Source organism: Blennius ocellaris (assembly GCF_963422515.1).
Source record: "Blennius ocellaris genome assembly, chromosome: 3".
Classification (NCBI taxonomy): Eukaryota; Metazoa; Chordata; class Actinopteri; order Blenniiformes; family Blenniidae; genus Blennius; species Blennius ocellaris.
Genome location: NC_137652.1, coordinates 2,316,193 through 2,376,591, shown reverse-complemented (window position 1 = coordinate 2,376,591; position 60,399 = coordinate 2,316,193). Strand labels below are relative to the sequence as shown.

Sequence of the window (60,399 nt, the reverse complement as noted above, 5' to 3'; positions counted from 1 at the left end):
GATGAATGAAGCTGACCTCTGACCCCGAGGCGACACTGTGGTTGGCAAAATGCATGTCTCAAGCTGCACTGTCACATTTTTAAGTCAAACGACAGTTGATTTCTCTGTGATTTACCTGTAAAATGTGCAACTAATCTGCAAAACTGAGGTCACATGAAGACGAATAAGTTGATGTGGTAACTTCTACTAAAACAAATAATATCATAATGCAGAAAGAAAATAAAGTTGGTGTTTATATGAGTTGATAAGTTTGATGATGATGACGATGGGAGTTTTTATTAAATAAAGGCTCAGTTGACAGGGTTGTGTAAATATTCATTATTTTTTACATTTTCTTAAGCTTTGTTCTCGTCCTTGGTAATATTGTTTGAGGGAAAAATTGAGAAAAATCAAACTTTACTAACTTTGTTTCTAGAGTAGTTTAAAATCAATCTAATATGAAAACCTGCAATCAATCCCATTTGGAATAAAGTGGTAGGCAATTTTGATTTGCAGCGTTTGAAACATCCGTGCGCACATTTTGCATTTAATTTGAAATAAATACTCAACAACTTTGAAAAGTTACTTGACCTTCGTGCACAAACATGTCAACATGTTTGCTGTGCGGCGTGCCTCAGGGAAACGCCGGTGCCTCCTCAGCCTCATTACACATGAAACCACAAGTGACTGCCACTCAAAGGTGTTAACAAACATTTAGCAACACATGATGCAACAGTATTACACGTCAGTGGACTCGTGTCTGAAAAAAATAAGGTGTTCCATCTGCGATAAAAAAGTTTATTCTACTTCATGTTTTGCTGCATGAAAGCAGAAACCTGCTCAAAACCCCTTTTTCCTGCATCCGTTTGTATGAACAAACAGATGCAGGAAAAAGAAAACAAGCTGATGGAAGCTGAGCGTTTCACCACTATTTACTACGAGGTCAATGCAAAAGGAGCTTACAACTGGAAATGAATTGCTTATAGAAACAATGAAAATATGGTCAACAATACCAACAATTAAGAAAACTAACATGTGTGCAGTCTTTGCATAACAGAGAACAACTGAAACTAAATCTAAATCTATAGATCAACAGAAGAATTAAAACAATGTTTGTGAGAAAGCACCAAAGAAAACTGTTTCCACTTGAAATGACTGTAAATGAATGTATATAAAAAAACAGAAACGTGAAAAGAAAATATATACACACACACACATATAATAATAATTATTATTATTATATAATTTTGATTATATCTATCTCTATTATTATCTCTAACTTTACAACTTAATATTTTCCATATACCTCTTACATAACTCTTGTTTAATTCTAGTTTCTTTATATAATATTCTTTTCTCACATTCTGATATTCTCATATTCCTTTTTTTGTCCAGTACAGCAATACTCCTCACCAACTTTTCTTTGATGTATTTAATGTGTGATGTCCAGCAGATCTTGGGGTCAAAGGTCACACCCACAAATTTCACTTCATTCACTCTTTCTATGTTAACATTGAATATATTGACTTTTATATTTATATTATTCCTCTGATGTCCAAATAACATCAAATTAGTTTTGCGTAGGTTTGATGATAATTTGTTAAGATCAAAGCATTTTTTTTACTTGAAACATTTCCTTTGTGACTTTCCTCACGAGCTGCTGCAAGTCCAACTTTGGTACAACGGACATTGGTATCTGAAAGTAACACATATTTTAGTTTTTCAGTTTCTTAGAAATATCTTTAATATACATATTAATTACATATTAATGAGTTTATTTTTATATTTTTTCATGATCACGTGGTGGAAGGTAACACCTGTTTACCTGTTGCTCCCCCCTGAACTCCAGCTGAAATAATCTTTTCTTCTAATTTGTTCTGCAGTGAGTGTTTTGTATACTTTGTTTACTAAAAGAAAGTCCAGACATCACAATGTTTGGGAGAAAATTGTCTGGACACATTTTGTTTTATTATGATAAAGTATTTTTTGTTTCCTAATAAACTTTTCCTAACGTATCTTCTATGTTTAACTAATTAATATATGAAAGGAAAATCATTAAAAAAATACTTTAAGGTCGTGCAAATTCAGCCAGATTTAGCACTTTGATGAAGCATTGACCATGAATGTTAAAAAGTACCGGTGATACTGGCTCTGTCTGCCTCAGCGATGACGTACCAGTGATGAGAAAGACTGATTCATTCAAGGCCTCTGCTGTTTGTACCGAGGAACATTAAGACTATACTTTCAGGGATCATTTCTATAGTTCTTGACTTGAGAAATGTGTTTCTAAAGTGTTTGGTCTCTCTACCCACGATGAAGAGTCGTGATATTCCCTCCTGAGCATGAAGCAGACAGAGAGTAATGATTCACTCCATACTCTTGTCATTGATGATTGTTCTTTACTCCCTTCATGGAGCAATGATGGAGGGAATATGATCTGAGTGGTGGAGAGTGTCTGAAATTTAACCTTGGTGCTCTACTGCTCCATAAAATCCTTGTTAATGTAAAGAATATTATTTAAATTACAAAATTCCTGCTGAAAACGTTATTGTGCCTGCCCTCTGCTGCAAAAGTTCAGAAAAAGTAAGCAACACCCATAATGCATCATACAAAAAAGTGATGTAAGAAGTAAGAGAAGGGGAGGTGACGGAAAAACAAGCACAAGGAGGAAGGGACAGGAGGAGGAGGAGGAGGAGGAGGAGGAGGAGGGACTGACTCAATCAGACATAATACTCTTGATTTCCGTCTGATCACAGAGAGCTGCAGGGACTCAGCCATGGACGGTCAGGACAGCTCAATGCTCTGCTTCCCGCAGCTCGCTAACTCTTCCTGCAGAGGACTGATGCGTCCTCGCTGGGAGGCCGTCCTCCTCTACACGCTACTTTCATTCATCACTGTGATCACTGTTGTTCTCAACCTGCTGGTTGTGGTCTCCATTTCCCACTTCAGACAGCTCCACAGCCCCACTAATGTGCTCCTGCTCTCGCTGGCCATCTCAGACCTGCTTGTGGGACTGGTGGTGATGCCGCTGGATTCCCTGAGGTTTATAGAATCCTGCTGGCTGCTTGGAAATCTCATGTGTGCTCTGTGTCACTTTAGTGCCTTCATTCTCACGTCGGCCTCTGTGGGAAACATGGTGCTCATATCCATCGACCGCTATGTGGCTATTTGTTTTCCTCTGCAATACCCCTACAAAGTCACCAGCAGCAGAGCTGCAGCGTCTGTGAGTCTGTGCTGGGCATGTTCTCTTCTCTACAATGGCCTGATCTTAAAAGAGCATCTCAGGCAGCCAGACAGACACAACTCCTGCTACGGGGAATGTGTGGTGGTGATCTCCTTTATCTCTGGTTCTGTTGACCTTGTGGTCACTTTCATCGGGCCTTGCTCCGCCATCATCCTGCTGTACATGAGAGTGTTTGTGGTGGCCGTGTCTCAGGCTCGTACCATGCACGTGAGAATCACTGGTACAGCCCAAACAGTGAGAGTGACTGCAAAGAAATCGGAGAAAAAAGCAGCCAGGACTCTTGGTGTCGTCATATTTGTGTTTCTGATGACTTTCTTTCCATATTACTTCCCCTCTCTATTAGGACAGGACATCTCTAACAGCACTTCATACTGGGCTGTTGTGTCCTGGCTGCTTTATTTGAATTCCTGCTTGAACCCACTGATATATGCTTTCTTCTACCCGTGGTTTAGAAAAGCTATGTGGTTCATTGTCACCCTGAAGATACGAGAGCAGAACTCCTGTCAGGCAAATATACTTTAAAGTGTCTGTGAGTGTTTGTCGTGAGACGGAGGCCACGAGAGGAGAAAGTTACAAAATTCAACTGACTCTTGACCTCTAATGATGGCAGGATGTGATGAAGTTTTCTTCCCCGCTAGTTTATGATTGTATAAGTTATTATTGATTGTAGCTGCCGACAGGAAATAGAGCTCCACATTCATAAACATGTGAGTCACGTCATGAGATCTAAAGAGTTGTGAGAGTCTGAGCTTCTTAAAAGTGACCACCTGCTGTGTTTCCTTCATTTAACAGAGGAAAACTCTGGTCTTAATGAGACTTTCTTTTTCATTACAGTCACTCCATATCGTCAGTATATTGCTGGTTGAGGTGTGAGTAATGATACACTCACCCCCAACATGGACTGTTCACACTTCTACCTTCAGGCCAGAGGAACAGAAGTGTGAAATGAAAACCACCAGACTCAACAACTCTTTCTTTCCCTCGGCCATCAGACTCCTAAACAGCTGACAGGAGGCCAATGGACTATTCATGTCCCCCCATACCTCTCATTTACACTGACTTTACACAACAATCTGTCCTGGATATGTACTTTACATGAGCACGTGTACCGTTCACATGTCAACCGTCTTCTGCTGACGACCTTGCACATTTATGTACAGACTGTCATTTTCCTTTCTATCTTAAATTGCATATTGTATATATCACTTGTATAGATCACTTGTGTTTCTGCATAGTTTAACATATAGGTTTATATATCTGTTGCTCAGTGTTTGCATGCCACTGTTAAATTATTAGAGTTTTTAAATGTATGTGGCGTTCAGCATGGGCATTGAAGTAAGAATTTCATCATACAGGGAAACATGTTCTTCTACTGTGTATATGACAATGAACACTTTGAGTGTTATACATTCAGGCTGAAGATCATTAAAACAAAGTTTATATAAGCTGATGTGGTCTTGCTCTTATTTCTAACGATGGAACAATATTAAAGAATTTACTATCATCAAGGTATATCATCCTAAACACCATAAATTGTGACTAGTGAAAGATCATGTCTTGATTAAGAAAAGTTCATCACATTTTGCCTGAAAGTTTAATCAAAAAAACAAGTGGGCCTTCGACTCAACTGGGCCTTTAAAAAATAAAAAAATACCATCATATATTTCAACAGTTCTTACTGACTTCAGAGTAAATATTGTCATTCTAATGGAGGAAATTAACTCATCAGGACAATTTCTCATGACTTGAAAATGGCAACAAAATAACAATAAACCAACAATTAAGAAAACTAACATGTGTGCAGTCTTTGCATAACAGAGAACTACTGAAAATAAATCTAAATCTATAGATCAACAGAAGAATTAAAACAATGTTTGTGAGAAAGCACCAAATAAAACTGTTTCCACTTCAAATGACTGTAAATCAACATGAAAAATATAGATAAAAAAACAGAAACGTGAAAAAAAAAATATACACACACACACTCACACACACACACACACATATAATAATAATAATTATTATTATATAATTTTGATTATATCTCTCTCTATTATTATCTCTAAATTTACAACTTAGTATTTTCCATATACCTCTTACATAACTCTTGTTTAAGTCTAGTTTCTTTATATAATATTCTTTTCTCACATTCTGATATTCTCATATTCCTTTTTTTGTCCAGTACAGCAATACTCCTCACCAACTTTTCTTTGATGTATTTAGTGTGTGATGTCCAGCAGATTTGGGGTCAAAGGTCACACCCACAAATTTCACTTCATTCACTCTTTCTATGTTAACATTGAATATATTGACTTTTATATTTATATTATTCCTCTGATGTCCAAATAACATCAAATTAGTTTTGCGTAGGTTTGATGATAATTTGTTAAGATCAAAGCATTTTTTTTACTTGACACATTTCCTTTGTGACTTTCCTCAAGAGCTGCTGCAAGTCCAACTTTGGTACAACGGACATTGGTATCTGAAAGTAACACATATTTTAGTTTTTCAGTTTCTTAGAAACATCTTTAATATACATATTAATGAGTTTATTTTTATATTTTTTCATGATCACGTGGTGGAAGGTAACACCTGTTTACCTGTTGCTCCACCCTGAACTCCAGCTGAAATAATCTTTTCTTCTAATTTGTTCTGCAGTCAGTGTTTTGTATACTTTGTTTACTAAAAGAAAGTCCAGACATCACAATGTTATGGAGAAAATTGTCTGGACACATTTTGTTTTATTATGATAAAGTATTTTTTGTTTCCTTATGAACTTTTCCTAAATTATCTTCTAGGTTTAACTAATTAATATACGAAAGGAAAATCATTAAAAAAATACTTTAAGGTCGTGCAAATTCAGCCAGATTTAGCACTTTGATGAAGCATTGACCATGAATGTTAAAAAGTACCGGTGATACTGGCTCTGTCTGCCTCAGCAATGACGTACCAGTGATGAGAAAGACTGATTCATTCAAGGCGTCTGCTGTTTGTACTGAGGAGCATTAAGACTATACTTTCAGGGATCATTTCTATAGTTCTTGACTTGAGAAATGTGTTTCTAAAGTGTTTGGTCTCTCTGTCCACGATGAAGAGTTGTGATATTCTCTCCTGAGCATGAAGCAGACAGAGAGCAATGATTCACTTCATACTCTTGTCATTGATGATTGTTCTTTACTCCCTTCATGGAGCAATGATGGAGGGAATATGATCTGAGTGGTGGAGAGTGTCTGAAATTTGATCTTGGTGCTCTACTGCTCCATAAAATCCTTGTTAATGTAAAGCATATAATTTAAACTAGAAAATTCCTGCTGAAAATTTTATTGTGCCAAGCGAGGCCCCCAGCTGAACTTGTGAGCCTGTGGCGGCGTAAAAAGTATGTGGAAACCATCTAATTAGCTAGTGATTCTTGATCACAGTGCCCCCATTAGGCCACCCTCCGCATTTCAGCTCATTTGAACAAACTTGTCAGCATGCTATGCTAACACCTGCGCTTTACCTGAAAATCGCAGAGGATACCTCCCAGGTGTCGCCGACCTGGAATCTGGTGTTATATCACATTCTGACATGCTAAGCTAACTAGCTTTGCTGCGTGGCTAATTAGCTAGTTGACCGTGATCGCAGCGCCCCCATGAGGCCACCCTCCAAATTTCAGCTCAATTGAACACATTTTTAGCATGTTAATGGGCATGCTAACAAGAGTTGATGCTTAGGCATTAGCATCAGCATTATAATGCATTGAAAAGTGTGCTGCTAAGATACTGTATGTGTGTGAGCACTGTGTGGTCAACCATCATGTTACTGGTCCAGCCAATCAGAGGAGCCGTGTGTGTTGCTAGGCAGATTGGCTGCTTCAGTCTGTGATGTCAGCCTGATTAGGTGCAGCTTGTGTGTGTTGGCATGGAGATTGCTGAGTCACCCACAGGAGGAAAAAAAGCACAAGCGCAGGTTCCGAATAACTGCTTGTAGTTGGAGAACCGTGACACTTGGGTGAAAAATTCCTTCACCGTCGGCGTCGGAAGAAGTTGAAGGACGTACGGTGTGGTTTTTCTGTCCTCACGAGGTTCCGTCTCTGCGTGAGGACTTGAAACAAATGGCTGAATTTGGGGATTTGGGGAGAAAATGTCTTGTCAAAATACATTGGCGCGGATGGAAGATAATCCTGCGTTTGCTGTCAATTAAGTCCCGTGGAGGGAGAACCGTGTCTCTCTGAGACAAAAGTGTCCCCTCATGAGAAGCACAAGGCCTGTAGCTACAGTTTGATGTATAATATGTTGAAAAAGGCCGCGGCGACGAGAGCAGCTTCGCTCACTAGTGATACACTCTCCACTGTAAAGTTTCCAATACACACCCATGTTAAACTCGAAATAGGGGGGAAACTTGAAGATTTGGCGACGTGATATGGCGTGGAAAAAGTGTGATGTTTTTTCCTTGTCTCTCATCCGCTTTGAATGGAGATTTTGTTCATCGTTTTTTACATTTTGTTCGGAAACCGTAAGTCGTAGCGCCTATAAAAGTAATAGCACACCATTCCTGAATTAACAACTCAACAGCTTCACTGTGTGAAACTTGGTCTTAACTGGTGTTTAAGGGGCCTTTTCCATTGGGTAGTCCAGGACTCTTCACTTGGGGGAGACCGGTTACTTGAAGGGGACCAGATTCAGCTCGTTCACATTTCCCCAAACGAAATGGACTTTGTCAGAAAGTCCGTGGAGAGACTCTGGTCCATCAAACAGGCAAACGATGAATAAGACCTGCTTCTGTTTCTCTTGTTTGGGGGACATAAATATTTATTTTTTTCTAAGAACAGCAACTTCTCAACAGTGGTTGGCTTCAGGTGTTTGTTTATTTTTTAAGATTATTTCTCCTGCTTTTGAAAATGCCTTTCACAGGGCACATATGAATCTGAAGTACACAGAACCTTAACAGCAAGCTTCTCCAAGTTGTGGTGTGACTTTATATACTTTTAGCACTTTCATGCCTCAGTAGACGAGGTGTTATTGTTCTATTTATCTGGAACACAAACATTTCACCTTTAACAATGCCAGAATGCAGAAGATGGACATTAGCACAAGGGTTATGCAATGCAATATCACAGATTAATAATAGTTAATATATATCACACTATTGTTATTTTGTGCTGAATTTAAGTGGTAGAGGTTGTTTTTTTTTAATTACACAGTTTGAAACATTACTGCGTATATTTTGCACTTAATTTGAAATAAACACTTTAAACGTTCTGAAAGTCACTTCATTTGTGTGCACAAGGAAACTCGGTGGGTAAACATGTTTGCTGTGTGGCGTGCCTCAGGGAAACGCTGGCGCCTCCTCAGCCTCATAACACATGAAACCACAAGTGACCTCCACTGAAAGGTGTTAACAAACATTTAGCAACACATGATGCAATGATGCACTCATACCTGCAGTCAAACAGTTACATCTACTTCATGTCGTGCCGCATGAGAGTAGAAAAACTTCTTCATACAAGCTGAATGTTTGTGAGGAGTTTGGTCACGATGTCGGCCGATTCAAGGTTAAAGTTGCAAATAGTACAAATCAGACGTCACTGAAGAAGTTACATGACAGAATTCAGGTTTCTGAGCATGAAGTGTGCATTTCGGTGACATTGGAGGGTATGAAGAGAGCTGGAAAAGCTCATGAACCATGTACAGCGAGAAGAAGAAGAAGAAGAAGAATGCACCCTGAACCCTCTGATAACTTTCATTGAGAAATATCGACGTTGTTCTGCAGCCGTTTCGGCCACAGTTATCGGTCTCTCATGACCCGGCCGTCCATTCGCTGCTTTTCCCTTCCTTTTGGTAGACGCTGGCCACCGGAGCTGCAGTTATGGAGACGCTCTGAAGAAAAATGAGCAATCCCTAAGACATGAACTTTAAGGATAAAACGTTCACGACTCCCGACCGTAATGGATTTGCACCCATCACGGGGCAAACACACAGTCTCTTAGGTTCACAGGTCGGACATGGGTCACTTGTGAGCAGAAAGTCAGAATCGGGTCGCAGTTTCCTGCATTTCTTTCATGACGGTGTGAACATTGCAATTCTGAGTTTTCTCTCCAGCTCCAGACCTCGGTCAGATGTGGCACCAAACCAGATGTGTATCTGATGTCATTCAATGCCACCGCCATCTGAACTGTCAAGTCACATCTATAATAATAAGAAAAGTTAGTTGACGGCGCCTTTCACGGCACTCAAGGACACCGTACAATCAGACGTTTGCAATCATATGCAAGACACGTCATTCAGAGGGAATATGCAGTTTTGAAAAGATGGCGCTTTGAGTTGAGGTTGGAAATGGGGAGGAAAGAGTCCAGGTTTCTTAGTTGGGGAAGTAGTGTAGTGAAGTAGTACTAATTTTTTACCCCCATTGCACAAAATCTTCAGCGGTGATTCGTCATCATCCAAAGACCAATCGGTTAGATTTTGCAGTCGGCCAGCTCCTGGAGAGTTCAGATGTTTCCGTCAGCAAAAGTGATCAAACTCAACAAAAACCAAGGCTAAACTTCACGAAAACATTACAAAAATGAAGTTGAATGTATAAACAATAACTTAGGTGCTTTGGTTTCTATTAATTCAGTCAGTATGTGTATTATTTAAATATATATTGTCACTGGCCTTTCAGCCGCGTTGCCTGCAGTCATTCCCTCGTTGCAGTGAAGGAATTACCCACAATGCTTTGCCACATAAACCCCGCGAATGAACTGCAGTTGCACTTATCCAACAGTAGATGTCAGTGTTGCGCCGCTCAGTTGGATTTAATCCAGACCTTCTTCACTATGTTGCGTTTGCACAGTTTGTTTTTTTTAATTTGACCTCGTTCACTGTTCTACTGTGTTGCACCAGTCGCATCAAAACGAATTCTTCTTGTTGTGTAAACTGTACCTGGCATAAACCCCTTTCTGATTTTGATTTTGATTCTGATCTGACAGGCTTGTTAGCATTGATATGAGCTAATGGTTAACATGCTGACGATGCAAACTCGGTTCAACAAACAAATGTGGTGTTGGTGAAGGTATGTGCTCTACCAGGTGCCCGTTCTAGTTTTAATAAGTATTCATAGTCAAGATATTCAGATATTTTCCTTAAAGGCCAGGAAATCAGGTCTTTCAGGCCACTGGAACTGTTGAAGTGAATGACTGACATCTAATCAAATGATCAATAAGAAATCTGCTCATTATCAATGAGCTGAGTTCAGGATTCTTTATTAATCTGTTAAAAACATGAGTGATGAATGAAAAAGTGTAGAGTTGGAATGTTTAAGAGTTTAATGTAACATGCTCTTGAATTTAAAACTGCAAAGTTCAGAAAAAGTAAGCAACACCCATAATGCATCATACAAAAAAGTGATGTAAGAAGTAAGAGAAGGGGAGGTGACGGAAAAACAAGCACAAGGAGGAAGGGACAGGAGGAGGAGGAGGAGGAGGAGGAGGGACTGACTCAATCAGACATAATACTCTTGATTTCCGTCTGATCACAGAGAGCTGCAGGGACTCAGCCATGGACGGTCAGGACAGATCAAAGCTCTGCTTCCCGCAGCTCGCCAACTCTTCCTGCAGAGGACTGATGCGTCCTCGCTGGGAGGCCGTCCTCCTCTACACGCTACTTTCATTCATCACTGTGATCACTGTTGTCCTCAACCTGCTGGTTGTGGTCTCCATTTCCCACTTCAGACAGCTCCACAGCCCCACTAATGTGCTCCTGCTCTCGCTGGCCGTCTCAGACCTGCTTGTGGGACTGGTGGTGATGCCGCTGGATTCTATGAGGTTTATAGAAACCTGTTGGCTGCTGGGAGATCTCATGTGTGCTCTGTGTCACTTTATTGCCTTCATTCTCACGTCGGCCTCTGTGGGAAACATGGTGCTCATATCCATCGACCGCTATGTGGCTATTTGTTTTCCTCTGCAATACCCCTACAAAGTCACCAGCAGCAGAGCTGCAGCGTCTGTGAGTCTGTGCTGGGCATGTTCTCTTCTCTACAATGGCCTGATCTTAAAAGAGCATCTCAGGCAGCCAGACAGATACAACTCCTGCTACGGGGAATGTGTGGTGGTGATCTCCTTTATCTCTGGTTCTGTTGACCTTGTGGTCACTTTCATCGTGCCTTGCTCCGCCATCATCCTGCTGTACATGAGAGTGTTTGTGGTGGCCGTGTCTCAGGCTCGTACCATGCACTTGAGAATCACTGGTACAGCCCAAACAGTGAGAGTGACTGCAAAGAAATCGGAGAAAAAAGCAGCCAGGACTCTTGGTGTCGTCATATTTGTGTTTCTGATGACTTTCTTTCCATATTACTTGTCCTCTCTATTAGAACAGGACATCTCAAACAGCACTTCATACTGGGCCGTTGTGTTCTGGGTGCTTTATTTGAATTCCTGTTTGAACCCACTGATATATGCTTTCTTCTACCCGTGGTTTAGAAAAGCTATGTGGTTCATTGTCACCCTGAAGATACGAGAGCAGAACTCCTGTCAGGCAAATATACTTTAAAGTGTCTGTGAGTGTTTGTCGTGAGACGGAGGCCACGAGAGGAGAAAGTTACAAAATTCAACTGACTCTTGACCTCTAATGATGGCAGGATGTGATGAAGTTTTCTTCTCCGCTAGTTTATGATTGTATAAGTTATTATTGATTGTAGCTGCCGACAGGAAATAGAGCTCCACATTCATAAACATGTGAGTCACGTCATGAGATCTAAAGAGTTGTGAGAGTCTGAGCTTCTTAAAAGTGACCACCTGCTGTGTTTCCTTCATTTAACAGAGGAAAACTCTGTTCTTAATGAGACTTTCTTTTTCATTACAGTCACTCCATATCGTCAGAATATTGCTGGTTGAGGTGTGAGTAATGATACACTCACCCCCAACATGGACTGTTCACACTTCTACCTTCAGGCCGGAGGAACAGAAGTGTGAAATGAAAACCACCAGACTCAACAACTCTTTCTTTCCCTCGGCCATCAGACTCCTAAACAGCTGACAGGAGGCCAATGGACTATTCATGTCCCCCCATACCTCTCATTTACACTGACTTTACACAACAATCTGTCCTGGATATGTACTTTACATGAACACGTGTACCGTTCACATGTCATCCGTCTTCTGCTGACGACCTTGCACATTTATGTACAGACTGTCATTTTCCTTTCTATCTTGAATTGTATATTGTATATATCACTTGTATAGATCACTTGTGTTTCTCCATAGTTTAACATATAGGTTTATATATCTGTTGCTCAGTGTTTGTATGCCACTGTTAAATTATTATAGTTTTTAAATGTATGTGGCGTTCAGCATGGGCATTGAAGTAAGAATTTCATTATACAGGGAAACATGTTCTTTTACTGTGTATATGACAATGAACACTTTGAATGTTATACATTCAGGCTGAAGATCATTAAAACAAAGTGTATATAAGCTGATGTGGTCTTGCTCTTATTTCTAACGATGGAACAATATTAAAGAATTTACTATCATCAAGGTATATCATCCTATATACCATAAATTGTGACTAGTGAAAGATCATGTCTTGATTAAGAAAAGTTCATCACATTTTGCACGAAAGTTTAATCAAAAAACCAAGTGGGCCTTCGACTCAACTGGGCCTTTAAAAAATAAAAAATTACCATAATATATTTCAACAGTTCTTACTGACTTCAGAGTGAATATTGTCATTCTAATGGAGGAAATTAACTCATCAGGACAATTTCTCATGACTTGAAAATGGCAACAAAATAACAATTAACCAACAATTAAGAAAACTAACATGTGTGCAGTCTTTGCATAACAGAGAACTACTGAAAATAAATCTAAATCTATAGATCAACAGAAGAATTAAAACAATGTTTGTGAGAAAGCTCCAAATAAAACTGTTTCCACTTCAAATGACTGTAAATCAACATGAAAAATATATATAAAAAAACAGAAACGTGAAAAAAAAAATATACACACACACACACACACACACACACACACACACACACACACACACACACACACACACATAATAATAATTATTATTATTATATAATTTTGATTATATCTATCTCTATTATAATCTCTAAATTTACAACTTAGTATTTTCCATATACCTCTTACATAACTCTTGTTTAAGTCTAGTTTCTTTATATAATATTCTTTTCTCATATTCCTTTTTTTGTCCAGTACAGCAATACTCCTCACCAACTTTTCTTTGATGTATTTAGTGTGTGATGTCCAGCAGATCTTGGGGTCAAAGGTCACACCCACAAATTTCACTTCATTCACTCTTTCTATGTTAACATTGAATATATTGACTTTTATATTTATATTATTCCTCTGATGTCCAAATAACATCAAATTAGTTTTGCGTAGGTTTGATGATAATTTGTTAAGATCAAAGCATTTTTTTTACTTGAAACATTTCCTTTGTGACTTTCCTCACGAGCTGCTGCAAGTCCAACTTTGGTACAACGGACATTGGTATCTGAAAGTAACACATATTTTAGTTTTTCAGTTTCTTAGAAATATCTTTAATATACATATTAATTACATATTAATGAGTTTATTTTTATATTTTTTCATGATCACGTGGTGGAAGGTAACACCTGTTTACCTGTTGCTCCCCCCTGAACTCCAGCTGAAATAATCTTTTCTTCTAATTTGTTCTGCAGTGAGTGTTTTGTATACTTTGTTTACTAAAAGAAAGTCCAGACATCACAATGTTTGGGAGAAAATTGTCTGGACACATTTTGTTTTATTATGATAAAGTATTTTTTGTTTCCTAATAAACTTTTCCTAAATTATCTTCTATGTTTAACTAATTAATATATGAAAGGAAAATCATTAAAAAAATACTTTAAGGTCGTGCAAATTCAGCCAGATTTAGCACTTTGATGAAGCATTGACCATGAATGTTAAAAAGTACCGGTGATACTGGCTCTGTCTGCCTCCGCGATGACGTACCAGTGATGAGAAAGACTGATTCATTCAAGGCCTCTGCTGTTTGTACTGAGGAGCATTAAGACTATACTTTCAGGGATCATTTCTATAGTTCTTGACTTGAGAAATGTGTTTCTAAAGTGTTTGGTCTCTCTGTCCACGATGAAGAGTTGTGATATTCTCTCCTGAGCATGAAGCAGACAGAGAGCAATGATTCACTTCATACTCTTGTCATTGATGATTGTTCTTTACTCCCTTCATGGAGCAATGATGGAGGGAATATGATCTGAGTGGTGGAGAGTGTCTGAAATTTGATCTTGGTGCTCTACTGCTCCATAAAATCCTTGTTAATGTAAAGCATATAATTTAAACTAGAAAATTCCTGCTGAAAATTTTATTGTGCCAAGCGAGGCCCCCAGCTGAACTTGTGAGCCTGTGGCGGCGTAAAAAGTATGTGGAAACCATCTAATTAGCTAGTGATTCTTGATCACAGTGCCCCCATTAGGCCACCCTCCACATTTCAGCTCATTTGAACAAACTTGTCAGCATGCTATGCTAACACCTGCGCTTTACCTGAAAATCGCAGAGGATACCTCCCAGGTGTCGCCGACCTGGAATCTGGTGTTATATCACATTCTGACATGCTAAGCTAACTAGCTTTGCTGCGTGGCTAATTAGCTAGTTGACCGTGATCGCAGCGCCCCCATGAGGCCACCCTCCAAATTTCAGCTCAATTGAACACATTTTTAGCATGTTAATGGGCATGCTAACAAGAGTTGATGCTTAGGCATTAGCATCAGCATTATAATGCATTGAAAAGTGTGCTGCTAAGATACTGTATGTGTGTGAGCACTGTGTGGTCAACCATCATGTTACTGGTCCAGCCAATCAGAGGAGCCGTGTGTGTTGCTAGGCAGATTGGCTGCTTCAGTCTGTGATGTCAGCCTGATTAGGTGCAGCTTGTGTGTGTTGGCATGGAGATTGCTGAGTCACCCACAGGAGGAAAAAAAGCACAAGCGCAGGTTCCGAATAACTGCTTGTAGTTGGAGAACCGTGACACTTGGGTGAAAAATTCCTTCACCGTCGGCGTCGGAAGAAGTTGAAGGACGTACGGTGTGGTTTTTCTGTCCTCACGAGGTTCCGTCTCTGCGTGAGGACTTGAAACAAATGGCTGAATTTGGGGATTTGGGGAGAAAATGTCTCGTCAAAATACATTGGCGCGGATGGAAGATAATCCTGCGCTTGCTGTCAATTAAGTCCCGTGGAGGGAGAACCGTGTCTCTCTGAGACAAAAGTGTCCCCTCATGAGAAGCACAAGGCCTGTAGCTACAGTTTGATGTATAATATGTTGAAAAAGGCCGCGGCGACGAGAGCAGCTTCGCTCACTAGTGATACACTCTCCACTGTAAAGTTTCCAATACACGCCCATGTTAAACTCGAAATAGGGGGGAAACTTGAAGATTTGGCGACGTGATATGGCGTGGAAAAAGTGTGATGTTTTTTCCTCGTCTCTCATCCGCTTTGAATGGAGATTTTGTTCATCGTTTTTTACATTTTGTTCGGAAACCGTAAGTCGTAGCGCCTATAAAAGTAATAGCATACCATTCCTGAATTAACAACTCAACAGCTTCACTGTGTGAAACTTGGTCTTAACTGGTGTTTAAGGGGCCTTTTCCATTGGGTAGTCCAGGACTCTTCACTTGGGGGAGACCGGTTACTTGAAGGGGACCAGATTCAGCTCGTTCACATTTCCCCAAACGAAATGGACTTTGTCAGAAAGTCCGTGGAGAGACTCTGGTCCATCAAACAGGCAAACGATGAATAAGACCTGCTTCTGTTTCTCTTGTTTGGGGGACATAAATATTTATTTTTTATCTAAGAACAGCAACTTCTCAACAGTGGTTGGCTTCAGGTGTTTGTTTATTTTTTAAGATTATTTCTCCTGCTTTTGAAAATGCCTTTCACAGGGCACATATGAATCTGAAGTACACAGAACCTTAACAGCAAGCTTCTCCAAGTTGTGGTGTGACTTTATATACTTTTAGCACTTTCATGCCTCAGTAGACGAGGTGTTATTGTTCTATTTATCTGGAACACAAACATTTCACCTTTAACAATGCCAGAATGCAGAAGATGGACATTAGCACAAGGGTTATGCAATGCAATATCACAGATTAATAATAGTTCATATATATCACACTATTGTTATTTTGTGCTGAATTTAAGTGGTAGAGGTTGTTTTATTTTATTTACACAGTTTGAAACATTACTGCGTATATTTTGCACTTAATTTGAAATAAACACTTCAAACGTTGTGAAAGTCACTTCATTTGTGTGCACAAGGAAACTCGGTGGGTAAACATGTTTGCTGTGTGGCGTGCCTCAGGGAAACTCTGGCGCCTCCTCAGCCTCATAACATGAAACCACAAGTGACCTCCACTGAAAGGTGTTAACAAACATTTAGCAACACATGATGCAATGATGCACTCATACCTGCAGTCAAACAGTTACATCTACTTCATGTCGTGCCGCATGAGAGTAGAAAAACTTCTTCATACAAGCTGAATGTTTGTGATGAGTTTGGTCACGATGTCGGCCGATTCAAGGTTAAAATTGCAAATAGTACAAATCAGATGTCACTGAAGAGGTTACATGACAGAATTCAGGTTTCTGAGCATGAAGTGTGCATTTCGGTGACATTGGAGGGTATGAAGAGAGCTGGAAAAGCTCATGAACCATGTACAGCGAGAAGGAGAAGAAGAAGAATGCACCCTGAACCCTCTGATAACTTTCATTGAGAAATATCGACGTTGTTCTGCAGCCGTTTCGGCCACAGTTGTCGGTCTCTCATGACCCGGCCGTCCATTCGCTGCTTTTCCCTTCCTTTTGGTAGACGCTGGCCACCGGAGCTGCAGTTATGGAGACGCTCTGAAGAAAAATGAGCAATCCCTAAGACATGAACTTTAAAACGTTCACGACTCCCGACCGCAATGGATTTGCACCCATCACGGGGCAAACACACAGTCTCTTAGGTTCACAGGTCGGACATGGGTCACTTGTGAGCAGAAACTCAGAATCGAGTCGCAGTTTCCTGCATTTCTTTCATGACGGTGTGAACATTGCAATTCTGAGTTTTCTCTCCAGCTCCAGACCTCGGTCAGATGTGGCACCAAACCAGATGTGTATCTGATGTCATTCAATGCCACCGCCATCTGAACTGTCAAGTCACATCTATAATAATAAGAAAAGTTAGTTGACGGCGCCTTTCACGGCACTCAAGGACACCGTGCAATCAGACGTTTGCAATAATATGCAAGACACGTCATTCAGAGGGAATATGCAGTTTTGAAAAGATGGCGCTTTGAGTTGAGGTTGGAAATGGGGAGGAAAGAGTCCAGGTTTCTTAGTTGGGGAAGTAGTGTAGTGAAGTAGTACTAATTTTTTACCCCCATTGCACAAAATCTTCAGCGGTGATTCGTCATCATCCAAAGACCAATCGGTTAGATTTTGCAGTCGGCCAGCTCCTGGAGAGTTCAGATGTTTCCGTCAGCAAAAGTGATCAAACTCAACAAAAACAAAGGCTGAACTTCACGAAAACATGACAAAAATGAAGTTGAATGTATAAACAATAACTTAAGTGCTTTGGTTTCTATTAATTCAGTCAGTATGTGTATTATTTAAATATATATTGTCACTGGCCTTTCAGCCGCGTTGCCTGCAGTCATTCCCTCGTTGCAGTGAAGGAATTACCCACAATGCTTTGCCACATAAACCCCGCGAATGAACTGCAGTTGCACTTACATAACAGTAGATGTCAGTGTTGCGCCGCTCAGTTGGATTTAATCCAGACCTTCTTCACTATGTTGCGTTTGCACAGTTTGTTTTTTTTTATTTGACCTCGTTCACTGTTCTACTGTGTTGCACCAGTCGCATCAAAACGAATTCTTCTTGTTGTGTAAACTGTACCTGGCATAAACCTCTTTCTGATTTTGATTTTGATTCTGATCTGACAGGCTTGTTAGCATCGATATGAGCTAATGGCTAACATGCTGACGATGCAAACTCGGTTCCACAAACAAATGTGGTGTTGGTGAAGGTATGTGCTCTACCAGGTGCCCGTTCTAGTTTTAATAAGTATTCATGGTCAAGATATTCAGATATTTTCCTTATAGGCCAGGAAAGCAGGTCTTTCAGGCCACTGGAACTGTTGAAGTGAATGACTGACATCTAATCAAATGATCAATAAGAAATCTGCTCATTATCAATGAGCTGAGTTCAGGATTCTTTATTAATCTGTTAAAAACACGAGTGATGAATGAAAAAGTGTAGAGTTGGAATGTTTAAGAGTTTAATGTAACATGCTCTTGAATTTAAAACTGCAAAGTTCAGAAAAAGTAAGCAACACCCATAATGCATCATACAAAAAAGTGATGTAAGAAGTAAGAGAAGGGGAGGTGAGGGAAAAACAAGCACAAGGAGGAAGGGACAGGAGGAGGAGGAGGAGGAGGAGGAGGAGGATGACAAGGAGGAGGAGGAAGAAGAACTGTGATCAGACATAAATAAAGAGTATGATGTCCGATTGCATCAGAGAGCTGCAGGGACTCAGTCATGGACGGTCAGGACAGCTCAAAGCTCTGCTTCCCGCAGCTCGCCAACTCTTCCTGCAGAGGACTGATGCATCCTCGCTGGGAGGCCGTCCTCCTCTACACGCTACTTTCATTCATCACTGTGATCACTGTTGTTCTCAACCTGCTGGTTGTGGTCTCCATTTCCCACTTCAGACAGCTCCACAGCCCCACTAATGTGCTCCTGCTCTCGCTGGCCGTCTCAGACCTGCTTGTGGGACTGGTGGTGATGCCGCTGGATTCCATGAGGATGATAGAATCCTGCTGGCTGCTGGGAGATCTCATGTGTGCTCTGTGTCACTTTATTGGTTTCATTCTCACGTCGGCCTCTGTGGGAAACATGGTGCTCATATCCATCGACCGCTATGTGGCTATTTGTTTTCCTCTGCAATACCCCTACAAAGTCACCAGCAGCAGAGCTGCAGCATCTGTGAGTCTGTGCTGGGCATGTTCTCTTCTCTACAATGGCCTGATCTTAAAAGAGCATCTCAGGCAGCCAGACAGACACAACTCCTGCTACGGGGAATGTGTGGTGGTGATCTCCTTTATCTCTGGTTCTGTTGACCTTGTGGTCACTTTCATCGTGCCTTGCTCCGCCATCATCCTGCTGTACATGAGAGTGTTTGTGGTGGCCGTGTCTCAGGCTCGTACCATGCACTTGAGAATCACTGGTACAGCCCAAACAGTGAGAGTGACTGCAAAGAAATCTGAGAAAAAAGCAGCCAGGACTCTTGGTGTCGTCATATTTGTGTTTCTGATGACTTTCTTTCCATATTACTTGTCCACTCTATTAGGACAGGACATCTATAACAGCACTTCATACTGGGCCGTTGTGCTCTGGGTGCTTTTTTTGAATTCCTGTTTGAACCCACTGATATATGCTTTCTTCTACCCGTGGTTTAGAAAAGCTATGTGGTTCATTGTCACCCTGAAGATACGAGAGCAGAACTCCTGTCAGGCAAATCTACTTTAAAGTGTCTGTGAGTGTTTGTCGTGAGACGGAGGCCACGAGAGGAGAAAGTTACAAAATTCAACTGACTCTTGACCTCTAATGATGGCAGGATGTGATGAAGTTTTCTTCTCCACTAGTTTATGATTGTATACGTTTTTATTGATTGTAGCTGCCGACAGGAAATAGAGCTCCACATTCATAAACATGTGAGTCACGTCATGAGATCTAAAGAGTTGTGAGAGTCTGAACTTCTTAAAAGTGACCACCTGCTGTGTTTCCTTCATTTAACAGAGGAAAACTCTGTTCTTAATGAGACTTTCTTTTTCATTACAGTCACTCCATATGGTCAGAATATTGCTGGTTGAGGTGTGAGTAATGATACACTCACCCCCAACATGGACTGTTCACACTTCTACCTTCAGGCCGGAGGAACAGAAGTGTGAAATGAAAACCACCAGACTCAACAACTCTTTCTTTCCCTCGGCTATCAGACTCCTAAACAGCTGACAGGAGGCCAATGGACTATTCATGTCCCCCCATACCTCTCATTTACACTGACTTTACACAACAATCTGTCCTGGATATGTACTTTACATGAACACGTGTACCGTTCACATGTCATCCGTCTTCTGCTGACGACCTTGCACATTTATGTACAGACTGTCATTTTCCTTTCTATCTGAAATTGTATATTGTATATATCACTTGTATAGATCACTTGTGTTTCTGCATAGTTTAACATATAGGTTTATATATCTGTTGCTCAGTATTTGCATGCCACTGTTAAATTATTATAGTTTTTAAATGTATGTGGCGTTCAGCATGGGCATTGAAGTAAGAATTTCATCATACAGGGAAACATGTTCTTCTACTGTGTATATGACAATGAACACTTTGAGTGTTATACATTCAGGCTGAAGATCATTAAAACAAAGTTTATATAAGCTGATGTGGTCTTGCTCTTATTTCTAACGATGGAACAATATTAAAGAATTTACTATCATCAAGGTATATCATCCTAAATACCATAAATTGTGACTAGTGAAAGATCATGTCTTGATTAAGAAAAGTTCATCACATTTTGCCTGAAAGTTTAATCAAAAAACCAAGTGGGCCTTCGACTCAACTGGGCCTTTAAAAAATAAAAAATTACCATAATATATTTCAACAGTTCTTACTGACTTCAGAGTGAATATTGTCATTCTAATGGAGGAAATTAACTCATCAGGACAATTTCTCATGACTTGAAAATGGCAACAAAATAACAATTAACCAACAATTAAGAAAACTAACATGTGTGCAGTCTTTGCATAACAGAGAACAACTGAAAATAAATCTAAATCTATAGATCAACAGAAGAATTAAAACAATGTTTGTGAGAAAGCACCAAATAAAACTGTTTCCACTTGAAATGACTGTAAATCAACATGAAAAATATATATAAAAAAACAGAAACGTGAAAAAAAAACATACACACACACACACACACACACACACACACACACACACACACACACACACACACACACACATATAATAATAATAATTATTATTATATAATTTTGATTATATCTATCTCTATTATAATCTCTAAATTTACAACTTAGTATTTTCCATATACCTCTTACATAACTCTTGTTTAAGTCTAGTTTCTTTATATAATATTCTTTTCTCATATTCCTTTTTTTGTCCAGTACAGCAATACTCCTCACCAACTTTTCTTTGATGTATTTAGTGTGTGATGTCCAGCAGATCTTGGGGTCAAAGGTCACACCCACACATTTCACTTCATTCACTCTTTCTATGTTAACATTGAATATATTGACTTTTATATTTATATTATTCCTCTGATGTCCAAATAACATCAAATTAGTTTTGCGTAGGTTTGATGATAATTTGTTAAGATCAAAGCATTTTTTTTACTTGACACATTTCCTTTGTGACTTTCCTCACGAGCTGCTGCAAGTCCAACTTTGGTACAACGGACATTGGTATCTGAAAGTAACACATATTTTAGTTTTTCAGTTTCTTAGAAATATCTTTAATATACATATTAATTGCATATTAATGAGTTTATTTTAATATTTTTTCATGATCACGTGGTGGAAGGTAACACCTGTTTACCTGTTGCTCCACCCTGAACTCCAGCTGAAATAATCTTTTCTTCTAATTTGTTCTGCAGTGAGTGTTTTGTATACTTTGTTTACTAAAAGAAAGTCCAGACATCACAATGTTTGGGAGAAAATTGTCTGGACACATTTTGTTTTATTATGATAAAGTATTTTTTGTTTCCTTATAAACTTTTCCTAAATTATCTTCTAGGTTTAACTAATTAATATATGAAAGGAAAATCATTAAAAAAAATACTTTAAGGTCGTGCAAATTCAGCCAGATTTAGCACTTTGATGAAGCATTGACCATGAATGTTAAAAAGTACCGGTGATACTGGCTCTGTCTGCCTCAGCGATGACGTACCAGTGATGAGAAAGACTGATTCATTCAAGGCCTCTGCTGTTTGCACCGAGGAGCATTAAGACTATACTTTCAGGGATCATTTCTATACTTTTTGACTTGAGAAATGTGTTTCTAAAGTGTTTGGTCTCTCTACCCACGATGAAGATTCGTGATATTCCCTCCTGAGCATGAAGCAGACAGAGAGTAATGATTCACTTCATACTCTTGTCATTGATGATTGTTCTTTACTCCCTTCATGGAGCAATGATGGAGGGAATATGATCTGAGTGGTGCAATTTGTATATGATCAATAATGTATCTGACAGAGTTTAAACTTGAGACTAAATAATTTGAACAATAAATGAAGGTAATACTGAGGAGTACACTGTTGATAGTGAGTTTTGAGGCCCAGTGACTGGTTCAGGAAGCATCGTAGATTCATGTGTTATTTGAAATTGATGTGAAACATTTTGTGTATTTGGAACCTTATTGTTCAGAACTGCTATATGCTTTTGTCATGGATCCAGCAAGAAGTAAGTCTGGGAGCATTTTGAGCTGATCTCTCCTGAAAAATTCAGCACAAAATAACAGTGTGATATACTGTATATCAACTATTATTAATCTGTGATATTGCATTGCATAACCCTTGTGCTAATGTCCATCTTCTACATTCTGGCATTTTTAAAGGTGAAATGTTTGTGTTCCAAATAAATAGAACAATAACACCTCATCTGATGAGGCATGAAAGTGATAAAAGTATATAAAGTCACACCACAATTTGGAGAAGCTTGCTGTTTATCCAAACAGCGTCAAACTGTAGCTACAGGCCTTGTGCTTCTCACGAGGGGACACGTTTGTCTCAGAGAGACACGGTTCTCCCTCCACGGGACTTAATTGACAGCAAGCGCAGGATCTTCTTCCATCCGCGCCAATGTATTTTGACGAGACATTTTCTCCCCAAATCCCAAAATTCAGCCATTTGTTTCAAGTCCTCACGCAGAGACGGAACCTAGTGAGGACACAAAAACCACACCGTACGTCCTTCAACTTCTTCCAACGCCGACGGTGAAGGAATTTTTCACCCAAGTGTCATGGTTCTCCAACTATAAGCAGTTGTTCAGGACCTGCGTTTGTGCTTTTTTTCCTCATGTGGGTGACTCAGCAATCTCCATGCCAACACACACAAGCTGCACCTAATCAGGCTGCCATCACAGACTGAAGCAGCCAATCTGCCTAGCAACACACACGGCTCCTCTGATTGGCTGGACCAGTAACATGATGGTTGACCACACAGTGCTCACACACATACAGTATCTTAGCAGCACACTTTTCAATGCATTATAATGCTGATGCTAATGCCTAAGCATCAACTCTTGTTAGCATGCCCATTAACATGCTAAAAAGTTTGTTCAATTGAGCTGAAATTCGGAGGGTGGCCTCATGGGGGCGCTGCGATCACGGTCAACTAGCTAATTAGCCACGCAGCTAAGCTAGTTAGCTTAGCATGTCAGAATGTGATATAACACCAGATTCCAGGTCGGTGACACCTGGGAGGTATCCTCTGCATTTTTCAGGTAAAGTGCAGGTGTTAGCATAGCATGCTGACAAGTTTGTTCAAATGAGCTGAAATATGGAGGGTGGCCTAATGGGGGCACTATGATCAAGAATCACTAGCTAATTAGATGGTTTCCACATACTTTTTACCCTGCCACAGGCTCACAAGTTCAGCTGGGGGCCTCGCTTGGCAGCAGAGAGCAGGCACAATAAAATGTTCAGCAGGAATTTTCTAGTTTAAATTATATGCTTTACATGAACAAGGATTTTATGGAGCAGTAGAGCACCAAGATCAAATTTCAGACACTCTCCACCACTCAGATCATATTCCCTCCATCATTGCTCCATGAAGGGAGTAAAGAACAATCATCAATGACAAGAGTATGAAGTGAATCATTGCTCTCTGTCTGCTTCATGCTCAGGAGGGAATATCACAACTCTTCATCGTGGGTAGAGAGACCAAACACTTTAGAAACACATTTCTCAAGTCAAGAACTATAGAAATGATCCCTGAAAGTATAGTCTTAATGCTCCTCGGTACAAACAGCAGAGGCCTTGAATGAATCAGTCTTTCTCATCACTGGTACGTCATCGCTGAGGCAGACAGAGCCAGTATCACCGGTACTTTTTAACATTCATGGTCAATGCTTCATCAAAGTGCTAAATCTGGCTGAATTTGCACGACCTTAAAGTATTTTTTTAATGATTTTCCTTTCATATATTAATTAGTTAAACCTAGAAGATAATTTAGGAAAAGTTTATAAGGAAACAAAAATACTTTATCATAATAAAACAAAATGTGTCCAGACAATTTTCTCCCAAACATTGTGATGTCTGGACTTTCTTTTAGTAAACAAAGTATACAAAACACTCACTGCAGAACAAATTAGAAGAAAAGATTATTTCAGCTGGAGTTCAGGGTGGAGCAACAGGTAAACAGGTGTTACCTTCCACCACGTGATCATGAAAAAATATAAAAATAAACTCATTAATATGTAATTAATATGTATATTAAAGATATTTCTAAGAAACTGAAAAACTAAAATATGTGTTACTTTCAGATACCAATGTCCGTTGTACCAAAGTTGGACTTGCAGCAGCTCTTGAGGAAAGTCACAAAGGAAATGTGTCAAGTAAAAAAAATGCTTTGATCTTAACAAATTATCATCAAACCAACGCAAAACTAATTTGATATTATTTGGACATCAGAGGAATAATATAAATATAAAAGTCAATATATTCAATGTTAACATAGAAAGAGTGAATGAAGTGAAATTTGTGGGTGTGACCTTTGACCCCAAGATCTGCTGGACATCACACATTAAATACATCAAAGAAAAGTTGGTGAGGAGTATTGCTGTACTGGACAAAAAAAAAGGAATATTCTTAATCAAAAAGTATTGCAAACTCTTTATTGTACACTTTTTTTTAATATTTTTTTTTTTAACCATATTTGAGACACTGTCTAGACATTTGTGGAAATACATACAGAATAAACTATTCATAATGCAGTGGTGCACTTCAAAAAGGGGTTTACAATAGCAGGAGTTAAATTATGGACTTATAATACTTAAACATAACAAAAGGTAGAATATTGCCACACTGTATTTAGTATTTAAAATGTAATTGATGAAATTAAAATAGTACATTATTATTGTCAATATGTACATGTCATGTACATTATTGTATATGTGTATATATGTGTGTGTGTGTACATATGTATATATGTTTGATGGGAATGTATAACTTGTACATATAAAACTTGTGTATAGTACATATTGAATGTGTAATGTAAAAATAGTAATATTAGATTATAAAGTTTTGTGTGTGTGACTTTATCTGGAGAGCCTTGTTTATTTTTTGTGATGAAGTTGGTGTGTGGAAGCTTTTGCTTTAACCTTCACCTCCAGCTGATGAGTTGGATGATTGATTTTATTTTGCTCTGGGGGTTTTTTTTTTTCTGAAGACTGTCACAATTAATTCAAATTCAAATGTTTATGAATGTGGAGCTCTATTTCCTGTCGGCAGCTACAATCAATAAAAACGTATACAATCATAAACTAGTGGAGAAGAAAACTTCATCACATCCTGCCATCATTAGAGGTCAAGAGTCAGTTGAATTTTGTAACTTTCTCCTCTCGTGGCCTCCGTCTCACGACAAACACTCACAGACACTTTAAAGTATATTTGCCTGACAGGAGTTCTGCTCTCGTATCTTCAGGGTGACAATGAACCACATAGCTTTTCTAAACCACGGGTAGAAGAAAGCATATATCAGTGGGTTCAAACAGGAATTCAAATAAAGCAGCCAGGACACAACAGCCCAGTATGAAGTGCTGTTAGAGATGTCCTGTCCTAATAGAGAGGGGAAGTAATATGGAAAGAAAGTCATCAGAAACACAAATATGACGACACCAAGAGTCCTGGCTGCTTTTTTCTCCGATTTCTTTGCAGTCACTCTCACTGTTTGGGCTGTACCAGTGATTCTCAGGTGCATGGTACGAGCCTGAGACACGGCCACCACAAACACTCTCATGTACAGCAGGATGATGGCGGAGCAAGGCCCGATGAAAGTGACCACAAGGTCAACAGAACCAGAGATAAAGGAGATCACCACCACACATTCCCCGTAGCAGGAGTTGTATCTGTCTGGCTGCCTGAGATGCTCTTTTAAGATCAGGCCATTGTAGAGAAGAGAACATGCCCAGCACAGACTCACAGACGCTGCAGCTCTGCTGCTGGTGACTTTGTAGGGGTATTGCAGAGGAAAACAAATAGCCACATAGCGGTCGATGGATATGAGCACCATGTTTCCCACAGAGGCCGACGTGAGAGTGAAGCCAATAATATAGGACAGAGCACACATAAGATCTCCCAGCAGCCAGCAGGTTTCTATAAACCTTATCAACTCCACCGGCATCACCACCAGTCCCACAAGCAGGTCTGAGACGGCCAGCGAGAGCAGGAGCACATTAGTGGGGCTGTGGAGCTGTCTGAAGTGGGAAATGGAGACCACAACCAGCAGGTTGAGAACAACAGTGATCACAGTGATGAATGAAAGTAGCGTGTAGAGGAGGACGGCCTCCCAGCGAGGACGCATCAGTCCTCTGCAGGAAGAGTTGGCGAGCTGCGGGAAGCAGAGCTTTGAGCTGTCCTGACCGTCCATGGCTGAGTCCCTGCAGCTCTCTGATGCAATCGGACATCATACTCTTTATTTATGTCTGATCACAGTTCTTCTTCCTCCTCCTCCTCCTCCTCCTCCTCCTCTTCCTCCTCCTCCTCCTCCTCCTCCTCCTCCTCTATAGGCCGAACTGTTTCCCTCCGACCTCCTTCTCCCACATGTCCATGTCTTTGGGGTGCTTTTCTTTCCACTTCTCTTTCATCACACACTTATGTGATGCATTATGGGGGTTTCTTACTTTTTCTCCACTTTGCAGAGTACACAAGTTCTAATTCTTAAACTTTCCAATTCGATACTTTTTTTATTGATCACAACAGGATAAGAAACAATCCTGAACTCAGCTCAGGGATAATGTGCTGATCATCATTGATCATTTGATTAGAAGTCATTCATTCATCTCAACAGTTCTGATCGAAGACGAAGATGCTCATGAGAGAATATTTGTGAACAAAACAGCATCATATAGACCAAAGAACACACCAGACCTGCTATATAAATATATCGCCATGTCGCCGCGGCCTTTCTCCACATATTATACATCAAACTGTAGCTACAGGCCTTGTGCTTCTTACGAGGGGACACTTTTGTCTCAGAGAGACACGGTTCTCCCTCCACGGGACTAAATTGACAGCAAGCGCAGGATTATCTTCCATCCGAGCCAATGTATTTTGACGAGACATTTTCTCCCCAAATCCCAAAAGTTCAGCCATTTGTTTCAAGTCCTCACGCAGAGACGGAGCCTCGTGAGGACAGAATAACCACACCGTACGTCCTTCAACTTCTTCCAACGCCGACGGTGAAGAATTTTTCACCCAAGTGTCATGGTTCTCCAACTATAAGCAGTTGTTCAGGACCTGCGTTTGTGCTTTTTTTCCTCATGTGGGTGACTCAGCAATCTCCATGCCAACACACACAAGCTGCACCTAATCAGGCTGCCATCACAGACTGAAGCAGCCAATCTGCCTAGCAACACACACGGCTCCTCTGATTGGCTGGACCAGTAACATGATGGTTGACCACACAGTGCTCACACACATACAGTGTCTTAGCAGCACACTTTTCAATGCATTATAATGCTGATGCTAATGCCTAAGCATCAACTCTTGTTAGCATGCCCATTAACATGCTAAAAAGTTTGTTCAATTGAGCTGAAATTTGGAGGGTGGCCTCATGGGGGCGCTGCGATCACGGTCAACTAGCTAATTAGCCACGCAGTTATGCTAGTTAGCTTAGCATGTCAGAATGTGATATAACACCAGATTCCAGGTCGGCGACACCTGGGAGGTGTCCTCTGCGATTTTCAGGTAAAGCGCAGGTGTTAGCATAGCATGCTGACAAGTCTGTTCAAATGAGCTGAAATTTGGAGGGTGGCCTAATGGGGGCACTGTGATCAAGAATCACTAGCTAATTAGATAGTTTCCACGTACTTTTTACCCTGCCACAGGCTCACAAGTTCAGCTGGGGGCCTCGCTTGGCAGCAGAGAGCAGGCACAATAAAATTTTCAGCAGGAATTTTCTAGTTTATATTATATGCTTTACATTAACAAGGATTTTATGGAGCAGTAGAGCACCAAGATCAAATTTCAGACACTCTCCACCACTCAGATCATATTCCCTCCATCATTGCTCCATGAAGGGAGTAAAGAACAATCATCAATGACAAGAGTTTGAAGTGAATCATTACTCTATGTCTGCTTCATGCTCAGGAGGGAATATCACGACTCTTCATCGTGGGTAGAGAGACCAAACACTTTAGAAACACATTTCTCAAGTCAAGAACTATAGAAATGATCCCTGAAAGTATAGTCTTAATGCTCCTCGGTGCAAACAGCAGAGGCCTTGAATGAATCAGTCTTTCTCATCACTGGTACGTCATCGCTGAGGCAGACAGAGCCAGTATCACCGGTACTTTTTAACATTCATGGTCAATGCTTCATCAAAGTGCTAAATCTGGCTGAATTTGCACGACCTTAAAGTATTTTTTTAATGTTTTTCCTTTCGTATATTAAGTAGTTCAACCTAGAAGATAATTTAGGAAAAGTTTATAAGGAAACAAAAAATACTTTATCATAATAAAACAAAATGTGTCCAGACAATTTTCTCCCAAACATTGTGATGTCTGGACTTTCTTTTAGTAAACAAAGTATACAAAACACTCACTGCAGAACAAATTAGAAGAAAAGATTATTTCAGCTGGAGTTCAGGGTGGAGCAACAGGTAAACAGGTGTTACCTTCCACCACGTGATCATGAAAAAATATAAAAATAAACTCATTAATATGTAATTAATATGTATATTAAAGATATTTCTAAGAAACTGAAAAACTAAAATATGTGTTACTTTCAGATACCAATGTCCGTTGTACCAAAGTTGGACTTGCAGCAGCTCTTGAGGAGTGTCACAAAGGAAATGTGTCAAGTAAAAAAAATGCTTTGATCTTAACAAATTATCATCAAACCTACGCAAAACTAATTTGATGTTATTTGGACATCAGAGGAATAATATAAATCTAAAAGTCAATATATTCAATGTTAACATAGAAAGAGTGAATGAAGTGAAATTTGTGGGTGTGACCTTTGACCCCAAGATCTGCTGGACATCACACATTAAATACATCAAAGTAAAGTTGGTGAGGAGTATTGCTGTACTGGACAAAAAAATGAATATTCTTAATCAAAAAGTATTGCAAACTCTTTATTGTACACTTTTTTTTTTTTTTTTTTACCATATTTGAGACACTGTCTCGACATTTGGGGAAATACATACAGAATAAACTATTCATAATGCAGTGGTGCACTTCAAAAAGGGGTTTACAATAGCAGGAGTTAAATTATGGACTTATAATACTTAAACATAACAAAACGTAGAATATTGCCACACTGTATTTAGTATTTAAAATGTAATTGATGAAATTAAAATAGTACATTATTATTGTCAATATGTACATGTCATGTACATTAATGTATATGTGTATATATGTGTGTGTGCACATATGTATATATGTTTGATGTGAATGTATAACTTGTACATATAAAACTTGTGTATAGTACATATTGAATGTGTAATGTAAAAATAGTAATATTAGATTATAAAGTTTTGTGTGTGTGACTTTATCTGGAGAGCCTTGTTTATTTTTTGTGATGAAGTTGGTGTGTGGAAGCTTTTGCTTTAACCTTCACCTCCAGCTGATTAGTTGGATGATTGATTTTATTTTGCTCTGGGGGGTTTTTTTTTCTGAAGACTGTCACAATTAATTCAAATTCAAATGTTTATGAATGTGGAGCTCTATTTCCTGTCGGCAGCTACAATCAATAAAAACGTATACAATCATAAACTAGCGGAGAAGAAAACTTCATCACATCCTGCCATCATTAGAGGTCAAGAGTCAGTTGAATTTTGTAACTTTCTCCTCTCGTGGCCTCCGTCTCACGACAAACACTCACAGACACTTTAAAGTATATTTGCCTGACAGGAGTTCTGCTCTCGTATCTTCAGGGTGACAATGAACCACATAGCTTTTCTAAACCACGGGTAGAAGAAAGCATATATCAGTGGGTTCAAGCAGGAATTCAAATAAAGCAGCCCGGTCACAACAGCCCAGTATGAAGTGCTGTTAGAGATGTCCTGTCCTAATAGAGAGGGGAAGTAATATGGAAAGAAAGTCATCAGAAACACAAATATGACGACACCAAGAGTCCTGGCTGCTTTTTTCTCCGATTTCTTTGCAGTCACTCTCACTGTTTGGGCTGTACCAGTGATTCTCAAGTGCATGGTACGAGCCTGAGACACGGCCACCACAAACACTCTCATGTACAGCAGGATGATGGCGGAGCAAGGCCCGATGAAAGTGACCACAAGGTCAACAGAACCAGAGATAAAGGAGATCACCACCACACATTCCCCGTAGCAGGAGTTGTGTCTGTCTGGCTGCCTGAGATGCTCTTTTAAGATCAGGCCATTGTAGAGAAGAGAACATGCCCAGCACAGACTCACAGACGCTGCAGCTCTGCTGCTGGTGACTTTGTAGGGGTATTGCAGAGGAAAACAAATAGCCACATAGCGGTCGATGGATATGAGCACCATGTTTCCCACAGAGGCCGACGTGAGAGTGAAGCCAATAATATAGGACAGAGCACACATGAGATCTCCCAGCAGCCAGCAGGATTCTATAAACCTTATCAACTCCACCGGCATCACCACCAGTCCCACAAGCAGGTCTGAGACGGCCAGCGAGAGCAGGAGCACATTAGTGGGGCTGTGGAGCTGTCTGAAGTGGGAAATGGAGACCACAACCAGCAGGTTGAGAACAACAGTGATCACAGTGATGAATGAAAGTAGCGTGTAGAGGAGGACGGCCTCCCAGCGAGGACGCATCAGTCCTCTGCAGGAAGAGTTGGCGAGCTGCGGGAAGCAGAGCTTTGAGCTGTCCTGACCGTCCATGGCTGAGTCCCTGCAGCTCTCTGATGCAATCGGACATCATACTCTTTATTTATGTCTGATCACAGTTCTTCTTCCTCCTCCTCCTCCTCCTCCTCCTCCTCCTCCTCCTCCTCCTCCTCCTCCTCCTCTATAGGCCGAACGTTTTCCCTCCGACCTCCTTCTCCCACATGTCCATGTCTTTGGGGTGCTTTTCTTTCCACTTCTCTTTCATCACACACTTATGTGATGCATTATGGGGGTTTCTTACTTTTTCTCCACTTTGCAGAGTACACAAGTTCTAATTCTTAAACTTTCCAATTCGATACTTTTTTTATTGATCACAACAGGATAAGAAACAATCCTGAACTCAGCTCAGGGATAATGTGCTGATCATCATTGATCATTTGATTAGAAGTCATTCATTCATCTCAACAGTTCTGATCGAAGACAAAGATGCTCATGAGAGAATATTTGTGAACAAAACAGCATCATATAGACCAAAGAACACACCAGACCTGCTATATAAATATATCGCCATGTCGCCGCGGCCTTTCTCCACATATTATACATCAAACTGTAGCTACAGGCCTTGTGCTTCTCATGAGGGGACACTTTTGTCTCAGAGAGACACGGTTCTCCCTCCACGGGACTAAATTGACAGCAAGCGCAGGATTATCTTCCATCCGCGCCAATGTATTTTGACGAGACATTTTCTCCCCAAATCCCAAAAGTTCAGCCATTTGTTTCAAGTCCTCACGCAGAGACGGAACCTCGTGAGGACCGAATAACCACACCGTACGTCCTTCAACTTCTTCCAACGCCGACGGTGAAGGAATTTTTCACCCAAGTGTCATGATTCTCCAACTATAAGCAGTTGTTCAGGACCTGCGTTTGTGCTTTTTTTCCTCATGTGGGTGACTCAGCAATCTCCATGCCAACACACACAAGCTGCACCTAATCAGGCTGCCATCACAGACTGAAGCAGCCAATCTGCCTAGCAACACACACGGCTCCTCTGATTGGCTGGACCAGTAACATGATGGTTGACCACACAGTGCTCACACACATACAGTATCTTAGCAGCACACTTTTCAATGCATTATAATGCTGATGCTAATGCCTAAGCATCAACTCTTGTTAGCATGCCCATTAACATGCTAAAAAGTTTGTTCAATTGAGCTGAAATTCGGAGGGTGGCCTCATGGGGGCGCTGCGATCACGGTCAACTAGCTAATTAGCCACGCAGCTAAGCTAGTTAGCTTAGCATGTCAGAATGTGATATAACACCAGATTCCAGGTCGGTGACACCTGGGAGGTATCCTCTGCATTTTTCAGGTAAAGTGCAGGTGTTAGCATAGCATGCTGACAAGTTTGTTCAAATGAGCTGAAATATGGAGGGTGGCCTAATGGGGGCACTATGATCAAGAATCACTAGCTAATTAGATGGTTTCCACATACTTTTTACCCTGCCACAGGCTCACAAGTTCAGCTGGGGGCCTCGCTTGGCAGCAGAGAGCAGGCACAATAAAATGTTCAGCAGGAATTTTCTAGTTTAAATTATATGCTTTACATGAACAAGGATTTTATGGAGCAGTAGAGCACCAAGATCAAATTTCAGACACTCTCCACCACTCAGATCATATTCCCTCCATCATTGCTCCATGAAGGGAGTAAAGAACAATCATCAATGACAAGAGTATGAAGTGAATCATTGCTCTCTGTCTGCTTCATGCTCAGGAGGGAATATCACAACTCTTCATCGTGGGTAGAGAGACCAAACACTTTAGAAACACATTTCTCAAGTCAAGAACTATAGAAATGATCCCTGAAAGTATAGTCTTAATGCTCCTCGGTGCAAACAGCAGAGGCCTTGAATGAATCAGTCTTTCTCATCACTGGTACGTCATCGCTGAGGCAGACAGAGCCAGTATCACCGGTACTTTTTAACATTCATGGTCAATGCTTCATCAAAGTGCTAAATCTGGCTGAATTTGCACGACCTTAAAGTATTTTTTTAATGATTTTCCTTTCATATATTAATTAGTTAAACCTAGAAGATAATTTAGGAAAAGTTTATAAGGAAACAAAAATACTTTATCATAATAAAACAAAATGTGTCCAGACAATTTTCTCCCAAACATTGTGATGTCTGGACTTTCTTTTAGTAAACAAAGTATACAAAACACTCACTGCAGAACAAATTAGAAGAAAAGATTATTTCAGCTGGAGTTCAGGGTGGAGCAACAGGTAAACAGGTGTTACCTTCCACCACGTGATCATGAAAAAATATAAAAATAAACTCATTAATATGTAATTAATATGTATATTAAAGATATTTCTAAGAAACTGAAAAACTAAAATATGTGTTACTTTCAGATACCAATGTCCGTTGTACCAAAGTTGGACTTGCAGCAGCTCTTGAGGAAAGTCACAAAGGAAATGTGTCAAGTAAAAAAAATGCTTTGATCTTAACAAATTATCATCAAACCAACGCAAAACTAATTTGATATTATTTGGACATCAGAGGAATAATATAAATATAAAAGTCAATATATTCAATGTTAACATAGAAAGAGTGAATGAAGTGAAATTTGTGGGTGTGACCTTTGACCCCAAGATCTGCTGGACATCACACATTAAATACATCAAAGAAAAGTTGGTGAGGAGTATTGCTCTACTGGACAAAAAAAAAGGAATATTCTTAATCAAAAAGTATTGCAAACTCTTTATTGTACACTTTTTTTTAATATTTTTTTTTTTAACCATATTTGAGACACTGTCTAGACATTTGTGGAAATACATACAGAATAAACTATTCATAATGCAGTGGTGCACTTCAAAAAGGGGTTTACAATAGCAGGAGTTAAATTATGGACTTATAATACTTAAACATAACAAAAGGTAGAATATTGCCACACTGTATTTAGTATTTAAAATGTAATTGATGAAATTAAAATAGTACATTATTATTGTCAATATGTACATGTCATGTACATTATTGTATATGTGTATATATGTGTGTGTGTGTACATATGTATATATGTTTGATGGGAATGTATAACTTGTACATATAAAACTTGTGTATAGTACATATTGAATGTGTAATGTAAAAATAGTAATATTAGATTATAAAGTTTTGTGTGTGTGACTTTATCTGGAGAGCCTTGTTTATTTTTTGTGATGAAGTTGGTGTGTGGAAGCTTTTGCTTTAACCTTCACCTCCAGCTGATTAGTTGGATGATTGATTTTATTTTGCTCTGGGGGTTTTTTTTTTTCTGAAGACTGTCACAATTAATTCAAATTCAAATGTTTATGAATGTGGAGCTCTATTTCCTGTCGGCAGCTACAATCAATAAAAACGTATACAATCATAAACTAGCGGAGAAGAAAACTTCATCACATCCTGCCATCATTAGAGGTCAAGAGTCAGTTGAATTTTGTAACTTTCTCCTCTCGTGGCCTCCGTCTCACGACAAACACTCACAGACACTTTAAAGTATATTTGCCTGACAGGAGTTCTGCTCTCGTATCTTCAGGGTGACAATGAACCACATAGCTTTTCTAAACCACGGGTAGAAGAAAGCATATATCAGTGGGTTCAAGCAGGAATTCAAATAAAGCAGCCAGGACACAACAGCCCAGTATGAAGTGCTGTTAGAGATGTCCTGTCCTAATAGAGAGGGGAAGTAATATGGAAAGAAAGTCATCAGAAACACAAATATGACGACACCAAGAGTCCTGGCTGCTTTTTTCTCCGATTTCTTTGCAGTCACTCTCACTGTTTGGGCTGTACCAGTGATTCTCAAGTGCATGGTACGAGCCTGAGACACGGCCACCACAAACACTCTCATGTACAGCAGGATGATGGCGGAGCAAGGCCCGATGAAAGTGACCACAAGGTCAACAGAACCAGAGATAAAGGAGATCACCACCACACATTCCCCGTAGCAGGAGTTGTGTCTGTCTGGCTGCCTGAGATGCTCTTTTAAGATCAGGCCATTGTAGAGAAGAGAACATGCCCAGCACAGACTCACAGACGCTGCAGCTCTGCTGCTGGTGACTTTGTAGGGGTATTGCAGAGGAAAACAAATAGCCACATAGCGGTCGATGGATATGAGCACCATGTTTCCCACAGAGGCCGACGTGAGAGTGAAGCCAATAATATAGGACAGAGCACACATGAGATCTCCCAGCAGCCAGCAGGATTCTATAAACCTTATCAACTCCACCGGCATCACCACCAGTCCCACAAGCAGGTCTGAGACGGCCAGCGAGAGCAGGAGCACATTAGTGGGGCTGTGGAGCTGTCTGAAGTGGGAAATGGAGACCACAACCAGCAGGTTGAGAACAACAGTGATCACAGTGATGAATGAAAGTAGCGTGTAGAGGAGGACGGCCTCCCAGCGAGGACGCATCAGTCCTCTGCAGGAAGAGTTGGCGAGCTGCGGGAAGCAGAGCTTTGAGCTGTCCTGACCGTCCATGGCTGAGTCCCTGCAGCTCTCTGATGCAATCGGACATCATACTCTTTATTTATGTCTGATCACAGTTCTTCTTCTTCCTCCTCGTCATCCTCCTCCTCCTCCTCCTCGTCATCCTCCTCCTCCTCCTCTATAGGCCGAACTGTTTCCCTCCGACCTCCTTCTCCCACATGTCCATGTCTTTGGGGTGCTTTTCTTTCCACTTCTCTTTCATCACACACTGATGTGATGCATTATGGGGGTTTCTTACTTTTTCTCCACTTTGCAGAGTACACAAGTTCTAATTCCTAAACTTTCCAACTCAATACTTTTTTTATTGATTACAACAGGATAAGAAACAATCCTGAACTCAGCTCAGGGATAATGTGCTGATCATCATTGATCATTTGATTAGAAGTCATTCATTCATCTCAACAGTTCTGATCGAAGACGAAGATGCTCATGAGAGAATATTTGTGAACAAAACAGCATCATATAGACCAAAGAACATACCAGACCTGTTATATATATATACACACACACACACACACACACACACACACACACACACACACACACACACGGACACTACATGCCTGGGGTAATATCTTCCCACCAAAACGGGATCTGGCGGTCTCTGATTTTACTGCACGGACGTTTGCACACGGACTGGACACCAATGCTGATGGAGGCGAGGCGGGCACCCCAAGGGCAGCCAAAGCCCCTGGTATAGTGAACTGAGAAGATGGAATGAGGACGTTGTCCTCAGTCTCATCGTTAGATATGAGAAGTATGGGCATCCATATCGGTTAGCGAGGGAGCTAAACAAGAAGTGCCGCAAAAGAGCTTGTGTGCTAACTGACCAAAACAGTGTTAGCTGGTGCGCTTAACAGTTCAACAAACCTTCCCTTGGCGCGGTGGCCGATCCTCCAGACCGGGATGAAGGTGGCGAAGGGCGACGTATAAGGTATGTGGCTCCACCTCAAATGTGGGCGTATCCCAGAGTGAGACAGCAAATAGAATGCTAAGAAGATAATTGACGTCAGATAACCATGCTACCACTCTGATCATATTGCCTCCATCTTCGCTCTCTGAAGGGAGCAAAGGATGTTCATCCAAAACAGAACGTATGAGACGTATTATTACTCTCTGCGTGTGTCACACTCAGGAGGAAGTATCAGAACTCATCATCATCATCATCATCATCATGGGTAGAGAGACCAATCCCATTTCTCAAGTTCAATACAAGAGAAATGATCTGTGCAAGTATAGATTTCACTTCCCTGAGTCCAAACAGCAGACGCCTTGAATGACAGTCTTAATCATCATTGGTTTGTCACAATAACAATCCAAACCATGGAATCATCTCACCTCATTGTACACAATAAACCAAATTACCAGCCAACTCCACAAAAGAAATTGGTTCTCGTTTTTCTGTCTGTTTCTGCCTGTGGGGGAGGGCATGGGGCGAGCCGAGGACCATGGCTCCTCCTCTCCACACCTCTGCTGCTGTCGTTTCTGCCTACCTGATCTGCGCCGTCGTCTTGGACTTGGCCACCGCCTCCACCCTCTGGCTGGCCTCTGCTCTCTTGGACTCGGTTGTTGCCTCCGCCCTCTGGCTGGCCTCCGCTGTCTTGGACTCAGTTGTTGCCTCCACCCTCTGGCTGGCCTCCGCCCTCTTGGACTCAGTTGTTGCCTCCGCCCTCTGGCTGGCCTCCGCCCCCCCCCCTTTGTCTGGGCATTCGCCTCTGTCCTGGTGGACTCTGTGCTCATCTCCGCCCTCGTGAACCCGGCCCCCCGCCCTCGCCCAACCGGTCTGGCTCATCTCCGCCCAACGGCTGGACTCCGCCCTGCAGGACTCAGCCATCTCTGCCCTCGTGGACTCAGGCGTCACAGCCCCTGCTGTCGCTGCTGCCCTTGTTCACGGGGACTGTCTCCACGCTGTCCAGTTGACGCCCCGGCCTTGTCTGCAGAGCCGGGACCGGACCTGCCAAGCTGTTTCCCCCCCGGAGAAGGTCTTTCGGATCACTGCCGCCATTCTGGCGACATGCTCTGCAGTGGAGCCCCTGAGCACCACCCTCCTCCTTCTCGTCCGGGGAACAGGATGGTGATGCCGGCTCGGTCAGCGCAGGGTCCGAACCGTCCTCCGGTGCCCCCCGTCCGGGAATGCAGTGACTCGAAGAGGTGTCCCTGCCTCCCCTTCTTCTGCAGGAGCACCTCCGTCAGCTCCTGGTTCTGCTCGGTGTGCTCCTGCTGCAGCCGGGTCAAGTCCAGCAGCAGCTGAGCGAACACCTCCCGTTCTGTCTTCTCCACTGGAGCCGGAGTTGAGGCGAGGCAGGGGAAGGGGCAGGGACAAGGGCCGGGCCGGGAGAAGGGGGGCAGGGGCCATGCCGGGAGCAGAAGCTGAGGCCGGGGCAGGGGCCGAGCCAAGTCCGGAGAGGGGGCAGCTGCAGGGGCAGGTCCGAGGCCGGCGAGCCAGCCTCCCCACATGTCCAGACAGTTTAAGTTACCTAAAGATGTTCATTTTTATGTTCAGACACTCTCCACCACTCAGATCATATTCCCTCCATCATTGCTCCATGAAGAGAGTGAAGAACAATCATCAATGACAAGAGTATGAAGTGAATCATTACTCTCTGTCTGCTTCATGCTCAGGAGGGAATATCACGACTCTTCATCGTGGGTAGAGAGACCAAACACTTTAGAAGCACATTTCTCAAGTCAAGAACTATAGAAATGATCCCTGAAAGTATAGTCTTAACGCTCCTGGGTACAAACAGCAGAGGCCTTGAATGAATCAGTCTTTCTCATCACTGGTACGTCATCGCTGAGGCAGACAGAGCCAGTATCACCGGTACTTTTTAACATTCATGGTCAATGCTTCATCAAAGTGCTAAATCTGGCTGAATTTGCACGACCTTAAAGTATTTTTTTATGATTTTCCTTTCATATATTAATGAGTTAAACCTAGAAGATAATTTAGGAAAAGTTTATAAGGAAACAAAAAATACTTTATCATAATAAAACAAAATGTGTCCAGACAATTTTCTCCCAAACATTGTGATGTCTGGACTTTCTTTTAGTAAACAAAGTATACAAAACACTCACTGCAGAACAAATTAGAAGAAAAGATTATTACAGCTGGAGTTCAGGGTGGAGCAACAGGTAAACAGGTGTTACCTTCCACCACGTGATCATGAAAAAATATAAAAATAAACTCATTAATATGTAATTAATATGTATATTAAAGATGTTTCTAAGAAACTGAAAAACTAAAGTATGTGTTACTTTCAGATACCAATGTCCGTTGTACCAAAGTTGGACTTGCAGCAGCTCGTGAGGAAAGTCACAAAGGAAATGTGTCAAGTAAAACAAGTGCTTTGATCTTAACAAATTATCATCAAACCTCCGCAAAACTATCCATCCATCCATCCATTGGCTACCGCTTTATCCGGGGCCGGGTCGCGGAGGCAGCAGTCCGAGCAGAGTTGCCCAGACTTCCCTCGCCCCAGACACTTCCTCCAGCCCTTCCGGTGGCACCCCAAGGCGTTCCCAGGCCAGCCGAGAGACATAGTCCCTCCAGCGTGTCCTGGGTCTGCCCCGAGGCCTCCTACCGGAGGGACGTGCCCGGAACACCTCCCTCGGGAGGCGTCCGGGGGGCATCCGAAATAGATGCCCGAGCCACCTCAGCTGGCTCCTCTCGATGTGGAGGAGCAGCGGCTCTACTCCGAGCTCCTCCCTGGTGACTGAGCTCCTCACCCTATCTCTAAGGGTACGCCCAGCCACCCTACGGAGGAAGCTCATTTCAGCCGCTTGTATCCGGGATCTGGTTCTTTCGGTCATGACCCATAGTTCATGACCATAGGTGAGGGTAGGAACGAAGATCGACCGGTAAATCGAGAGCTTCGCTTTTTGGCTCAGCTCCTTCTTCACCACGACGGACCGATACAACGTCCGCATAACTGCAGACGCTGCACCGATCCGCCTGTCGATCTCACGCTCCATCTTTCCCCCACTCGTGAACAAGACCCCAAGATACTTAAACTCCTCCACTTGGGACAAGGGCACTCCACCGCTAAACTAATTTGATGTTATTTGGATATCAGAGGAATAATATAAATATAAAAGTCAATATATTCAATGTTTACATAGAAAGAGTGAATGAAGTGAAATTTGTGGGTGTGACCTTTGACCCCAAGATCTGCTGGACATCACACATTAAATACATCAAAGAAAAGTTGGTGAGGAGTATTTCCTGTACTGGACAAAAAAAGGAATATGAGAATATCAGAATGTGAGAAAAGAATATTATATAAAGAAACTAGAATTAAACAAGAGTTATGTAAGAGGTATATGGAAAATACTAAGTTGTAAAGTTAGAGATAATAATAGAGATAGATATAATCCAAATTATATAGTAATAATAATAATTATATATATATATATATGTGTGTGTGTGTGTATATATTTTTTTTTTCACGTTTGTTTTTTTATATATATTTTTCATGTTGATTTACAGTCATTTGAAGTGGAAACAGTTTTATTTGGTGCTTTCTCACTAACATTGTTTTCATTCTTCTGTTGATCTATAGATTTAGATTTATTTTCAGTTGTTCTCTGTTATGCAAAGACTGCACACAGGTTAGTTTTCTTAATTGTTGGTTAATTGTTATTTTGTTGCCATTTTCAAGTCATGAGAAATTGTCCTGATGAGTTAATTTCCTCCATTAGAATGACAATATTCACTCTGAAGTCAGTAAGAACTGTTGAAATATATTATGGTAATTTTTTATTTTTTAAAGGCCCAGTTGAGTCGAAGGCCCACTTGGTTTTTTGATTAAACTTTCAGGCAAAATGTGATGAACTTTTCTTAATCAAGACATGATCTTTCACTAGTCACAATTTACGGTATTTAGGATGATATACCTTGATGATAGTAAATTCTTTAATATTGTTCCATCGTTAGAAATAAGAGCAAGACCACATCAGCTTATATAAACTTTGTTTTAATGATCTTCAGCCTGAATGTATAACATTCAAAGTGTTCATTGTCATATACACAGTAAAAGAACATGTTTCCCTGTATAATGAAATTCTTACTTCAATGCCCATGCTGAACGCCACATACATTTAAAAACTCTAATAACTTAACAGTGGCATGCAAACACTGAGCAACAGATATATAAACCTATATATTAAACTATGCAGAAACACAAGTGATCTATACAAGTGATATATACAATATGCAATTTAAGATAGAAAGGAAAATGACAGTCTGTACATAAATGTGCAAGGTCGTCAGCAGAAGACGGATGACATGTGAACGGTACACGTGCTCATGTAAAGTACATATCCAGGACAGATTGTTGTGTAAAGTCAGTGTAAATGAGAGGTATGGGGGGACATGAATAGTCCATTGGCCTCCTGTCAGCTGTTTAGGAGTCTGATGGCCGAGGGAAAGAAAGAGTTGTTGAGTCTGGTGGTTTTCATTTCACACTTCTGTTCCTCCGGCCTGAAGGTAGAAGTGTGAACAGTCCATGTTGGGGGTGAGTGTATCATTACTCACACCTCAACCAGCAATATTCTGACGATATGGAGTGACTGTAATGAAAAAGAAAGTCTCATTAAGAACAGAGTTTTCCTCTGTTAAATGAAGGAAACACAGCAGGTGGTCACTTTTAAGAAGCTCAGACTCTCACAACTCTTTAGATCTCATGACGTGACTCACATGTTTATGAATGTGGAGCTCTATTTCCTGTCGGCAGCTACAATCAATAATAACTTATACAATCATAAACTAGCGGAGAAGAAAACTTCCTCACATCCTGCCATCATTAGAGGTCAAGAGTCAGTTGAATTTTGTAACTTTCTCCTCTCGTGGCCTCCGTCTCACGACAAACACTCACAGACACTTTAAAGTATATTTGCCTGACAGGAGTTCTGCTTTCGTATCTTCAGGGTGACAATGAACCACATAGCTTTTCTAAACCACGGGTAGAAGAAAGCATATATCAGTGGGTTCAAACAGGAATTCAAAAAAAGCAGCCCGGTCACAACAGCCCAGTATGAAGTGCTGTTGGAGATGTCCTGTCCTAATAGAGAGGGGAAGTAATATGGAAAGAAAGTCATCAGAAACACAAATATGACGACACCAAGAGTCCTGGCTGCTTTTTTCTCCGATTTCTTTGCAGTCACTCTCACTGTTTGGGCTGTACCAGTGATTCTCAAGTGCATGGTACGAGCCTGAGACACGGCCACCACAAACACTCTCATGTACAGCAGGATGATGGCGGAGCAAGGCCCGATGAAAGTGACCACAAGGTCAACAGAACCAGAGATAAAGGAGATCACCACCACACATTCCCCGTAGCAGGAGTTGTATCTGTCTGGCTGCCTGAGATGCTCTTTTAAGATCAGGCCATTGTAGAGAAGAGAACATGCCCAGCACAGACTCACAGACGCTGCAGCTCTGCTGCTGGTGACTTTGTAGGGGTATTGCAGAGGAAAACAAATAGCCACATAGCGGTCGATGGATATGAGCACCATGTTTCCCACAGAGGCCGACATGAGAATGAAGGCACTAATGTAGGACAGAGCACACATGAGATCTCCCAGCAGCCAACAGGTTTCTATAAACCTTATCAACTCCACCGGCATCACCACCAGTCCCACAAGCAGGTCTGAGACGGCCAGCGAGAGCAGGAGCACATTAGTGGGGCTGTGGAGCTGTCTGAAGTGGGAAATGGAGACCACAACCAGCAGGTTGAGAACAACAGTGATCACAATGATGAATGAAAGTAGCGTGTAGAGGAGGACGGCCTCCCAGCGAGGACGCATCAGTCCTCTGCAGGAAGAGTTGGCGAGCTGCGGGAAGCAGAGCTTTGAGCTGTCCTGACCGTCCATGGCTGAGTCCCTGCAGCTCTCTGTGATCAGACGGAAATGAAGAGTATTATGTCTGATTGAGTCAGTCCCTCCTCCTCCTCATCCTCCTCCTCCTCCTCCTCCTCCTGTCCCTTCCTCCTTGTGCTTGTTTTTCCCTCACCTCCCCTTCTCTTACTTCTTACATCACTTTTTTGTATGATGCATTATGGGTGTTGCTTACTTTTTCTGAACTTTGCAGTTTTAAATTCAAGAGCATGTTACATTAAACTCTTAAACATTCCAACTCTACACTTTTTCATTCATCACTCGTGTTTTTAACAGATTAATAAAGAAGCCTGAACTCAGCTCATTGATAATGAGCAGATTTCTTATTGATCATTTGATTAGATGTCAGTGATATGTGTGAAAGGCTGACACGCACACGCGTTGCTTCAGAACATCCACACTTTATTTCTCCAGTCTCATGTGTCACCTTACACGTAACGTTGCATCCCATAATCCTCACACCATCTCTTAAAGGGACCGTAACCACTATTAAGCAACATACAGCAACCCATGTATCACTGTGTGACCATGTTACTAGAACATAACATTTTCCTCCCCCCCACGAAAGAGCAAACAGCATACCACCCCAACTAACAACCAACCCAAACAGTCGTCAGAAAACTGAACATCTAAGTACGATATCGAATGTACTAGAACTGGCAAGAAACTGTGAAGGCAACCGCTAGACTAAGCATGGTAAGTCGCGACATAGTCCTGCAAGGCAACAGGCCGAGCCCTGGCCCGCACCGGCCTCAAGTCCGGCACCACCACCTCCTGGCGTGGCGCCGCGGGGGGCGGGACAGGGGCGGGGGGTGCAACCGGGGCCGGGGGCGGGCCCGGATCAGTGGCCATGTTGTAGGGGAATGGTGACTGGGCTCGTGCCGTGGCCAAGTGCTCAGAGAGGGGTGCTGGGACTTTCCTCAGCCTACTCGCATGCCACCGTGAGCCGTCGTCGAGCAGAAATGTAGCGGGGCCAAGAAGGCGACTGATCTGTCTAGGTTGAGACCAGAACGAGGCCAACTTGTTGTCTCGCTGCGGCCGTCGAGCCCTGACCCAGTCAGAGACCTGAAGGGACGGAGGCCTCGCCCTGCGCTTCCTGTCAACCCTTTCCCTCGTCTCCTGCTGCCGTGCAGCAACAGTCTCTCGGATACGGGCCAGGGAGGGCATGGGAAAGTCACTATTTGGTGCTCGGAGCCTGTGTAATGGCAGTCCCAAGTCTCGTCCGAGCATCAGAGACGCTGGTGACACAAGCGTGGTGGAGTGATGGCTTGCCCTGTAGTGCAGCAAGGTCTGGTTGAGCGCCTCCTCGAATGCACAGCCTTGGGCCAGGTGTGCACGAATCCCGTTCTTCAGTGTTGCATTAAAACGCTCTACTCCACCGTTGGCCTGTGGGTGGTAAAAAGCGGTTCGGATGTGCTTGACACCCCTGCTGGCAAGAAAGTCAGAGAACTCAGCAGATGTCAACTGCGGGCCATTATCCGTTGTTATGGCCCGAGGCACGCCCCAGCGGGCAAAGAGGCCATCCAGTATCCGAACCATGACGTGCGACGTCACCGTCCCCACTGGCACAACCTCCGGCCACTTAGAGTGGAGGTCATAAACGACCACCAGGAAGCGCTGGTGGTGGGGAACACCACGGCCATGGATTTCTCCACAGATGTCCAGCTGTACATGTTCCCAGGGACGTGAAGGCCAGGGGAGCGGTTGCAGGGGAGGGGTTGAAGGGGGTCCGGTTTTCCCACTGAGGAGGCACGCTGAGCAGTCCTGGACCAGATGTTCAATATCGCGGTCGATGGCTGGCCACCACACCAACTCACGGCACCGCTGCTTGAGTTTCACGATTCCCAGGTGACCCTCATGTGCCATTGACAGGACACGTGCACGCAAAGTGTTTGGGACGACGGTGCAGAGCCCCCTCGAGACACATGTGTCTGCCCAGCAGGAGAGCTCATCTTTCACTCGAGCAAACGGTTTCAACTCTTCCGGGATGTGGGACGGCCAGCCGTTTCTGATGTAGGTGCACAGCTTGGATAGTATCGGGTCTCTTCCTGATTCAGTGTTCAGTTCCTCCAGTGTGACTACTGGCTGCAATGGTGCATAGAACACTTGGATGAGAGCCGGTTCTTCATCGTGTGATGGTACAGAAGGGTTTGGGGCTGCGATGGAGCGAGAGAGGAGATCTGCCACCACGTTTTCCCTGCCCGGCGTGAAGATGAGGTCATAGTGGTACTGGCGGAGGCGTTCCGCCCAACGATGGAGTCGGAGAGGCTTGTGTCCCGAACCTGACGTGGAGAGCACTGTTGTGAGGGCCTGGTGGTCCGTCCTGATGGTGAAATGACGGCCATAAACATACATGTGCCACCTCTCGCACGCCCACACACAGGCCAACGCTTCACGTTCACCCACGGAGTACCGCTGCTCAGTGGGTGTCAGGGCCCGAGATGCGAAGGCGATTGGCCTCTCCGTGCAGTCATGAAGCTGCGACAGGACAGCTCCAACTGCAGCCGTGGAGGCGTCGCAGGTGATGAAGGTTGGGCTTGAGAGGCTGAAATGGGCGAGGACAGGAGGTGAGGTTAATTGTTTTTTCAACATGGAAAATGACTCAGAGCACTGTGGTGACCAAGCCCACGGCTCCTCCTTCTTCAGGAGCTGGCGGAGGGGTGCTGTCGTTTGCGAGTAGTTGGGCAGGAAACGCAAATAATAAGCCGTCATTCCTAGGAACGATGCGACCTGTGTGGTGGAGGTTGGTTCAGGGATGCGTTGTATTGCGTCAACGTTGGAAGAGAGAGGTGCAATGCCATCAGCCGAGAGGCGGAATCCAATAAAGTCCACAGTCGGTACTGAGAAGAGACATTTCTCCCCGTTCAGCGTCAGGTGATGTTTGGTGAGGGCCACAAACACTCTGTGTAAGCGGGCATCATGGGTGGCTTGGTCTGGCCCATGCACCACAATGTCGTCCAGGTAAACTGCTGTCCCCGGGACCCCAGCGAGAATTGTAGACATGACCTTTTGGAAGCAGCTGGGGGCAGAGCTAAGACCAAACGGCATGCGTGTGTACCTGAACACCCCAGCGTGTGTCACAAATGCTGTCAGGTCCCGGCTGGCCGGGTGAAGGGGAACTTGTAGGTAGCCCTGGCGTAAATCCAACTTTGTGAAGACCGTTGATCCATGGAAAAGAGAGGTGAGCTCCTCAGCTGTAGGTAAAGGATATTTGTCTGGAATGATAGCTTTGTTGACCTGTCGCAGATCCACACAGACCCGGAGACCCCCTGACTTTTTCTGTGCGACCACCAGGTTTGATATCCAGGGTGCTGCATTTATTGGCTCGATGATGCCCTCTTCTAGCAGAGAGGTGAGCTCTGCGGTGACGCCCTCCCGGAAGGTGAGTGGCAGGCGTCTGAGGGGCTGAATAACTGGTGTCACGGCAGGGTCAACCAGGGGCCGATGAGTGAATGCTGTCAAGCAGCCCAGGTCGTCGAACAGCGCTGGCCACTGCTGGTGCATCGTTGGGAAGACCTGCATTATAGCTCTTCCACTATTGTCCATCAGAGAGAAGCCCAGTGCAATGAAGAGATCGAGGCCAAGAAGGTTAGTTCCCCGCTGTGCCACATGAAAAGGGAAGGAGGGAAGGTGCGTCGTACCATAACGGACAGGCAGGTCAATTGTGCCCACAATCTCAATGGCAGAATTTGCATATCCCTGCAAGCTTGTGGATGGGGGTCCCAGTGGCATGCGGGAAAAGAATTTCCTGTATGTGGCCAAATTGAGGAGCGACGCTGCAGCCGCAGTGTCCAGGATGAGTGGCACGCTTACCTCCCCCAGCTGCACTGTGCAAGTTTTGAATGATACTCGTGTAGAACGGATATTACTAATTTCTGTGTATCCGGAAGTGGACTGGGGAAGCCTGTGCTGCTGTGCTTCATTGGTTGGCGCTGAACGACAGACTTTAGCAAAGTGGTTTAATTTAGAACAGTTTTTGCATACCTGTCCACGGGCAGGGCACTGTGATGCTCTTGTAGCATGAGAACTGGATCCACAGTTGCCGCAATTGCGCCTGGAGCCCACAGCGGGGCGCTGTCTATTCATTTGTTGCACAGGCAGGCTGTCATCGCTATCAGTGGACGGGGAAAACTGAGACGTTTCTGCGCGCCGCAACTGTTGTGCTAACGCTGTGTGGTGAGCAGGGCTGGTCAGTAGAGTAGAGCATTCAAGAGCACATTCCACTTGCAACGCTATTTTAATAGCATCAGTCAGTGTCAAATCATCAGGTTCCATTAGCAGTTTTTCGCGTGTCTTGTCACATGACGTGCCTTCTATCAGCTGGTCCCTGATCATTTGGTCATGCAATGCTCCATACTCACAGGCTCGTGCCAGCTCACGTAGGTCAGCTACAAAAGTCTGTATGGACTCGCCGGGTCGTTGGTGGCGCTTCCTGAGCCTGTACCGCCGTATCAGGACACGTTGTTTCCCAGAAAAATGGTCCGTCAGCAGCTTGACTGTAGCCTCGAAGGTTGTTGCTGAGCCGAGCGCTCCAAGAACACGCTGGCCCTCGGTACCGAGGCAGTGGACGAGGATAGCGGTCTTTCGCTTGTCGGGAAGCTCGTCGCCGGAGAATCCGAGCGCATCAACATAGGTATTAAAACCTGTCAGCCACCGTGTCCAAGGTACTGCGGGTTCCCCGGGCACCGCGAGAAACACTTCGGGTGGGGGAAGGCTAAATCCAGCCATCCTTGTCGCCAAATGTTATGTGTGAAAGGCTGACACGCACACGCGTTGCTTCAGAACATCCACACTTTATTTCTCCAGTCTCATGTGTCACCTTACACGTAACGTTGCATCCCATAATCCTCACACCATCTCTTAAAGGGACCGTAACCACTATTAAGCAACATACAGCAACCCATGTATCACTGTGTGACCATGTTACTAGAACATAACAGTCAGTCATTCACTTCAACAGTTCCAGTGGCCTGAAAGACCTGCTTTCCTGGCCTATAAGGAAAATATCTGAATATCTTGACCATGAATACTTATTAAAACTAGAACGGGCACCTGGTAGAGCACATACCTTCACCAACACCACATTTATTTGTGGAACCGAGTTTGCATCGTCAGCATGTTAGCCATTAGCTCATATCGATGCTAACAAGCCTCTCAGATCAGAATCAAAATCAAAATCAGAAAGGGGTTTATGCCAGGTACAGTTTACACAACAAGAAGAATTCGTTTTGATGCGACTGGTGCAACACAGTAGAACAGTGAACGAGGTCAAATTAAAAAAAACAAACTGTGCAAACGCAACATAGTGAAGAAGGTCTGGATTAAATCCAACTGAGCGGCGCAACACTGACATCTACTGTTATGTAAGTGCAACTGCAGTTCATTCGCGGGGTTTATGTGGCAAAGCATTGTGGGTAATTCCTTCACTGCAACGAGGGAATGACTGCAGGCAACGCGGCTGAAAGGCCAGTGACAATATATATTTAAATAACACACATACTGACTGAATTAATAGAAACCAAAGCACCTAAGTTATTGTTTATACATTCAACTTCATTTTTGTAATGTTTTCGTGAAGTTTAGCCTTTGTTTTTGTTGAGTTTGATCACTTTTGCTGACGGAAACATCTGAACTCTCCAGGAGCTGGCCGACTGCAAAATCTAACCGATTGGTCTTTGGATGATGACGAATCACCGCTGAAGATTTTGTGCAATGGGGGTAAAAAATTAGTACTACTTCACTACACTACTTCCCCAACTAAGAAACCTGGACTCTTTCCTCCCCATTTCCAACCTCAACTCAAAGCGCCATCTTTTCAAAACTGCATATTCCCTCTGAATGACGTGTCTTGCATATGATTGCAAACGTCTGATTGCACGGTGTCCTTGAGTGCCATGAAAGGCGCCGTCAACTAACTTTTCTTCTTATTATAGATGTGACTTGACAGTTCAGATGGCGGTGACATTGAATGGCATCAGATACACATCTGGTTTGGTGCCACATCTGACCGAGGTCTGGAGCTGGAGAGAAAACTCAGAATTGCAATGTTCACACCGTCATGAAAGAAATGCAGGAAACTGCGACCCGATTCTGAGTTTCTGCTCACAAGTGACCCATGTCCGACCTGTGAACCTAAGAGACTGTGTGTTTGCCCCGTGATGGGTGCAAATCCATTGCGGTCGGGAGTCGTGAACGTTTTATCCTTAAAGTTCATGTCTTAGGGATTGCTCATTTTTCTTCAGAGCGTCTCCATAACTGCAGCTCCGGTGGCCAGCGTCTACCAAAAGGAAGGGAAAAGCAGCGAATGGACGGCCGGGTCATGAGAGACCGACAACTGTGGCCGAAACGGCTGCAGAACAACGTCGATATTTCTCAATGAAAGTTATCAGAGGGTTCAGGGTGCATTCTTCTTCTTCTCCTTCTCGCTGTACATGGTTCATGAGCTTTTCCAGCTCTCTTCATACCCTCCAATGTCACCGAAATGCACACTTCATGCTCAGAAACCTGAATTCTGTCATGTAACCTCTTCAGTGACGTCTGATTTGTACTATTTGCAACTTTAACCTTGAATCGGCCGACATCGTGACCAAAGTCATCACAAAAAAGTTTTTCTACTCTCATGCGGCACGACATGAAGTAGATTTAACTGTTTGACTGCAGGTCTGAGTGCATCATTGCATCATGTGTTGCTAAATGTTTGTTAACACCTTTCAGTGGAGGTCACTTGTGGTTTCATGTTATGAGGCTGAGGAGGCGCCAGCGTTTCCCTGAGGCACGCCACACAGCAAACATGTTTACCCACCGAGTTTCCTCGTGCACACAAATGAAGTGACTTTCACAACGTTTGAAGTGTTTATTTCAAATTAAGTGCAAAATATACGCAGTAATGTTTCAAACTGTGTAAATAAAATAAAAAAACCTCTACCACTTTAAACCTAATGGGATTAATTGCAGCTTTTCAAAGTAGATGATCGTAAACTAATCGTGGTTCTCTCTTCCAAAGCCTTTAATGCAGCACCAGATAACTGTTGGATTTTTTTTAAAAGATTTTAGCCATATTTGCTCGCCAATTTCCTAAAAATAATACAATATTGTTTTCACAGGTTTTCAGAGGAGAAAAGTCATTTTAACCATTTCGTGTGAAAAAACTGAATAGTGTTGAATCTGTTGCCGCTTGTTATTGGAGTCAACAGGTTATTGCAACGTTCCCCCAGAGGCCCTGACGTAACGTTTGGCCACACTCTTCATGTGGATTAAAATGTTGTCTTGCAATTAATCATTCTTATTACACACTGTTCCGGTTGAAAACATTGACAAGTTTGGTCAATATGAAATTAAAAGGGTCTTTCTCGTATTAATTTTGGTGGAAACTGACATGAGCTTTCTGCTCTTGGACTCCCAACATTGGTGGAAAGAAACATGATCAGTGCTTTAGAGGCTTCCTCTCAAAACAACACACACAGGATTTATTCTAAATGCTTTATTAACTCTAGCAAATTAAATAAGAACATATAATACAAGGTGGCCGAGTCTTTGATTACAATAAAGCCTATTATTCACAATATTTAAACACAGTATCCAATGTCAGTTTACTGCAGCACTTTGCCCAATAATTCTCGACATGATCACAAATCATCGGAGGCTTCGCTTTTATCTGAAACTCATCAAGGTGTGTGACGGTGTGTGACTGTGTGTGACGATGTGTGATGGTGTGTGACTGTGTGTGACTGTATGATGGTGTGACTGTGTGTGACGGTGTGTGATTGTGTGTGACGGTGTGATGGTGTGACTGTGTGTGACGTGTGTGACTGTATGATGGTGTGACTGTGTCTGACGGTGTGTGATTGTGTGTGACGGTGTGTGATGGTGTAACTGTGTGTGACGTGTGTGACTGTATGATGGTGTGACTGTGTCTGACGGTGTGTGATGGTGTGAATGTGTGTGACTGTGTGTGAATGTGTGTGACTGTGTGACGGTGTGTGACTGTGTGACGGTGTGTGACTGTGTGACGGTGTGTGACTGTGTGTGACTGTGTGTGACGGTGTGTGACTGTGTGTGACTGTGTGACGGTGTGTGACGGTGTGTGACTGTGTGTGACTGTGTGTGACTGTGTGTGAATGTGTGTGACGGTGTGTGACGGGGTAACGTGGTTGCCATCGTGGTTCCAGCGACACAAACAGCTGCTTTCATGTACGCAAACAGAGATCTGGTTTGAATTTGAACTCCTGTTGAGCCACAATTGGAGAAAACAAAAACGTTGTTCCTGCTAAAAGAAAACAACAAGAGCTGCTAACCATGTTAGCAACGAGCCTCAAGAGGCCGCCGGCAGAGCAGAATTTAAATACAGTAAAACCTTAAGGCAAACAACAGTCACTCTTCGAACTGCCATTTGGTTTGCGCCGACTTTGAATCAATTCAAGCACAGTAGAGAAGTGATTCGGGGGTTTATGAGACTCGTCTCCACAGATGATCAGTGTTTATGCAACAATACTGAGTATAATGAGGAACAATCAGCCGCTTTCCACCATCAAAATGACACATTAGAGGTTCGACGGCCCGTCTCTCCTGCACGCCGCCTCGCCCTTCCTTCTTTTCCTTCTTGGTAAATCTCAAAATACGTCTTGATATCGTTCAACCAGAATGCAATTCCACCGCCGGCGTGCAAACGTCTTACATTGTCAGATGCACACGGCGGCAATTCCTGCAGCGTCTGCACAGTATGAGCACGTACGTGGACAGAAAGCGAGGGCTGGATGGAGCGACGGCAACTTTTTATCATGATATTAACTGGGAAAACAAAATGTAAGGTTGGGAAAACTGTGCTAAAAAAAAAAAAACAACAAAACTTTCTTCCAAATGTGTCCACAGCCACTCTGCACACTGGAGGTGATGAGAACTCCACTGAGTAACGGAGTAGAAGTCCCACTACAAAAACATCCTCACTCCTTGTCGCCACTGTCAAGTCAAAACTGGACAAACAGAATGTGCAATTAAATCCCCCCCCCCCCCCGTGACGGATCCTTAATAACGTGACGGGAACAGAGACGAGTGTCTCCGAGTCGCTTCTCCTCACAGTTCAGGCCTCAGGTGGCGACTCTCAGCTTTATCCATCCTTTTTCTGTTGCAATTCAACACCAACAGTATTTTTTTTTTGTTTTTTTTGGTCAAATCTGGACACAACGGACTTCTGCTTTTACCCCAGAACTTCCATCAGCGTCTTCGTCGTCGTCGTCGTCTTCCTCCTCCTCCGAAGTGCCCGTTGTTGATTCACTGTGCTTTTCTGCCCCTACAATGTCCGTAATGTTGGCAGCGGTTGGCTGAAGAAACAAAACAAAACAAACGGCAAACCTGTGGAGATAAAGGTCCAAAGTGAGGAAGACGGAGCCGACCGGCACCCACAGCAGACGGCCTCCTGCGGTGAGGTCTCACCCTGTCGTCCTAGTGGCTGCTGGGAAACTGTCCATGTGTGTGGATGGACTGCTGCAGCTTCTCCTCTTTGGCCCGTCGGCTGTGGCAAAGCTGCAGAAGCAAAAACAAAACCCCACCACCGCCCATGAGCCTCGTGTGCGATTTCACTCACTGGAAGAGACGTCCTCACCGTTCTCTTGTCCATGAAGCTGCTCAGGAACTCGTCGATGTCCCTCCGTCCTTCCAGGAAGCTCTCCGCCGTCTCCTCCGACTCCTCCTCGGCCTGGTGCGCCGCCACTTTCAGGCGGGCCTGCAGGGTGCTGAGGCTGCAGCTCTGGTGGCGGAAATTCAAACAACAACCGCGAGTCGGATGAAACGTACAGTCTGCAGCCAGTTTCTCTTGGTCCCAGCAGGACTTTCCTCCACTTTACATTTTACATCCACCGGTTTGGAGGCCGAGTTTCCTCCGCGTGACTGCGTTTCCTGGTGGAATATGAATTCATCGCCATGACGACAGGGGGAGTTTCTGGCTGTGCAGTTGTGTCAGCGTGAGCATTGTTATGAAGCTCATGATTCCAGATCAACTTATCTTATCTTAACCCTCGTGGAGCCAAACGGACTTGGAACGAGTCGAGAACGAGAGCAAAATGTATTTTATTTTGCCAGAAAGATTGTTCTAGATACGTTCTGCTCTCCGCTGCCGCTCAGCGCTGAACCCAACCACCAATCATCGTTGAGGAATGGATGTGGTCGGTCAGGAGGCGGATCTGATCCACAGCAGTTAGTTTTCATCTGAGCCACATTAGTCAACAACTGCAGTGCATTCTGACCTCGACATGGTGACGTTGCTTCAGTTTATATCCACACTGGCGATGTGGGACAGACTTTACTGTCCCATCAGGCCTCAAACAAGGACAATCACACATGTTGAAAACAGGTTTGACAAATGAAGTCGGCTTTTCTGGGCGGAACAAGCCTCCGTTTCAACTTTTCAGCTCCTCGTAGTCCAACACAACCTGTGAATGTTGAACTCTCTGAGCCCAAACCGGCTCCGTGGGCCTGTCGGGAGGCGCTTTCACACTTCGTCTGCAGGCAAAGCATCTAAACTACATTTCCATGAGGAGTTGTGTCTCGCAGTTCAATGCAGCTTTCAAGTGGTGCAGAAAATGAATTTAAGGACAATTACAGTCCCCAAAGCCATTGAACTACCGTATTTTCCGCCCTATAAGGCACCTAAATACCTCAAATGTTCTCAAAAGCTGCCAGTGCGCCTTATAGCCCGGTGCACCTTATATATGGACGATTGTTCTACTCAAGACTGCTATTTCACAGCTGAACAACCAGAAGCTTTTATTTTGACAACTCTAAATTTGCAACCGGATCTTCAGAGCGGACGACACTCCACACAACACCTTAAGCACTCATGGTTGCACACCAACATTCTAACAAACCAAAATAAACTAGATGAAATAATGACTCCCTAAACTGGGGAACAAAAACACATAAACACAATCAACACAACACCAAGCCCAACAACGACCCACAATAACCTCCAACAACACAAAACATGAATTTGTCGACAAATTCAACCTGAGCTCCTCAGTGCAGCCGATAGAAACTCCCATAATTCATTGCAGCTATTTGTGGTGTTTTAAATGCAATTATTGGGGGTTCTATTTGGTTTGTGGTGTCGGTAATAATTGTGTTGTGTTGTGTTTTTGTTGCTTAGTTCATGTAGTTTAGTTTATTATTATTATTATTATTACCGGTAGTTGTAAGTTGTCAACCAGCAGTGAAGAAGGTTTTGTGTGTAGTGTCCTCCTGGCATAGGCTGCAGGTAGGACTATCAAAATAAAGTGTGTGCACCTCTCTGGGTGTTAGTATCAGTGGAAAATGTAACCTAATAGCTTTGAGCTGTAAAGGTTGCTGACCACTGGTCTATTCCATGCGCCTTATACGGCGGTGCGCCTTATATATGAATGAAGTTGTAAATTATGTCAATTGATGTAGGTGTGCCTTATAGGGCGGAAAATACGGTAGTTTTCACTTCAATCTCACAAGCAGGCAAGTGCAGTGGAAGCCTCAACCAGCGGCAGCGACGAAATAGGATTCAATCAATGCTGAATGCAGCCATTTACCTCACTGAGCTCATGCTGCCTCTGCATCTTTGTCTCAAACGCCAGCTTCATCTGGGTCAGCTGCTCATACTGTTGGCAGAAGAGACAAAACAAAACAAAAACAAAAACAACTCGCGTGAGCAGAAAGACTGAGGCACGAGCTCGGTGTTGTGCAGGTTTGTGGACAAAGAGAGGAAGAGAAGCGACAACAAACTGACTTTGTAGAGCATCTCTTGTCTCTGTCCCTCCAGCTGAGGCTCCATCTGGAGGTTCTTCTCTGTGGAAACGACACAAAAGTCCTTAAAGGTCACAAAGTTCAGCTTCAGCTCGGCGTGAGGTGGACCAGGACGGACACTCACTCGCCATGTCCACGATACTGCTGACCAGCTCCTCTTTATCAGCCGTGACCTGCTTGAGTTGAGGTAAACTCACAAAGAACTGCAGCAAGACGTCCTCGTTGTCGGACATCTCCGACAGCTGGGCGAGGCTGTCGGCACGGCAACAGTCAAACACACCAGTAAGAAGTCTGTTACAGAGCGGGGTGATAGACACAAGTGGAGGAAGAGTTTCACCTCATGTCACAGAGTTCAGGAAACGTCTCGGGGATCTCAGGCATCTTGTACATGTGTCCGTTGAGTCCAGCCTGAAACGAAGCGACACGCCAGAGCGCTGTGACACGAGTACAGTCAGAGCCACGACTCATCCCCACAAGCTCCGTTCACACCACCACGACGTGGGGACTGTCTGAAAAACGTCGTCCCTCTTAAAAGACCTGTCCTGCAGAATGTCGTGGCCAAAACTCGAATTATCTGCCTCGAACACGGAAAATCAACCAGCTGCTCTGGATTTGGGTCGTTTCTGCAAAACGCCTTGAAACAACCTGGAAATGACGTGCAGGCTGCCATTTGTCCACAACGATCACATCCAGTTATGGGTTTGATCAAACTGAGGAACATTTCAGGAAAAAGGAACTATCAAGTTGTCGCGGCTCACGTTAATAAAAAGCTCCTTAGTTTTGCATGTAAGGACAAAAGAAAACAACAAAAACTGGTACAATTTCAACACGTGGCCCTTTTACAGCACTGCCACACCTCGTGAGGACGTGAAGCCACTCGGCAAGTAACAAAAAGGAAAAAAAAGAGAATCCGAGGCCCTCCGTTTTATTTCTTGGCGTTAAAGCAGGAACAGACCCGATCACACGTCTCTACTTGGCCCCCGGCAGCAGGAACAACATGGCCTCCAGTCAGCGGCGTACCTGCGAGTCGACGGTGGGAACCGGCAGCAGCAGGTCTGAGATCAGTCCGTAAGGTGCCGGAGCTCGAGGCGGCCCGTGGGCGCCGTCCACCCCGGGGTGAGGCATGGGCGCCGGGGCCGGGGCCGGGCCGGGAGGCGGGGTCTGGCCGGGGCCCGCATGGCGAGGACCGTAGTGGAAAGACTGGCTGGGATATGGAGCCACGCCGGAGGGTTTGTACAGGCTGCCGGGAGAAACACGCTCATTATCATCCCACCGGGACGGACGTGGCGGCGGCGTGAGGGGCCCGTCGGAGGAAACTCACTACGGGAACCCGGCCGGCCCGGCGGACATCAAGGCAGGAGGACTTTTCCAGAACTCGTCCAGCAGACTCTGAATGACTTTCCCCAGATCTGAATGCATCCCGAACTGCAAAACATTCACATTAAGCTTCAGGAGCGATTCTTTCTAAACAAATGAAGACGACAGACACGAGGGAGAGGAGCAGTTAACGTACATTTCATGAATACAGAAGAAAGAAATACAGTTTGTTGCACACGAATATAAAACTAACAACGACACTCAAAGTGTTAAAGTCACCAGTTAACAGGGGCACCAGTGAAACCGAAACACCCGCACCATCGTAACGATACACTTTTCATCCTATTATTAATAAATATGTACTATTTAGTCCATTATTTGAGCAGATATCCAATGCATGTTCACTCCACATCAGGAGAGACAAACGGCATCGCGGGTGACAACTTGCGCTCCGGTGGCTCCGCCCACACCGCCGTCGCACCACATTGGAATAGAAAAACGACGTTGCTGAGGCGAGAAGCGTCGGGCCGAGGCGGCACGGGTGGAAAAGCGCCATGAACGTCAGCGACACTGTCGTTTGTAAAGAAGTCGGATATCTTATTTGCGGCGTTGCAACAAATGTCAGAGGCCGTTTTTAAAAAATGCTAACGGCTAAAAGTTATGAATGACAACCGCTCACATACATTTCAGGAAACGATCATGGATACAGAAGAAAGAAATACAGTTTGTTGGACACGAATATAAAACTAAAGACAACAACGAAAGCGCCTGGACTACGATTACAGCAGAAAGGAAAGTTTTGTTCCCAGACAATTTTACTTTTCACACGTTATAAACGTGTCCTTCTCAAATGTTCCTTCAACTCCAGGTCAAATATGTCTGATTTCATCAACTTTGACACTTGATCTTTCCTTTCAATTCAGCTTATTGCCGCCACAATAGATCTCACTGGCTGCTTTTAACTCCCCGGGTTTAAAAGTCTTAGTAGTGAAAACTGTGTGACGCAAAAACACCCAATACGTCTGACCTGGGATGTTATTGAGAGGATTGTTAATTATTAGCCATCATTTGCTCTGATCACAACAACTGTCCAAATAATGCAACGCTCCACTTCTCTTAGCTGGAAAACACACACGCACACACACAATGTAAATGAATGCTCACATTGCTGATGAGGGGGCTGGTGATCATGGTGCCATTGTTGCCGTCGACCAGATGATGCCCCACAGGAGGGTAGACGCTGACCACAGGCTTCTCCTGAGGGAACTGAGGAGGCAGCAGGCTGGCAGAGGGAAAAACAAACAAAATCAAAATCAAAAACTCCTGAAATTACTTTCAGGGACAAAAGACACTTGACCTGACAGGCAAGCGGATTTATACACCATCTCATCAACGACGCATTTTGTAAATCACGTCGCCCGAGGCCTGGGAGACACGATGACATGACCTCAGGCTGACATGTTGAAAGAAAGAAATAGAAAACATGTCGACAATTAGTTGAGTCAACAAAATACTCGAGACGCGAAAACCGACAGAAATGCACGTCACATTGATCCGACTGGATTTCAACGGTTTTTAACGCTGTAAACTGCTTAAAGTTTCCACAAAGAGCTTTGTGAAGTATGAAGGTTGGACCCGTGACTCATGCTGTGACTGGCGACTGGCTTCTCTCGTCTGACTGGTTCCTTCTGCTCGTTTCTTTCTCCTCAACTTTGTGAGAAATCAACAACGTCCGTCTTGTTCCCAGAGTAATGCTTTTGGGACGCGCACTGGAAAAGTGACAATGGAGCCCTTCTCAAACCCAAATCTGAAATCAAACCACATGTGGGGTTCCGAGCGTGACGCCGGCGGGACCGGCTGAGGCTGACGGCCTCGACCGGAACGTGTGAAGACGGACTCACATGTTGACGCTGATGGTGGAGTTGTTGACGGTGAACGGTATCCTGTACTCCACATCCTTCTGGATCTCAGCAAGACTGAGGAGAAACAGGAACGCAGGGACGTTACGGCAGTGAGACAAAACAGAGACATTCGTCACAAAAACAATATATATCGGGAATTTTTTTTGCCAAACGTAAAAGGATTGTTGGAATCTGTAAAGCAGAGACTGAGCTTAATTGTGAGTTTTCCAACGGATTACAGGTGAGTATGTCATCACTTGTCAGGCTGCATGAAAGTCTAAAAAACAAATTGTGTTTACACATTATTCCAAAATCAGTTTACATTTGCAAAAATAATCATCTTGAAGCCTGTAGTCTTTAAGAACTCACCGCCACATTAAGACAGGAAATCCCACGAGCTCTCATTGAAATTGTGACACTACTTACTTACATTACAATTTAGATATTGACTTTACATGTTGGGGATCAAGATCTTACAGATTTATTGGCATGTACTTGAACTCAATGTAGACTTACAAATTCCTTTCATTGTCACCTGTGACTTTGGCAAACAACAAGACACACGTTTTAGATCCGTAAATGCGTCTATAACAAGATTCGCATCCTGTGAAGTTCTGAAGTCCTCTAATGAAGCAGCTGAGGTTGGTTGAGGACAGAATCCTCCACCGTGGCTGTAAAACGCATGTTGTCAACAGGGCGACACAACAACTCGGTAAACAAAGGCTCACGCTTTAATCGCCAACATCTAAGCAATAAAGCTCGTCCTCAACCTGCCCGCGTGACAAGCAGCGCTGCGATCACAGGACGAGCGTCCGGCCGCAGCTCGAGTCCTAAAAATAGAGCAACAGTAACCGACGGGCTCCGTTAGCCGCTAGCAGTTAGCCGCTAACGGCTAACTGGCCAGTCACTTCCACTCAGCGGTGATGGCGGTGTACTATCAAGTATTTCATTAAGGTTTTTTGTTTTGTTTTTTTTAAGCTGTGGGTGTCGATAAACTTCAAGTATTTGGTGATATTTTCAGCATAAAGTGTAAAAATAAAAAGGAAAAAAAGAAACTTGACAACAAGCTACAAGCTAGCAGTTAGCATCACGGCGGCCGGGTGAGAAAACAACAGCCGAGTCGAGGCGTTCCGCCGTCCGGGGCGGAGGAAACGTTCCGGCCGGTGACTTTCTGGAGGAAACCGGGTGTCGTTTTCAATATGATTTTGTTCCGAGTCGTACCTGGGGTGAGCGGCTTTGAGCGACTCGACCTGCCGCTGTCGTTGTTGCTGGAGGCTGTTGAGCGGAGGGAGCGAGCCGGAGCCTTTGGACAGGGGGAAGAGCCAGTTCATCCTCTCCCGGCGACACCGCGGGCTGACAGGTCACACAGGCCGGCCACACACCACACAGGACGCGGCGGGAGCGTGAGCATGAGCGGCGTGGAGATTTGCTAGGGGGGGGGGGGGGGGGGGCTCACCTCCTGCTAGCGGGGCTGACTGGACGCTCGAAGCGGGCTGGCTGGAGCTACGTGACGGAGTCGGAGTGCATGTCCTGGCGCGGCGGGCTGAAATGTCAATTCCGTCGTTTATTTCGGAGAGTTTGTGTGTAATTCCAAGCCCGTCATTAATATTAGTGAAGCGAGACGAGGCAGGGAAGGAAAACAAGCCGTGCTAATAACAGCTTGAGCAACTTAGTGACGTGTAACGTCACGCAACGGCGCGACGGCACACGTCACTTCCGCTTTTCTTCACGATAAGAGATTTGTTCAGTGATTTAAAATTTAAAAAAAACAAAAAAAAACAAATAACAACCTAAACAGTTTAAATTTAAAATATTTCAAATAAATATTTATTTACTATTTATATACTCGCCTGAGTTCACTGGGAACGTCGGCTGAGGAGGAACCAGGAAACACCCGGGGAACCAGGGAACATCTGAGGAACCAGGGAACACCTGAGGAGGAACCAGGGAACATCTGAGGAACCAGGAAACACCTGAGGAGGAACCAGGGAACACCTGAGGAACCAGGGAACACCTGAGGAGGAACCAGGGAACATCTGAAGAACCAGGAAACACCTGAGGAGGAACCAGGGAACATCTGAGGAACCAGGGAACACCTGAGGAGGAACCAGGAAACACCTGGGGAGGAACCAGGGAACACCTGAGGAACCAGGAAACACCTGAGGAGGAACCAGGGAACACCTGAGGAACCAGGGAACACCTGAGGAGGAACCAGGGAACATCTGAAGAACCAGGAAACACCTGAGGAGGAACCAGGGAACACCTGAGGAGGAACCAGGGAACATCTGAGGAACCAGGGAACACCTGAGGAGGAACCAGGAAACCCCTGCAGTGAGACGAACACGGAGTAGAAAAGCGTCAATAGAAAGTGGAGTCGAGGAAGGCCGAGGAGGAAAAGAACCAAACGTAGTTTGGGACTAGTTGCTGATGTGGAGTTTGCTGGTAATGTGGTTTTGATGCATTTGGTGAAATGAGACGCTTCTCTAGTTTCATGGTTGTTGTTTTGACGTACCAGTGATGAGAAAGACTGATTCAGTCAAGGCCTCTGCTGTTTGTACCGAGGAGCATTAAGACTATACTTTCAGGGATCATTTCTATAGTTCTTGACTTGAGAAATGTGTTTCTAACAAGTTTGGTCTCTCTACCCACGATGAAGAGTCGTGATATTCTCTCCTGAGCATGAAGCAGACAGAGGA

General features: G+C 43.4%; 8 protein-coding genes across 9 annotated transcripts; 3 read left to right on the top strand and 5 right to left on the bottom strand.

Moving 5' to 3' along the window:
• Positions 1-2,755: 2,755 nt before the first annotated feature.
• Positions 2,756-3,745, top strand: LOC308149176 (trace amine-associated receptor 13c-like; the record flags this gene model as incomplete). Its single annotated transcript, XM_080520846.1, has 1 exon — positions 2,756-3,745. The coding sequence occupies one exon, from the start codon at positions 2,756-2,758 to the stop codon at positions 3,743-3,745; it is 990 nt and encodes a 329-aa protein (XP_080376972.1).
• A 6,995-nt stretch (positions 3,746-10,740) lies between these two features.
• LOC308128643 (trace amine-associated receptor 13c-like) lies at positions 10,741-11,730 on the top strand (the record flags this gene model as incomplete). Its single annotated transcript, XM_080494277.1, has 1 exon — positions 10,741-11,730. The coding sequence occupies one exon, from the start codon at positions 10,741-10,743 to the stop codon at positions 11,728-11,730; it is 990 nt and encodes a 329-aa protein (XP_080350403.1).
• A 7,034-nt stretch (positions 11,731-18,764) lies between these two features.
• Positions 18,765-19,754, top strand: LOC308149172 (trace amine-associated receptor 13c-like; the record flags this gene model as incomplete). Its single annotated transcript, XM_080520842.1, has 1 exon — positions 18,765-19,754. One exon carries the CDS (start codon positions 18,765-18,767, stop codon positions 19,752-19,754), a length of 990 nt encoding a protein of 329 aa, XP_080376968.1.
• A 6,163-nt stretch (positions 19,755-25,917) lies between these two features.
• LOC308149170 (trace amine-associated receptor 13c-like) lies at positions 25,918-26,907 on the bottom strand (the record flags this gene model as incomplete). Its single annotated transcript, XM_080520840.1, has 1 exon — positions 25,918-26,907. The coding sequence occupies one exon, from the start codon at positions 26,905-26,907 to the stop codon at positions 25,918-25,920; it is 990 nt and encodes a 329-aa protein (XP_080376966.1).
• Positions 26,908-30,372: 3,465 nt separating this feature from the next.
• LOC308149169 (trace amine-associated receptor 13c-like) lies at positions 30,373-31,362 on the bottom strand (the record flags this gene model as incomplete). The annotated part of the gene is made up of 1 exon (XM_080520839.1): positions 30,373-31,362. The coding sequence occupies one exon, from the start codon at positions 31,360-31,362 to the stop codon at positions 30,373-30,375; it is 990 nt and encodes a 329-aa protein (XP_080376965.1).
• A 3,470-nt stretch (positions 31,363-34,832) lies between these two features.
• LOC308149168 (trace amine-associated receptor 13c-like) lies at positions 34,833-35,822 on the bottom strand (the record flags this gene model as incomplete). The annotated part of the gene is made up of 1 exon (XM_080520838.1): positions 34,833-35,822. The coding sequence occupies one exon, from the start codon at positions 35,820-35,822 to the stop codon at positions 34,833-34,835; it is 990 nt and encodes a 329-aa protein (XP_080376964.1).
• Positions 35,823-40,965: 5,143 nt separating this feature from the next.
• On the bottom strand, positions 40,966-42,701 carry LOC308149164 (trace amine-associated receptor 13c-like; the record flags this gene model as incomplete). Its single annotated transcript, XM_080520834.1, has 1 exon — positions 40,966-42,701. One exon carries the CDS (start codon positions 42,699-42,701, stop codon positions 41,712-41,714), a length of 990 nt encoding a protein of 329 aa, XP_080376960.1. The 3' UTR covers positions 40,966-41,711.
• Positions 42,702-49,653: 6,952 nt separating this feature from the next.
• vps37a (VPS37A subunit of ESCRT-I) lies at positions 49,654-59,361 on the bottom strand. 2 transcript variants are annotated; one of them, XM_080520681.1, is made up of 13 exons: positions 59,160-59,361; positions 58,925-59,056; positions 57,704-57,778; positions 56,967-57,084; positions 55,807-55,910; positions 55,506-55,725; positions 54,823-54,893; positions 54,610-54,737; positions 54,469-54,527; positions 54,272-54,340; positions 52,324-52,467; positions 52,155-52,244; positions 49,654-52,073 (listed from the first exon to the last, which is right to left on the bottom strand). In XM_080520681.1, exons 2-12 carry the CDS (start codon positions 59,032-59,034, stop codon positions 52,164-52,166), a joined length of 1,179 nt encoding a protein of 392 aa, XP_080376807.1. In that variant the 5' UTR covers positions 59,035-59,056; positions 59,160-59,361; the 3' UTR covers positions 49,654-52,073; positions 52,155-52,163. The 2 variants fall into 2 exon arrangements, with proteins under 2 accessions (XP_080376807.1, XP_080376806.1); XM_080520680.1 differs by having other exon boundaries at positions 58,925-59,361.
• Between the last annotated feature and the right edge of the window lie 1,038 nt (positions 59,362-60,399).

Bases quoted from the DNA above. Each gene is read 5' to 3' on its own strand.
- vps37a (XM_080520680.1), bottom strand. From the start codon at position 59,034: ATGAACTGGCTCTTCCCCCTGTCCAAAGGCTCCGGCTCGCTCCCTCCG. The intron at 54,894-55,505 runs GTACGCCGCTGA...GCTTCGTTTCAG, and splicing joins TTCCCACCGTCGACTCGCAG to GCTGGACTCAACGGACACAT. The intron at 54,528-54,609 runs GTGAGTGTCCGT...TCGTTTCCACAG, and splicing joins CAGTATCGTGGACATGGCGA to AGAAGAACCTCCAGATGGAG.